The 72,089-nt window shown below is 43.9% G+C and overlaps 1 protein-coding gene across 1 annotated transcript; it reads right to left on the reverse strand.

Annotated features, from left to right (window-relative positions):
- Window positions 1-17,404: 17,404 nt before the first annotated feature.
- ATP5IF1 (ATP synthase inhibitory factor subunit 1) lies at window positions 17,405-47,662 on the reverse strand. The gene is made up of 3 exons (XM_063444475.1): window positions 47,525-47,662; window positions 44,512-44,624; window positions 17,405-17,649 (listed from the first exon to the last, which is right to left on the reverse strand). Exons 1-3 carry the CDS (start codon window positions 47,600-47,602, stop codon window positions 17,508-17,510), a joined length of 333 nt encoding a protein of 110 aa, XP_063300545.1. The 5' UTR covers window positions 47,603-47,662; the 3' UTR covers window positions 17,405-17,507.
- Between the last annotated feature and the right edge of the window lie 24,427 nt (window positions 47,663-72,089).

The raw sequence follows: 72,089 nt of genomic DNA on the forward strand, positions 1-72,089 counted from the left end.
AGAGACACCAGATATGATTGGCAATGTGCACTGGAACAGTTCTGCAGAGCACACACTGTAGGCCTGAGACACCCGCTTGAAGACAAGTAACTGCTATTCAATCTATAACAGTGAAAAAAAAATTTTGGTTTTAAAAGCACGCTATAGAGACACCAGATATGATTGGCAATGTGCACTGGAACAGTTCTGCAGAGCACACACTGTAGGCCTGAGACACCCGCTTGAAGACAAGTAACTGCTATTCAATCTATAACAATGAAAAACAAATTTTGGTTTTAAAAGCACGCTATAGAGACACCAGATATGATTGACAATGTGCACTGGAACAGTTCTGCAGAGCACACACTGTAGGCCTGACACACCCGCTTGAAGACAAGTAACTGCTATTCAATCTATAACAGTGAAAAAAAAATTTTGGTTTTAAAAGCACGCTATAGAGACACCAGATATGATTGGCAATGTGCACTGGAACAGTTCTGCAGAGCACACACTGTAGGCCTGAGACACCCGCTTGAAGACAAGTAACTGCTATTCAATCTATAACAGTGAAAAAAAAATTTTGGTTTTAAAAGCACGCTATAGAGACACCAGATATGATTGGCAATGTGCACTGGAACAGTTCTGCAGAGCACACACTGTAGGCCTGAGACACCCGCTTGAAGACAAGTAACTGCTATTCAATCTATAACAGTGAAAAACAAATTTTGGTTTTAAAAGCACGCTATAGAGACACCAGATATGATTGGCAATGTGCACTGGAACAGTTCTGCAGAGCACACACTGTAGGCCTGAGACACCCGCTTGAAGACAAGTAACTGCTATTCAATCTATAACAGTGAAAAACAAATTTTGGTTTTAAAAGCACGCTATAGAGACACCAGATATGATTGGCAATGTGCACTGGAACAGTTCTGCAGAGCACACACTGTAGGCCTGAGACACCCGCTTGAAGACAAGTAACTGCTATTCAATCTATAACAGTGAAAAACAAATTTTGGTTTTAAAAGCACGCTATAGAGACACCAGATATGATTGGCAATGTGCACTGGAACAGTTCTGCAGAGCACACACTGTAGGCCTGACACACCCGCTTGAAGACAAGTAACTGCTATTCAATCTATAACAGTGAAAAACAAATTTTGGTTTTAAAAGCACGCTATAGAGACACCAGATATGATTGGCAATGTGCACTGGAACAGTTCTGGAGAGCACACGCTGAAGGAAGGACTGACAGAGCCGCTTGAAGGACACTGACTGGCTGCTATTAGCTTACACTAGAAACCTTTTTTCTTTGTAAAAGCACGCTAAAGAGACACCAAATATGATTGGCAACTGTCAAAGCACGCTGGAACAGGTCTACAGAGCACATGCTGAAGTAGGCCTGACACCCAGATGCTTGCAGACAACTAACTGCTCTTCTATTACAGTGAAAAACAATTATTTCTTTTAAATCTAAAGCTTAAGCTATTGTAAAAACAGATATGAGTGGTGGCACTGGGCAAGAGGGCACAGTATCCACTGTGAACCTCACACAGAAGCTGGCAGGCAGGCAACTGCTCTTTTATTACAGTGGAAACAAAATTTTGGTTGTAAAAGCACGCTATAGAGACACCAGATATGAGTGGCAACTGTCAAAGTACGCTGGCAGGGTTGTGCAGGGCACATGCTGAAGGAAGGCCTGACAGAGCCGCTTGAAGGACACTGACTGGCTGCTATTAGCTTACACTGGAAACCTTTTTTCTTTGTAAAAGCACGCTATAGAGACACCAGATATGAGTGGCAATTGTCAAAGTACGCTGGCAGGGTTGTGCAGGGCACAGGCTGAAGGAAGGCCTGACAGAGCCGCTTGAAGGACACTGACTGGCTGCTATTAGCTTACACTGGAAACCTTTTTTCTTTGTAAAAGCACGCTAAAGAGACACCAGATATGATTGGCAACTGTCAAAGCACGCTGTCACAGGTCTGCAGAGCACACGCTGAAGTAGGCCTGACACCCAGACGCTTGCAGACAACTAACTGATCTTCTATTACAGTGAAAAAAAATGATTTCTTTAAAATCTAAAGCTTAAGCTATTGTTAAAACAGATATGAGTGGTGGCACTGACTGTGCAAATGGGCAAGGCATCCAACCTGACACAGAAGCTGGCAGGCAGGCAACTGCTCTTCTATTACAGTGAAAAAAATTATTTCTTTAAAATCTAAAGCTTAAGCTATTGTTAAAACAGATATGAGTGGTGGCACTGACTGTGCAAATGGGCAAAGCATCCAACCTGACACAGAAGCTGGCAGGCAGGCAACTGCTCTTCTATTACAGTGAAAAAAAATGATTTCTTTAAAATCTAAAGCTTAAGCTATTGTTAAAACAGATATGAGTGGTGGCACTGACTGTGCAAATGGGCAAGGCATCCAACCTGACACAGAAGCTGGCAGGCAGGCAACTGCTCTTCTATTACAGTGAAAAAAAATGATTTCTTTAAAATCTAAAGCTTAAGCTATTGTTAAAACAGATATGAGTGGTGGCACTGACTGTGCAAATGGGCAAGGCATCCAACCTGACACAGAAGCTGGCAGGCAGGCAGGCAACTGCTCTTCTATTACAGTGAAAACAAATTATTTATTTAAAATCTAAAGCTTAACCAATTGTTAAAACAGATATGAGTGGTGGCACTGACTGTGCAAATGGGCAAGGCATCCAACCTGACACAGAAGCTGGCAGGCAGGCAACTGCTCTTCTATTACAGTGAAAACAAATTATTTATTTTAAATCTAAAGCTTAACCAATTGTTAAAACAGATAGGAGTGGTGGCACTGGGCAAGTAGGCACAGTATCCAATGTGAACCTCACACAGAAGCTGGCAGGCAGGCAACTGCTCTTCTATTACAGTGAAAAAAAATTATTTCTTTAAAATCTAAAGCTTAAGCTATTGTTAAAACAGATATGAGTGGTGGCACTGACTGTGCAAATGGGCAAGGCATCCAACCTGACACAGAAGCTGGCAGGCAGGCAACTGCTCTTCTATTACAGTGAAAAAAAATTATTTATTTTAAATCTAAAGCTTAACCAATTGTTAAAACAGATATGAGTGGTGGCACTGGGCAAGTAGGCACAGTATCCAATGTGAACCTCACACAGAAGCTGGCAGGCAGGCACCTGCAATTACATTACACAGGAAAAAAAAAAAAGCAGCCTGATGTTATAGCCCTAAAAAGGGCTTTTTGGGGTGCTGTCCTTACAGCAGAGATCAGATGAGTCCTTCAGGATTGTAGTGGACACTGAATACCCTAGCCTAGCTATCAATTTCCCTATCTAATCAGCAGCAGCTAAACTTTCCCTCCTCTCACTAAGCATGCAGCTTCAGAATGAATCGAAAATGGATGCTGGGAGGGAGGTTGGAGGGTGTGGAAGGGAGGGAGTGCTGCTGATTGGCTGGAATGTGTCTGCTGACCGAGAGGCACAGGGTCAAAGTTTGCCCAATGATGACGAATAGGGGGCGGATCGAACCGCCCATGTGTTCGCCCGCGGCGGCGAACGCGAACACGCTAAGTTCGCCGGGAACTGTTCGCCAGCGGACAGTTCGGTACATCACTACCTACTACCAATTAAGCATATTAGGTGATGTGCATCTCTGTAATGAGAAGGGGTGTGGTCTAATGACATCAACACCCTATATCATGTGTGCATAATTATTAGGCAACTTCCTTTCCTTTGGCAAAATGGGTCAAAAAAAGGACTTGACAGGCTCAGAAAAGTAAAAAATAGTGAGATATCTTGCAGAGGGATGCAGCACTCTTAAAATTGCAAAGCTTCTGAAGCGTGATCATCGAACAATCAAGCGTTTCATTCAAAATAGTCAACAGGGTCGCAAGAAGCGTGTGGAAAAACCAAGGCGCAAAATAACTGCCCATAAACTGAGAAAAGTCAAGCGTGCAGCTGCCAAGATGCCACTTGCCACCAGTTTGGCCATATTTCAGAGCTGCAACATCACTGGAGTGCCCAAAAGCACAAGGTGTGCAATACTCAGAGACATGGCCAAGGTAAGAAAGGCTGAAAGACGACCACCACTGAACAAGACACACAAGCTGAAACGTCAAGACTGGGCCAAGAAATATCTCAAGACTGATTTTTCTAAGGTTTTATGGACTGATGAAATGAGAGTGAGTCTTGATGGGCCAGATGGATGGGCCCGTGGCTGGATTGGTAAAGGTTGGTAAAGCTCTGGTCCGACTCAGACGCCAGCAAGGTGGAGGTGGAGTACTGGTTTGGGCTGGTATCATCAAAGATGAGCTTGTGGGGCCTTTTCGGGTTGAGGATGGAGTCAAGCTCAACTCCCAGTCCTACTGCCAGTTTCTGGAAGACACCTTCTTCAAGCAGTGGTACAGGAAGAAGTCTGCATCCTTCAAGAAAAACATGATTTTCATGCAGGACAATGCTCCATCACACGCGTCCAAGTACTCCACAGCATGGCTGGCAAGAAAGGGTATAAAAGAAGAAAATCCAATGACATGGCCTCCTTGTTCACCTGATCTGAACCCCATTGAGAACCTGTGGTCCATCATCAAATGTGAGATTTACAAGGAGGGAAAACAGTACACCTCTCTGAACAGTGTCTGGGAGGCTGTGGTTGCTTCTGCACGCAATGTTGATGGTGAACAGATCAAAACACTGACAGAATCCATGGATGGCAGGCTTTTGAGTGTCCTTGCAAAGAAAGGTGGCTATATTGGTCACTGATTTGTTTTTGTTTTGTTTTTGAATGTCAGAAATGTATATTTGTGAATGTTGAGATGTTATATTGGTTTCACTGGTAAAAATAAATAATTGAAATGGGTATATATTTGTTTTTTGTTAAGTTGCCTAATAATTATGCACAGTAATAGTCACCAGCACACACAGATATCCCCCTAAAATAGCTAAAACTAAAAACAAACTAAAAACTACTTCCAAAAATATTCAGCTTTGATATTAATGAGTTTTTTGGGTTCATTGAGAACATGGTTGTTGTTCAATAATAAAATTAATCCTCAAAAATACAACTTGCCTAATAATTCTGCACTCCCTGTATTTTATTGTCAAGTAAACCCACATTTCAAGTTATCCTATAAACAACAGTGGCATGCCAAAAGCATGAGTTGGTGTTTGATGTGTGTTGAGATATGTTGAGTTTTTTTTTTTTTTTGTAAACCTTGGGATGACATTTATTGTGGTCTTTGAACTTGCACCAGGCCTAGACCATAAAACATCTAGATAGCCATCACCAGAGCTGGACACAAGGAATTGCATAGAGTGGGAAATAAACTGCCAGACCAACCCCCTCTGATTCTCCCCCCCCCCCACCCCCCTAGTTCAGTTATTCATTTTTCTTTTGTCAGCAACTTCTAGGAGACCTATACCATCTAAGACTCCCACAAGAATTCTATATGGGGTAAATATATGTAAGGAATTTCTTGTGTTTTCTCCTATTTTATTTTATGTACTGTTTTGCAGTTTGTTATCTGTATGCCATTTATTTCTGTATTTTGTACTCAGCAATGTGAATCTTTTTTGTCAGATTAAATGTTTACTTAATCAGCTTGTGTCTCTGTTCTCTATGAGCTTCACTCTCCAAAGGAAAGCTCAGGTAAACACGTTACCAAAAAGGGTTAATTATAAGTGTTTGATCAGTAAAAGTAGAACTGTGGCTCTTTAATTCTCCTGTATGTGGGTTTAAAAGTCTTGGTGGTGGCAGTAAAGTGGGTACTAGGGGGTTAGTGTAGAAGGGATTGCAGGGGTTAATTGAGTGGTTGCTGGGACTAGCAACAGGTAACCAGGGGTCTGGTGTCATTAACCCTGTCGCCTCCACACTCTCCCCACTGTCTCGGCTGGGCCTATAGCCCAGGCTCGTAACAAACTGGTGGAAGCAGTGGGATATATTTAGAGATTTTTAGTGCTTGCTAATTTTTACCTGTAAAGGGGTCTTGGCACTAAAATAAATTGCATACTTGTTTTTGTGTAATTTCCAAAGACCAAGCTCAGTGCTGATTTAAAATACATACAAAGTGCAAAACAGTTCTCCCCTCCCATCTTTTTGTTTTTCTTTCTCTATTCTATTTGTGAATATGGAGGCCTATCACAAACAATCGAAGGCCTTGGAATTGTTGTGCCAAGAAAAGGATTTACAAACTTTTGGTAAAAATAAGGCACAACTTATTGCTGACCTTGTGGAGGCTGACAGCCATGTTTTCCAGCCAGAGATGGACACTGAAAGGGTTACTGAGCTCCCTACTACTGCAGGAGTGTTGCTCACTGGAATGCCTGGTGGTTGTACCCCTCAAACCATTAAGGACATTTGCTCAACGGATTTATTTCGGCAACTGATGGCTGCCAATTATCAAGAGGCCATGCCCGTGATGATCCAACAGCAGGCTGCACAAAGGGAATCTGCAGAGAGGCTGGCCGAAAGGGAGGTGCAAAGGAGACATGAGCTGGAACTTGCTAAACTGCAATTTACCCTTCAGTCCTCACTGAACAGCAATGCATCAGAGTCCAGCACGCGTAGGCTCCGCAAGGATGATTTCCCTTCCCTCGAAAAAGGGACGGATTTGGATGTATTTTTAAAAAGTTTTGAGAAAGTATGCAGGCAGCATCAACTACCCTCAGACCAGTGGGGCAGATATTTAACTCCACAATTGAAAGGGAAAGCCTTGGATGTGTTTGTGTCCCTTCCCCCAGAGACTGATAACAACTATGAGGCAATCAAATCTGCATTGCAAAAAACTTTTAACCTTACTCCTGAGTCTTACAGGAAAAAGCCCATCATCCAGCTGCATTCTATATGTTGCACAATTAGAAACCACGTTCCGGCAATAGGTAACAGGAGTACAAGCTACTACCTATGAAGCCCTTAATGACTTAATGGTTCTGGAGCAGTTCTTGCAGACCCGGAGCCCCAATGTACGAGAGTGGATTTTGGAAAGAAAGCCCAAAAATGCTAGGGCTTCTGCAAAACTGGCAGATGACTATGCTGACATCCATGCACCCACATCCAGGCGTGGACTTGTGTCAGCTGGTACTTCGACCTGGAGAGAAGCTACCGTTCAATCACCTCCTGTAAGATCTGCAGTGAGAACTTCACTGCCGACTGCCAGCGTAGCCTGGGCTATGTCAAGTGAGTCAGATGCCCGCCGTTGTTTTCGATGCAACCAGATTGGTCATCTGAGCAGGACTTGCCCCACTAGGAATATACCCTCACCAACCCGTGGAAGGGCACCATCAGTTTTGCTTGTGGGTGGGTCCGTGGGGAACAAGAGGATAACCTGCAGAGTGTAATTGTGGGTGACCGAGTGACCATGGGACTGAGAGATTCTGGAGCTTCATTCACCCTGGTGCGCCCTGAAGTGGTGAATATGGAGGACATAATCCCTGGAAGAACCATGTCCATCAAATTAATTGGGGGTGTACGCCCCGCTGTGCCCTTGGCACGTGTGTACCTTGATTGGGTTGCAGGCAAAGGTTTGTGGGAAGTGGGGATTTCAGAGGATATCCCTGTTAATGTTCTGTTGGGGAATGATTTGGGCAGGATGCTCTATCACTATGCTCCAGAGGACACTGTTTGTGAGCCAGAAGGGCTGACTGCTCCACCTAAGGTATTGTGTGAAACTTTGGGAGACATTGTGAACTGTGATTGCTGGGAGGGAGAGCAGGGTGTGGATAAATATCTACCTGTAACTGAACCAATGATGTCTACCAAATGTGAGATAGGGGTGAGTAGTGATGTGCCTGTATCAAAATACTGTGAGGCTGGGATGTCAGAGAGTAAGGTGGAGGAGGAAGGTGAGAGCCAGGGATGTGTACCACTAGTCGCAGTGGTAACACGTCAGCAGTGGGTCAGGGCTGCAGCAGGAGAATCTGAGGGGCTAGGTGAGATTGTGAGTGGATGGCCTGCTTTGGAGAAGAAATTATGTGAGTGGGTGCAAAATTCTGTATCTGATCAAGGGGGTCAAATGTGTCCTGTGAAAATGTATGGGAAAAGCCTTCCAGCGAGAGGGGGCTGAATGAATATATGTGCCAATATGTGCCTGAAGCAGATGTATGTGATGCACTGGGTGAAAATGTGAAGGGACAGCAAGGCTATGAGGGAGGGCAGAGGGTGTGTGAGCTTTACTCTGCGCCAGACTTAGCCAGTTTCCAAAGTTCTGTATGTGTGATGACCTGGAGTGAAAGTGAGGGGCACGGACAGACTCGGCCTGTGGGTCCAGGAAGGATGGCTGCAGGGAAACATACTGTTGGAGGAACCAGGAACCTTGTCAGTTTATCACAACTCACGCATACACCTAAGCAACTTTCTGATTGTGAACCAAACAGACAGACCCCAAAATGAAAGAGATGATGGGTGTTGATACAGCACATCTATCCTGGGAGTGTTCTGCTTTTTTGTGTGCTTACCGGGGAGTGCTGCATAAATCCATTGGTTTCTTCCCCTTACAACTACTACATGAGCGCAGTGGGTGCGGTTTAAGGGATGTTACCAGAGATCGATGGGAAATTGAAACAGGCAAATCAGGCATGTTTGTTGAGGATGTAGCTGTGGTATGGACTAATCACAACCTGCTGCAGGTGTCAGTTAACAATGATAAACTGCTCCGTTGGAGCCTTATCCTCCAACAGTATAATTTCACTGCCCAGCACAAAAAGGGCAGCTTGCATGAGAATGCAGATGGTCTGTCTCTGCAGGGGGAAGTAGAGGGTTAATGGTAAACAGATAAATCAGCCTGTGGCTGGATTTTTCTGTCCACCATCTTAAGGGGGAGGTGTGTTGCCAAAAGCATGAGTTGGTGTTTGATGTGTGTTGAGATATGTTAAGAGTTGTTTTCTTTGTGTAAACCGTGGGATGACATTTATTGTGGTCTTTGATCTTGCACCAGGCCTATGCCATAAAACATCTAGATAGCCATCACCAGAGCTGGACACAAGGAATTGCATAGAGTGGGCAATAAACTGCCAGACCAACCCCTCTGATTCTCACCCCCCCTCCCCCACTGAGAAACAACTAGTTTAGGTATATGATGAGGGTGCTGGACTATCCAGTTCAGTTATTCATTTTTCTTTAGTTAGCAACTTCTAGGATACCTATACCATCTAAGACACAAGAATTCTATATGGGGTAAATATATGTAAGGAATTTCTTGTGTTTTCTCCTATTTTATTTTATGTACTGTTTTGCAGTTTGTTATCTGTATGCCATTTATTTCTGTATTTTGTACTCAGCACTGTGAATCTTTTTTGTCAGATTAAATGTTTACTTAATCAGCTTGTGTATCAGTTCTCTATGAGCTTCACTCTCCAAAGGAAAGCTCAGGTAAACACGTTACCAAAGAGGGTTAATTATAAGTGTTTGATCAGTAAAAGTAGAACTGTGATTCTATAATTCTCCTGTATGTGGGGTAACCTAAGACGCCCGAGTTTAAAAGTCTTGGTGGTGGCAGTAAAGTGGGTACTAGGGGGTTAGTGTAGAAGGGATTGCAGGGGTTAATTGAGTGGTTGCTGAGACTAGCAACAGGTAACCAAGGGTCTGGTGTCATTAAACCTGTCGCTTCCACACTCTCCCTACTGTCTCGGCTGGGCCTATAGCCCACGCTCGTGACAAACAGCCTATAAAGAAAAATGCATAAAAAGAAAAAAAAATTCACAGCGATTTTGTAAAAAAGGCAAAAAGGTAATATATTCATTTAGAACCCAAGGAGCTATGATACTTAGGATCCTTATCCAAAAAGGCTCTCTTTGGAGAAGAAGGCTGGCCATGTCCCCACCTCATCTGAGCATGGGTACTGTACCGATATCTTTGCCTGTACATCCATAGCAGCCCAAATTGGTAGTTTTACTTTTCAGCCAATTCTTTTTATAACAGTGTTTAGGGCCTGTAGATACTACTATATCGCTAATGCTCTTGCTGGTTGAAAAACTAAACTAAACTTAAAGGTCTGTGGTAACATTTTGTCACTTGACACAATGTTACAATGAGTCCGAATGGACTTTGCTGTAAATTCAGATGCAATTGTGTATTGACTTATACATGAATTTTGGAGATTGTTTAGTTTGTTTCCTAAGTGATGATACATTCATCTGGGTTTGGGAAACAGCTTGTTTTAGATCAGGGGTCCTCAAACTTTTTAAACAGGGGGCCAGTTCACGGTCCCTCAGACACTGTTGGGGGCCTAACTATAAAAAATATTAACAAATTCCTATGCACACTGCACACACACGCATAAGGACATAAATACACACACACACATACTGACATACATACATAAACAGACAGACACAGACATACACACACAGACATACATACACATACATACTGAAATACATATACATACATACATACATACACATACAGACATACTGACATACATACACACACACAGACTGAAATACATGTACATACATACATACATACACATACAGACATACTGACATACATACACACACACACACATACAAGATACAAACCTAATTTTGCTTACATTTTTTGCAGGTGGTGGCTGTGGCTGATAGGAGTGGCTCCCGCAGCAGATGCTATGTTTGGTATCTGCTCCTTCATTCGTATGCACGTGCCTCGACACCACAGGAGACACCAAAGCAGAGTTCTCGTGGGATTATGACGTAACTCAATGTCTGTGAATAAATTGCAGTGTGAGGCGGACAGGACTGGCAGAGGTTCTGTGAAGCACATAGCATGGAGAGAATAGTGGGGATGTGGAAATGGTTCAGCCAGCATTAAGTGTCAAATAAGGCAATAAAAATACCCCAACCACTAAAAAACAAAGATAGCAAACCTACCAAAAAGTGTGCCCTCTTACAACACCAAAAACAATAATGTAACAAATAGAGGAGTAGGGATGCAAAACCAGAGATACACTTCTAAGGTGCAGATATAAAAAATATATACAACCTTACAATAACGAAGTAGGCGATATCTATAAAAATAAATCGCACATAGTGTGTTACAGAATAAACATAGAGGACACGCAGGATGATAATGTGGAACTCACAAGATAGCAGTGATAATCAAGCCCATCATCCTCAGTCAGAAGATATCTTCAGAAAATGTGAGACACAATCTTCTATTAATCCTTGTAAGGTAAAAGAGACCAAATAATAGTGCAGATGTAAATAAAATTAACAGAATTTATTGTTCAATGCACTTACAACAGGGTCCAAATAAAAACGCATAAAATCCACTCCGCAAGGTGGTAGTGACAGCATACAAAGTAAGTCCCCCAAATAGTATAATCCGACGCGTTTCATCTAGATGACTTCCTCAGGGATTCTATTTCTCCGTTCTCAGGTCGCCGTTTAAATATGCCGCCAAAAAGCCGGAATGAGCTTCATCTGTGTGGATTCTCCGTCGTGTGCGTTTCAGTTTGGAACGCACTACATCCGTCCGGCGTCACTTCCGGTTCCGGTTTGGCGATGTAACACTTCCGTGCGTTCCATGTTGGAACGCATAGGCGAAAAAACGGAACATAAAAGAAAAACCTATTTACATAGTTACAGTAAGATGTCCCATAATGAAAAGATATCCGGCTATTATTAGTATAGAGAGACTGGAATGTCAGTCAGACATTTTACATTCCAGTCTCTCTATACTAATAATAGATAGTCAGGCATTTTACATTCCAGTCTCTCTATACTAATAATAGCCGGATATCTTTTCATTATGGGACATCTTACTGTAACTATGTAAATAGGTTTTTCTTTTATATTCCGTTTTTTCGCCTATGCGTTCCAACATGGAACGCACGGAAGTGTTACATCGCCAAACCGGAACCGGAAGTGACGCCGGACGGATGTAGTGCGTTCCAAACTGAAACGCACACGACGGAGAATCCACACAGATGAAGCTCATTCCGGCTTTTTGGCGGCATATTTAAACGGCGACCTGAGAACGGAGAAATAGAATCCCTGAGGAAGTCATCTAGACGAAACGCGTCGGATTATACTATTTGGGGGACTTACTTTGTATGCTGTCACTACCACCTTGCGGAGTGGATTTTATGCGTTTTTATTTGGACCCTGTTGTAAGTGCATTGAACAATAAATTCTGTTAATTTTATTTACATCTGCACTATTATTTGGTCTCTTTTACCTTACAAGGATTAATAGAAGATTGTGTCTCACATATTCTGAAGATATCTTCTGACTGAGGATGATGGGCTTGATTATCACTGCTATCTTGTGAGTTCCACATTATCATCCTGCGTGTCCTCTATGTTTATTCTGTAACACACTATGTGCGATTTATTTTTATAGATATCGCCTACTTCGTTATTGTAAGGTTGTATATATTTTTTATATCTGCACCTTAGAAGTGTATCTCTGGTTTTGCATCCCTACTCCTCTATTTGTTACAGCATTAAGTGTCAAGACTGCAGACAGAGCAAGGAAAGGTAACCTGAGAGAGACTGACAGCAACCTGCCATATACATACAGAAAAGACAAGAGAGACAGTCTGATACACAGAGAGTGGGGAGAGACAGTCTAATGTGTATGCATGGAGAGAGACAGTCTAATATCTATAGCGCATATTCATTCATGGAGAGAGACAGTCTAATATCTATAGCGCATTGGGGGAGACCGCTTAATATCTATAATGCATGGAGGTAGACAGTCTAATACACAGTGCATGGGGATAGAGGCAGTCTAATATCTATAGTGCATGGAAGAACACAGTGAGTGGGAGAGAGGCAGCCTAATATTTATAGTGCATGTGTAGGAGAGACAGCTTAATAGTACATTTGGAGGGTAACAATCTAATATACAGGGCATTGCGAAGATACAGTACGTGGAGCGGGTATCCACTACACAAACACACACTCTGTATTCACTATACACATCACATCCACTTTACACACACACACACCTTTTCACTATACATGCATTCAGCATTCACTACACACGCTGGCTGCAGTTGCTGCATGATATATACTGGTGCTTGGCGGCGTGTAGGCACTCATTATCCACTTTTAATATACAGAGAGGAAGAGGTGGATCTCTAAGTGGAAAAAGTAGGGCCTAAACCGGAAATGGTGGAGTTTACAGAATAATGGTGGGTCTTAAACAGGAAGAGGTGTGGCCTTGACAGGAAGAGGTGGGGTAAATCTAGATTAGGGGGTGTCAAAGATTAGTCATGCCTAAAGCAGCACAAAACCAAAATACACCACTGATTCACTGTAATACTTTAGCTTGATAAGCAGTTGAAACTTTGCTCTATATCTGCTATGAACTTTATCAAACGGACACTGAAGTATTGAAACTGAAGACGTGATGCAGTATTGTTTTTTTTCTGTGCAAAAATTAGATTCGTTGTAACAGCCTTGCACAGCGCACTGGGCAACAGACGTAATCAGCCACACTGTAAGTGCGCCAGAATGTAGAAGCCTTTATGTCTCCTCTCTCTGCCTTTTGTTATCCCTCCCCACATTGTCTATCATTTGGCAGTATTTTTTTTTTTTTTTTTACAATACCCACCCTTTTACCACTTTCCCTCCCATGGCTCAGAAAGTACACATGTGCACTGAACCAGTGAGAATAGTCCAATTTGATTGGACCTCGAAGAGGGAAGCAGTGACAGATGGGGTGTAGAAAGGATAGGTAATAATTCCACATTAGTTTAAAGCTAATTGTACAGGGTTTTTTTCAGGATTTTTAAAAAGTATGGGAAAGATACCCCCTCCCCCATGGTGCAGAAGGGGTTAATAACCCCTTCTGTCACTTACCTGGGTCCAGCGCCGATGTCCACGCTCCTCCCCTGCTGACGTCCAAAGGGAGAGACCTAATGCGTATGTGCGCCAATGGCCACGCTCGCATTTGAATCTCCCCTTAGGAAAGCATTATTTAATGCTTTCCTATGGGAATTCCGGTGACGCTGAAAGTCCTCATACATAGTGTAAGGACGTCCAGTGTTGTTTAGACGACCAAAAGTCGTCTAACCACCCGGAAGTATCTAGTGGCTGTCTGGTGGCACAATGTCGCAAACAACATAATTGAGATGAGGTAGAAAAAATATATAACAGCTGGTCTAAAGGATAGTGACAATACTAATCATTTTATTTAACATGTCTCTTGCATGAAAAAATAAATATATCAGCAATAAAAGGGACTCTCTTTTTCTGTGGCGATACTAAGGTAGAGAGGACCTAGAAGTTCTTGCAAGAAGTTCTTTAGGACCCCTTTCTAGCACAAGGATGGCCAAAAGGAATATCCTTAACTGTTGTGCAACTCCCACGATGCTTTGCCAGCTGGACATCTGCCATTTCAAACCTAGCAGGGTTATATTTGTGAGCAGTGTTTGTAGTGTATTTGTATGTATTGTTGCTATTTGAATGGAGAAGTGTGTTTATATGAAGTGTTTGCATTTAAACGCAGGAGTGATTTCTGTCTTGTGTTGGTGTTTGAATATGGGGATGTATGTACACATATACTGCCACTCACACACACATACATATATACTAACATAAATATACATATTGACAGAGATACACATACTGTGTACTGGTAAAGTTACACATACACCGATACAAACCCTAATAACAAAGTCATTATTTCCATATGTTTTGCCTCCTTCCTAATTCCATACCTGTTAAGTGCAGGAGGGTGGCTTCCCTGGGATCCAGTGGGTCCTGCAGGCTGATGATAATGGGAGTCTGTACCTTCATTGGTGTGCTTCCTCTCTCTCCCCCTCCTCTGTGCATCTCATCCTCCTAAGATGGCTCTCTCTGTTAACTGGGAGGAAGTGATCTTAACTCGCTTCCTCCCAGCACCAACTGACAGGGGCCAGTTGTACTGTTAAAGGGTCCCTGCAACTGGCCAGGGCCCTGATCAGTGATGTCCATCCAGTGTCCCTATGAGCAAGTGAAAAGTTCTGAGAGACTGACAAGTGCCAAATACTTGTAGCTAGATGCCTTGGTTAGATCATCTTTAAAACAGTTAGTGCTGTGGGGTGTTCTTTGTATGCAGTGGTTAGTACCTGCCAAACAACCAAAACACAACTGGTGAACCGGCATCAGGGTCATGAGGTTCCATGACTCATTGATGCACTTGGGGAACGAAGGCTAGTCCATCTGGTATGATCACGCAGAAGAGCTACTTTAGCTCAAATTGCTGAAAATGTAATGCTGACTATTATATAAAGGTGACAGAACACAAAGTGCATCGCAGTTTGCTGCATATGGGGTTGAGTAGCAACCCATGATGACCCTTGTCACCCCCTGAAAGTCATTCGAAGGAGATGCAAGTGTCAAAACTGGACTATCAAACAATGAAAGAAGCCTATTTTCTTTAACATCAGGTGGATGACTTGGTGCATGTGCATCATTTAACTGAAAAAGAGATGGCAGCAGGATGTAGTATGGGAAGAAGGCAGGTTGGTGGTGGCAGTGTTGTACTCTGGGCAATGTTGTGCTGGGAAACCATGGAACCTAACATGTAGATGTTTCTTTGGCAGGTACTATCTACACTACCAAAAATATTCAGCAATGGTTTGAGGAATATGACAAATAATTCAAGGTGTTGCCTTGGCCTCCAAATTCTGAACACATCTTAATCTGATTGAACATCTGTGGGATGTGCTGGAATAACAAATATGATCCATGGAGGCCAAACCTGGCAGTTTGCAGGACTCAAAAGGATTCATGCTAATGCCTTGGTGTCAGATACAACAGGACACAATTAGAGGTTTTGTGGAATTCATGCCTAGATGCATCAGAACTGCTTTGGCAGCACAAGGGTGACCTACATGATATTAGGCAGATGGTTTTAATATTGTTGATCAGGGTATGTGACAGTGGTCATAAGATTGACACTTCATGTAGGATGACTTATGTTTAACTCACCCTTTGCCCATTATAGATGAGGGTGTGTATTGTAATGTTGAGTGCCATGTGTAATCTAGCTACTACACCTGCAAATAAGTCTGCAACAGTTACATGCAGCACCACCTGTTGGTTGCAATAGTTATGTGCATTAACTGAAAAGCAAGACTTATTGCGGCTTATGCAGGTAAAAGACATAATCCCACTTGTGTTAGTCTTTCCAAACCCTTGTATGAAAATATTACACTATTGTTTAATAAGAGTTCTCAACTTTGTAGTATTTGTATATATTGTTTTACCACATTTAAGGACATGTCGTCAAAGGTTAGTCCTTGTCCAAAATAAAGTATTGTAGGGTAGCCCCATTGGGAACTGTGTCCTATCTAGTTTGTTCAGGGAATCCAATAGCAGTTTTCAGGCTTGCTTGCTTGCTACATTATTCTCTGGTCCGTGGACATGTCAAGAAAGAGCCACAAGTGTCATTGTAAAGACAGTAGTCTGAAGGCGGCATAGGGCATCACTACCTGCCTGTGAAAAGTAGGACTGGCAGAGTAGTCGATACGTGCCTGGGAGTATGCGGACAGATCCCCGGTGGTGTTTCTTCAGAGTGCTTATTGATTGTCCTATCTTTAAATAGAGCATCAATCAGTATTTAAAGTTTTTCTGTTTTAATAGCATGCCTTCATAGTAGAGCCTTCCATTTATGTTATACAGTGCTGGGGGGGGGGTCTCTCATTTAATGAAACATTTATTCCAACTGGAGTTATATCTAAACATAGCTTGCAAAATCTGCTGCTCTCTCGTCTAAAGTCTTTGCAAGCCCTCCTATTCTAACCCAGCTCAGCATTTGTGGCTGTCCAATCAGGTTTCCCCAATGCAGCTTAATAAAGTAATCTGTAAGGCAGGTGTTTAGTTTAGCTCCAAAGAGTTAAACAGTAACAGTACCGGATCTTTGATTAACAGCCAGGTGGGGGTGTAATTTTAGGAAAGTTCCAATTTTTACTGAAATTTGCACTTCGGTTAAAATGGAGGGGGTGGGGAGAGGAGACACCGATATGTTTTAGGTGCCTTTAACACATTTACCAAACAACTAAGGTTTGTAAATAAATCTAAATTTCAACATAGCGATGTATATGTTGGCATATGTGGGGGCCACAATGGATCTCAGTCATCTGGTGGACACTCAACACCCAAAGAGTATCAGCAAGTTTTAGTGGTCTGGATGGTCCCTTTTACATTGCGGCATCACAGAACTTGTGTTCTAATATTTCAGAAACTAACCGGAACATACATATTGAATTATGGTTTTAGTTTAACAATAATGGAATAATTCTCTTGTTAGAAATCAGCTTTTCAAGATTCTATATCAAAGTGTAAGGCCCCACTCATTTAACAAATCCAGAGATGTATAGACTAGCAAATGCTAAATAATCTGGACAGTCTATAGTGATGAAAGATCTTTATGGATCACATTGTGATCTTTAAAAAGGTTACAATCTCCATTAAGAAAACTGCCCAATGTACAATAATGAGACATTGTGTACACCACAGGAAATTAATAGCAAGGGTTATATTTATTACATCCATACAAGCTCTTTGTGAATTAAGTGAACCTCAAACAGAGAAAACACACAATAGAGATGCAACTATCCACTAATTTAATCGTCGTCTTTGAGCTCCTTGATTTTTTGCTTGCGGCGTGCTATCTCCTTTTGCAAACGTTCAATTTCATCCTTGTGGTGGTCTATCTCCTCTTCATGGTGCTTCTTGAGGGCAGAGAGTTGCTCCTGCCCTTTTTGCCTACAGAAATGATAAAGATTGACAGACTACAAGGTCAATTTTTACAATCAATGTTAAATCTTTTATATAAAAAAAAAAAAAAACAAAAAAAAAAAAAAAAAACACAACCACAAACACTGCAAGAGATTTTAGCCCTAACTTGTGATTACGAGCAATTAACCACAGTGTTTGGATTTTTCCATGCATTCTGCAGTATCCACTTTTTAGGGTGTTTATCCTGAAAAAAAAAGGGAGTAACCATTCCAAAGCACTACCGGTCAATATATTCTGTAACATCAGGAGGATTGACAATACTTCTGTTTTCTGTCTGTGGCTTACAATGGTCACTAAACAAACTTACAACAGCTTGTGGTACTGGTTATGGTATTCTTACAAACCATTCATACAAAACTATTCTGCCTTGGACAGCAAAGAGTTTTCAAGCTAGCCACTACTTACAAAGCTATACCCAAATATAGCTACTTTGTGAACTTCGTGCCATGTTGGTGTTTAAAAGCTAAACTGTAGATGGCCTGCAGGTTCTAGAAGGGCAATGCCTGCCAAAAAAAGAAGAAAAAAAAAAGAAACTGCATTTCATTATGTTTATTGTAGGTGTATCTAAAACTAGCACAGAAAGCTGAAGTGCTCTAGATGTCTGGAGTGACCCTTTAACCATTTCTATAATTATCACTAGGCTGAGCAGGTGTTGTCTGAGTGCTATTACTATTCACTAACCACAAATCATTAGAATTCTTTTTTATGAAGCCCTGTATGATCATGGGGCTCCACGATCCACCCAGAGATGGGCTTTAAATCCTAGAGGGGACAAGTGCCTGACTGGGCACACAGACATGGGGTAATGTGGGTGTCAGATCCTTTCACAGCTCACTCAATTATCTCCTTCCCACGATTGGGAAATCATTTGCCGCATCACACTCTGTGTGCTCTGCATAGCGAGCCTGCAGATTGCTGCCCTTAAAATACCTTGCAAGTACAGCGTCTGCTTCATTACCTGTTCGGGTCCTGCGCTATCCGCATGGGTCACCACTCCCATCACAATCAGCACCAAGTAAGGCAGATTTTATACAGCAGCTGAGTGTGATAAAGCCTTATGTACGAGTTATATTAAACAGTTAGTTTGGAGTATAATGTGGCTGCCTGAATTTGATGAGAGCTATTCTCCTCAACAGCTGCCTACTGTGTCTCTGACTGCAGTTTTCCTAATTGAAATCACCTGTGCCTCCACGCAGCCAAAACTTTAAGGGATTTATTTTTGCGTGTGTGTAATAAAAAAAAATGTAAAAAAATAAAAAGCTATACATTAGTTTTGCAAATTACTATGGTTGTTGCATATTGTCATCTGCTACCATTAGACTAATTACAGGTTCGCTATTATCGCCTGTTTCTATCAGGTTTAAATAAGTTTTTCGTTCACATTCCAAACAACTGCCTCTACAAGGCCACGTTGTTACACGATTGGGGTACGGGGGCTTGACTCCTGCCTTGCCTCGTCCAGCCACAGCTACACTCTCGACAACTCGTCATATGTTCATTCAAACTCACTATCCGTAACAATCGTCCTGTTACTCCCTACCTTGCTAGTTTTACCCTCCTCTCTCCGTCTGGCACTATCACACTTTCTTGGCACAACGCCTTCCTACATCTCCCTTCAGGAATATATAGTAGCCATCACGAGAATCTTCAGCACCCTCAGGGTCTAAGGATACTGTACTATCAGCTATATCTCCAAGAACTGCACTAGACTGCATTTAATTTTCTTTCCCTCGACCACAATTTCTCTCCTTTCCCTCCCTTCTCTCTTTCTCCGACTGGGAATCTCCATGTACCCATCATAAACCACAACTTGGGTTTGCCAAGTACATTACGTTACCCCCTTATCAAGCCCCCATCTATGGTCAAAGAACTGGCTTTCTAGGGTTAGGAGCTGGCCTTAGCTGGTCCTGTGGGGATAAACAGCCGAGAATTGCCCACTATTTCAATAAAATCACAATTTGTTATAAAAAGATAATTTATTGTGACAAATAAAATAATATAAGGGAGCATGCATGATAATCAGTGAATATTTAGTATAACATATTGTGATTTTATTTGTATGGAATACATTTCACTTACATGATAACGATCTCTAAGATCTAAGAATTGAAATAGTGGGCAATTCTTGGCTGTTTAATATTATCATCCCATAAATATCCCCACATATTCGAGGCACACTGCTGAGATCATTAAGTTCAAATATGAATTGCTATTTGAGTAATTCATGCAATATTAATCTTGATATAGAAAAGAGTTTTGTATTGAGATTAAATCAGTGTATAGAAATATGGCCAGCGATACATCTGTATCAGACAATGCTGAAATCATTGAAGACCTAAGAAAAAATGCTCTAGTCCATATTCATAAACATATGAAGAATGATTTAAGCTATGAAGATTGGTTGAAGGGCATAGAATGAGAAGCTAAACAAACCATTCTAAGTGATTCACCTATAACAACATATCTTGAAGAAATTGGTGGACAAACTAACAAAGAAAAATGGGGTTCATCATACACTCTTGGCCTTTCTTTATGACAGGACTTCTTAAGGCGTTAGATGAAAACAAGGCACTGAATACCAGATTGGACACATACAGTGACGATCTGGGCATTCAAAATGGGAAATACCAAGATTTACTTTCTGAGCATGAAAGCCGTCAAGCTGATCATGAAAAAGAACTTTGACGGACAAATATGCACAGGAAGTAAGTCAGCTTAAAACGCAATTGGATGAGTATGAAAAGGAGTCAGAAATCAGACAGTGAGGTTAGTAGTCATCATTGTGTGCGAAAAAGTTGCACACAAATGCAAGAAAAGACTATCTGTAAATCCCCTCCTTATGATTCCCACACCAGACCAGGTTTTCATAAAAACAGTCTCAAAGTAAAGATGGAATTTTTTTTGACCCTACTGCCAATCCCATCACAGATGAAGATTTACAAATCTTGATGAGATATAAAGTCCAATTTAGTATCATGGATGGGTTGCTGGTCAGAACTTCTAAACATGGTATTCAACAATTGGTATTCCCAACTGTATACCGAGGGTTAATGCTCCAACACGCACATGATGCACCTACATCTGGGCATCGTGGTGATAAGATCACATCAGATATTGCGTGATTATGCATATTGGCCACACATGTTAAGAGATGTTAAGACATACTGTCAGGGATGCTTGATTTGTCCGCAATATCAACCCCATGGTCCAACCCATCGTGCACCACTTCAGAAGAGAGGGGTGTCATTACCCTGGTCTGATATCCAAATTGACTTTATAGGTCCTGTAACAAGATCTTCAAGGAGGTAACAAATACATGTTAACCATTACATGTATGTACACAAAGTGGATAGTGTGTTTGCCTTGTAAAGAGAACACAAGTACCGTGTGCGCCACTTTGTTGATTAACCATGTCTTTTCCTGGTTCGGTCAGCCTCAAAGAATTGAGTCAGATAGAGGTAGTCATTTTACCAGCGAAGTAATGGCTAAGATGTGGAAAATTCTACGAAAGCTACATATTGCATACCGCGCTGCGTCTAGCAGGGGGGTAGAGCGATATAACCAGTCTATCGTTAATATTCTGAAGAAGTATGTTAAGGAGTCTGGTAAAGACTGGGACATTAAATTGCCCCTAGTTTTAATGGCGATTAGAGCTACACCTAGCACCGCTACCAAATTGTCACCTTTTGAATTGATGACAGGAAAAAAAATGGTTTTACCACAGCATTTACTATATCGTACTTTGGATCATAACTTGATCAATGCTGCCACTATGCATCAGTATATCGAAGATTTGCGCAAGCATTTACAGCATGCGTTTGCCCAAAATAATCTAGAAAAAGCAGCGAAAGGGGTTAAGACCTATTACGATTTAAAAACCACGAAGGAATAGGAGATCACAGATCAAGTCTATCTGTATAACTTTGCGTGAAATCAAGTCAAGGAAAATAAATTTTTACCTTCTTGGAAAGGGCCATATGTCATCATTGACAAAATTTCCCCAGTAGCGTATAAGATAAAAATTCCTAAGGATGGTAATTTTATTGAAAAGTGGGTTCACATTAACCAGTTGCGTGCTTGTCATCCTAAATCTCAATTAAGGATATTAGGTGGGGATTCGGACGCAGAAGGGTGAAAGACTAACCTGGACGAATGCTTGATTCACGTGGTATTGTATGATGTGCCATGATCTCATGTCATTAACCATTTCCTTGCCATCCAATAACTGCATTTTCTAAGCAGGTTACTAGCCTGTTTAACTGCTATAGGCATATTGCTGAGGAGTCAGTAATAAATGTAGTGAGGGATGAAGTTATAAAAATAGAATTAGAGAGAATACATATGTTGATGAATCGTAATAATGTGTTGTCCTAGGCCAAGTGATGTCACACTGTTATAAGTTTGTATACTTAACAAACCTTGAATCATTAGTAGATAAGTCTGAAACGAGTTCCTGATCCGTGACTGTCGAAAGATGTCCAAGAAGGATGTGGCGTGTTTCTGGATCGTACTGCTCCTGTGCCAAGAGCTACAGACCGACCCGATCGCAGAGATGGGACCATCCTCCGGCATCCTGATTCAAGAGACACCAGGGTTCATCTTGACAGAGAAGAGGATCCTGACCCGATGTGTGCTCGTCAGCTTGGACCCCAAGATTTCCATCGAAAAGGCGTACAACATTTCATCGATGCAGCTTCCTGAGTTACAGACTTGGTACCAGATGCACCTCCAAAGAACACAGGACCGTGTGCGAAACATCTTGGAGCAAGCCCGGAAACCAATTGTATCCAGTACTATTTCGATGAGCAACCAACCCAAAAGGTTCCTCACCGCCATAATTGTTGCATTAGTTTGTGCCACTGTCGGTGCAGTTGTCGCAACTGGAATGTCTGCAGCCAACTCTATTACTGTCCAAAAGCTGGATATGGAAATCTATGCGCTAAAGCAACACATTAACGATATTCACCAGGTGATAAAACAGCAAAGAACACTTCTCCAAGATGTGTTAACTATTGTGCAAGACAGTTGTTACAACAAATTTGCATTCGGAGTCAATTGCCAAATCCACTGAGTTTCACCAAAGTCATGACTTATTTAAGCGTGAACTTCTATTTCTGCATGACCCAATATTGTTCCACACACTTGCTTTTCTTGACGAAGTGCAAACTGGAATGATTGAATTGGCAGGGGGACGCATACCTCTGTATTTTGTATCCAAGGATATTGTTCATGCGATGCTTGCCAGTGTGGATGGAGAAACAATTGAGCCTATGCAATAAATCTGGCCTTTGAGATGGGGAGCACTATACCTCTCTTAATTGATCCGGAATGTATGGAGATTTGCTTTTTATTGGCCATACCACATGTAACTCCCGAAAACTATTTTCAAATGAAAAACAATTTGCATTAACAATAATGAGATTATGATTGATTGTACCAAGTGTAAAGTTCAAAACTCTTACAGGTACAAAAATATACAAAAATGTTCATTCCATGCACAGGCCTATGTCAGAAGAATGATGTGAATGCACAATATGTCTTGTAACTTCTTTAGTGCTTATTCATAGACTAAATTAATCGTTGCTTTGATAATCACTAAGGGGGGTTATGTCAGGATATTTATATTGGCAGACATTTTGTGCTAAAATAGAAATTAAAAAAAGTGTATATTGCCAGAGTCACTCAGAACAGAGCGGACTCTATTTTGGATTTCAGGATAACAGACATAATTTCCTTGCTTTCAGCCACTGAGCCTGAGCTAAGGAATGCATTATATAAAGGAGTCAAGTGATAAGCAATGAAGCAGAGGGATGGAATGCTCTGTTTAACCCCTTAAGGACGAGTGACGGACAAGGTCCATCACTCAAGGGATTGCCTTAATGACGAGTAACGGACCTCGTCCGTCACGCGCTAAAATGAACCCCAGATCGCTGCAATCGCAGCGATCGTGGGGTTAATGGTGCTCCGGTCTGCCTCTGTATTAGAGGCAGACCGGAAGTACTGGATCCGGCTGCCCCAGCACATGTGCCTGCTCTGACAGCATGTCAGAGCGGGCACATGTGCTCTGTATACTCACCTCTGCCTCCCTGCACTGCCGGGTTCAGTGTGAAGTGCAGGGAGACGGATCAGTGCTGATCCTGCCCCCTTGTGTGTATAAAAAAAAAAAAAAAAAAAAAAAACACATATGGGGGTATTTTTGTACTCAGCAGACATAGCTGAGCAACATATGAAGTATTATACAGTGGTAGTACACATAAGGTTTGCAAAATATACTGTGCAAACTCACTGTGTGTCAAAAAGGCAGAAAAAAAAACGCTCATTACCACTACACCTGGTACAAGCTAGCGGAAAAATGATCCCACGCTAAGGTTCAAAATATGCCTTTTGAAATACCCTGGGGTATCTACTTTAAGAAATGGTAGGCCTTTGTGGGGTAGTTTGAATTTAAAACCTGCGAAGATGCTTGGAAATTGCACATAGGCCCAGCGTCAAAATTCAAAGTTCTGTAAAAACTGATATGGCTTGGTCTCCTATATGGCACTGTAGCTTCACAAAATAGTGCCAAAGACATTCATTGGGGATGTCTTTTTACTCAGAAGACTTAGCTGAGCATAATTTGGGGGTTTTGAACTTCGTGGCACATATGAAATATACAAAATGCCCAGCAAAAATGCAATCCGTATGGGGGCATGTTAAGGCACAATATGCACCTTATGAGATACCCTGGCGTGTGTACTTTTTCAAATGGTAGGCCTTTGTGGGGGGTTTTTGAACAGTCAAACTACTATAATACCCCAAATGGAAGCATAGGCTCATTAAATCCATCTCTCAAAATTCTACTGTGAATACTGAAAAGGACAGGTCTCCTATATGGCACTGTAGCTTCACGAAATAGTGCCAAAGACATACAATGGGGGTGTCATTTTACTCAGCAGATGTAACTGAACACAAAATAAAACTTTGTACAGGAATAGCACACACACCAACTTTACAAAATACACATGAGAAGTTCTTTGTTATAAGTTTGTGTGCGAAAACCCCCAAAAAACAAAATTTTACTCCAATATTTAGCAGAGGTTGGCAGTAAAATGGCTACGTAGAAAGTGTGAAAACAACCTTAGGTCAATAGCCTGTGATGTCTACTTTATATAAATATATACTTTTGTGTGGCAATTTTGTTTTCTTTTATGGCTATTAAGCTTACAAGACAAACATACCAAATTCTAAAATTGCTCCACATTAAAAGTTTATTTTACTCCTTGTGCTTTGTGACCTGTAACTACCAAAAACAACTTAAAATCCCAGACACATTATATATTCTGTAAATCAGAACGACTAAATTAACTTATTTTTAATTACTTTCTTTAACCTGCACTAATTGTGCACACATTATTATTGCAAAAACTGTAAAAAAACAACAATTTTTTTATACACACACACACACACACACACACACACACACACACACACACACACACACACACACACACACACACACACACACACACACACACACACACACACACACACACACACACACACACACACACACACACGGAAAGAGTGCACTCGAAAGGTCTTCTTAAAGATATAAACAATTTATTTTGCCAAATTTCAAAAGACATACAAGTCAAGGACTTGTATGTCTTTTGAAATTTGGCAAAATAAATTGTTTATATCTTTAAGAAGACCTTTCGAGTGCACTCTTTCCATTTGTATATATTGAAGGCTGAGGCAGCACCGAGGCAAGCACAAGACCGGTACATTGAGTGCGGGACATTTGCAGTTTGTGTGTATATATATATATATATATATATATATATATATATATATATATATATATATATATATATATATATATATATATATATATATATATATATATATATATATATATATATATATATACACACACACACATATATATATACACATACATATACATATATATACACACACAACCAATCATACACACATTCAAGTTCCTGGGACTACCTAAGAGCATCTGATGAGAATATCTACTTAACTGGTAATTATGCTGGTTTTATTTAATTAATCTAAATTAATTAAAAATCTAATAGCATGATATATGACTGGATAAATCACGGTCAGATTTCAATATTTAGAAATCTTAGTTAACTAAGGAATATATAGTTATAAACATTCCATTCTGCAGGTGGAATTAAGAATAATTATATATTAATGTGGTATTATCACGTGTTAGCATACCGATGTTTTTATCCGGTGTATTGATTTTCTCTAAATAAGATAAGATATCTTTTTAAGCAAATTAAATTTCGGCTTCTAGAATCTGGTAGATTATTCTTATTGGATGGTTCCAGGAAATGATTAATGAGCTGGTTTGAATGTTATTTTAATTGAAAATTACATGAAAATAGGATATTATATGCCTAGGAAGATCTAGCCAGCATTGAAAGGGTTACTCAGTTAACTGTTAGCCAAGGTTTTATGGCTTTTCGCCGACTGTGTGAAGTACCCTCATAAATCTGGTCTTGACAGTTGATGCGGTTAGCCATTGGAACGTGTATAGTCATTCCATTGTATTGCATACTTATGTTATAATAAAATATTCACTGATTAATATCATGCATGCTGCGTAATATTTTATTTTTCACAATAAATTAAATCTATTTTTATAACAAATTGTGATTTTATTTGTATGGAATACATTTCACTTACATGATAACAATCTCTAAGATCTTAGAGAATTGAAATATTGGGCAAATTGTTTAATATTATCATCCCATAAATATCCCCACAGTCCTGCGAGGCCAACTCCCCAATCTCAACACTGAGATTTTCGCCCCTCGGCCCAAGTCATAGTTAGTGCCTCATGTCACGACAACATTCAAACCAGACACTCAAAACAATTGATCTACTAATTAATCCTCTAACTACTTCTAAATCCGGTTCTACATTCATACTCCTTGCATTAGATTAGGTTGGGACCTCTGGCTTCTATTTAGAACATCCCATCAACAGTACGCCGGCACACATAATAGTCATTGGAAATCAGCAACGTTAGACAGAAACATTCCTAACAGATAAGAGGTAAGGCAAACAAATCTCATGGGATAATTATATTGCAATAAGTGTGTTTTTCTTGCATTTCCTTTTGCCCTCTTTTACAGGCCTACCCCCTACCTCAGTTCCGGCACACGATGCCAACTTAATTCCAATCACAAGGTATTTCACAATACGATATTAACCGAATATATCTCCATCTATATCTCTATCAAAGCCCTTTCTGTCCTTGCAATTGCAGTTGAACGCAAACAAAAATGAAAAAAAAAACAAAAAAAAAAAAAAACGCTTGTAAGCGTAAGACAAGCTTCTGAAGTCAGCTGCACTCTTGCTCATTGCAGTACTATGGAGGAAAAAGCTAGTAGCCCTGAGGGCAACCTGCTTATAGTGTGTCGGGGGAGTCCTATAAAGGGGGTAACCCTTACATACGTATGGAGGAACAAAGAAAAAAGGAAAATCCAAAGAGTGAAGGAGTTAAACTCCCCACCCTTATAATGGATAGACCCATCAAGGAAACCCCGTCCTAGATGTAATGCTTAAAACGTAACCTTTATTACTGGTATAATTAAAATATAATGTAAATACACAAAAATATATATAAAATATAAACCAAAAAAAGAAAAAATGGAAAATAGGTGTGCTACCACCAAAATAAAGTGGAAAAGGACAGTGAAAATAGTAGCAGAATATGCAGAAACACTGTCCGATAGAACCACAATTAAGAGAGATCAAACGTCAGTCTTGGTCTCTAGCTGGATAGGGGAAAAGGGAAAAACAGCCTGAGTGACTCAGAATCCCTAAGGATAAATCCTATGTTACCAATCTAGAGGTAGCAAAGTATCTGGTGCATAGGTTAATAAAGTGGGATTAATCACCAAATACAGTTCCATATTAGAGCTTGTTTTATACAGTTTCCATTCTATGTGGGCGATCTCCTCTATTCTTCTTATTGGGGGATCATTTGATATACCACTCTAATATGGAACTGTATTTGGTGATTAATCCCACTTTATTAACCTATGCACCAGATACTTTGCTACCTCTAGATTGGTAACATAGGATTTATCCTTAGGGATTCTGAGTCACTCAGGCTGTTTTTCCCTTTTCCCCTATCCAGCTAGAGACCAAGACTGACGTTTGATCTCTCTTAATTGTGGTTCTATCGGACAGTGTTTCTGCATATTCTGCTACTATTTTCACTGTCCTTTTCCACTTTATTTTGGTGGTAGCACACCTATTTTCCATTTTTTCTTTTTTTGGTTTATATTTTATATATATTTTTGTGTATCTACATTATATTTTAATTATACCAGTAATAAAGGTTAAGTTTTAAGCATTACATCTAGGACGGGGTTTCCTTGATAGGTCTATCCATTATAAGGGTGGGGAGTTTAACTCCTTCACTCTTTGGATTTTCCTTTTTTTCTTTGTTCCTCCATACGTATGTAAGGGTTACCCCCTTTATAGGACTCCCCCGACACACTATAAGCAGGTTGCCCTCAGGGCTACTAGCTTTTTCCTCCATCATACAACGTTCTCTACAGGTTTTAGTACCTTTTAGTGTGTCTAGCTCCTTACTCCCGTGCAACTCACGACCATGGCCAGTTTTTTGAATCAATTAAAAGACCCCAATCAATGGTGTGTAGATGCCGAAAAAGTATTTTCAGACAAAGAATGTGCGTTCCTATCTACTGACATGAATATTGAGTCTAAATTTAGACATCTGTCCAATATATGTAAGCAACAAATCAGAATTGGGTGGGAACTATCATCACTACAGAACTATCTCAACAAATCTATGATACCCAGGGGTCTCAGGGTACAGATCATGCCAAACATCAACATGGATGATGCTACCCTCCTTAAGGAATGGGAAGAGGCAGCTAATCTCTGTTCCCGAACCTTTATGGATATAATATGTAGATTTGAAAATAATAGACTCTTGGCAGTTAATGAGAAAGTAAATGAGGCAGTGGAAGCAACCCAAAATTTCAAAGAGGACCCAAATTTCGCCACCCAGGAAGGGAACCTTCAACAAAATCTGAATAAATATAGGGACTCCATTAAAAAACGTAAACATAGGAAATTCCTAAGGGACCATCATGATTACAAAAACGAACGAGTATATAGAAAGTTCAGAAAAAGTACACATATGGAATCAGATCAAAATACTACATCTGAATACGAGACATCGGACACTGATAATGAGGGGAGTAGCTTATCCTCTGTGTCTCAGACTAGCGAGCATTCAAAAAGCATCCTAAAAAAGGGGGTGACTTTTTTAGGGCAAAACCCCCGGGAGGGGGAGTTACCACAACAATACAGACAGACACGTTACAGGGGGAGGGCACGCAAAAGATACTAGGCAGCAATATAAAGGTCCTTAACCTCTCTGATACTACACTCACTGAACTACAATCCCAAATTCTAATGAAGGGTTTATCGTTTGTTCCAGTACCTCCCTTCAATAAATTCGACTGGATAAAAGATATCCATCTGTTTGGTAGACGCCTGGCTCTACATAAATTCTTCTATACTGCCAATGAAAAGAGAGCAAAAAATCTTGGCTTCAGTATCAGAGAGTATCAGTGCCTAAACGAACTAGTGTCCCTCCTTGAGGATAGTGACGTCACCTCTCCACAACCGTATACGGACCTGTGTCCTAAAAGTAAATTTACGCCCAACATTAGGGACTACAAAAATGTTGAGATGTTTATAGATTCTGTATGTACAATGATACAAAAACTAAATGTTGACTCATTGGAACCCCTGCCTCACAGTAATCTCTCTGGGGATGAGTGGCGAGCCCTTCGTGCCCTGCGCGACAACGAGGACATCATCATCAAACCGGCAGACAAGGGGGGGAACATCGTGGTTCTTAATAGAGCACACTATATCCAGTTGGCAACTGATATACTCAGGGACGACAAGATTTATCGTACCCTGAGCTCTGACCCCTCCACCAAATTTTTGTCTGATCTTAAGGTCATCTTGGACTCAGCTTTTGACAAAGGCATCTTGGGTAGAGATGAACATACGTATATCTACACTAAAAATCCAGTGGTATCTACGTTTTACGGTCTACCCAAGGTGCACAAAAAGTCCCCTCAACTTACAGCTAGACCCATAGTGTCGGGGGTTAACAATTTAACAAGCAGGGCTAGTCTATATGTAGACAAAATAATCAGACCCTTTGTCGAAAGGTTACCCTCCTATCTGAGAGACACAAAGGACACACTAAAATGCCTAGCGTCTCTCAGTCTTCCAAGCAATGCACTTTTATGCAGCTTGGATGTTGAGGCTTTGTACTCATCAATTCCCCACACTCTAGGCTTAATGCACTCTAAATACTATCTTGAAACACGGGGGGTGAGGCATGAGGGCCACACACATTTTGTGATTGAGCTGTTAAGATTCGTATTAACCCACAATTTTTTCCTCTTTGATGGTCAGTTCTACCACCAGGTGCAGGGTACAGCTATGGGTACGTCTTGTGCCCCATCATACGCTAACCTGCACCTGGGGTGGTGGGAGGAGAATGTGTTTTTTTCAGACTGTAATGCTGAGTACACGAAATACATATTTCTATGGAAAAGATTTATCGATGATGTCCTTGTTGTCTGGACAGGCACGGGGGACTCCTTCAGGTCCTTTGTGAATATTTTGAATACCAATGATCTTAATTTAAGATTTACGTTTGAGATTGGGGGCTCTACACTCAACTTCCTAGACTGTACTTTCAATATCTCCAAAGACTTGGAGATTGAGACTACCCTATTTAGGAAGCCCACTTCAACAAACACTATGTTGAAATGGGACAGTTATCACCCTATTCCCCTTAAAAAAGGGATTCCAATGGGACAATACCTCCGTCTGAGGAGAAATTGCTCCACTACGGATGAGTACATTAACCAGGCAAAACTCCTTAAAATAAGGTTCAAAGAGAGGGGATATCCAAATAGCTGCCTCAAGAGGGCGTACCAGAGGGCCCTTTTGAGTGACAGACAGGACCTCCTTAAAGACAAAGTGATACCCACCAAACAGGAACCTATACGCTGCATAGCAACGTTTGATGCAGGTTGGGATCAGTCCAAACGAATATTAGGCAGGTTCTGGCCACTGATCTCTCAGGATCCACAACTAAAGGGAGCAGTGACTCCCTTCGTCTCTCTAACCGCAAGAAGAGGTAAAAATCTAAAAGAGGTTCTCGTTTCAAGCCATTTGTCTTCTAAAACTGTCACAAAAAACTGGCTGTCAGTACAGGGCACCTACCAATGTGGCAGGTGTGTAGCCTGCCAGTATATAATGAAAGATTCGAAAGTCCTCCCTAATCTGATCAACAACTCAGTACGTCAGGTCACACATTTTTTCAACTGTAACACTAAAGGCATCATTTATTTGCTAACATGCACCTGTGGACTTAGGTATGTGGGGAAAACTTTTCGACCTTTTAAGAGGCGAATTATGGAACACATACACTCAGTCAAAAATCTCAGGGACACCCCGGTGGCTCGACACATGAGAAACTACCACCAGGGGGACACGAGAGGCATAAAATTTGCAGGAGTCGAAAAAGTACAACTGGGTCGCAGAGGAGGTGACTTGGATCGCACTCTCCTCAGAAGAGAATCCTTTTGGATTTATAATTTTAATACACTGGCCCCCAATGGACTAAATGAAGGCTTCACATTTACTCCCTTCATTGATAAATGAGTTACACGGAGAGAATTATTTTACATCATAAGTAATGCACTTTTTCTTAATTTGTTGTTTCTTTGTAAATACCTTATCTATCACTATTTCATTGGATCACATGGATGTTTTTAGTTCTAACCCCCTCTTTTCCTTTTTTGGAATCAATTTGATGATGCTGTCACTTTAAGTTCTTTTGACTAGGCTATATATTTGCTGTCATTTCAAGGTCTGTAAATGGCTATATGTACGCATATCATTATACTGTCACTTTAAGTTCTATTAATGACTAACCTATTTTTCAGTCCTCTTTAATCATGTTTATTATCTTGTTAGTTTAACTATGGATTTATAAATAGGGCTTTAGTCTGCTGAGCCATTTTTGAGAGAAAACTAGTTATAACTTTTTCTCACAAGCTTAGTGAAAACTTTGAACTTTTTTCGCTTGATTGACATCTAGCTCAGATCCTTCCGGGCGTCTAGATGCCGTACCACGTGGGACCCTTTTTACATAACCTGTCAATCACTCTAGTGACTCATCCAGGGAGGAGGGACTAGAGTCAACGCCGGTTTCGGTGCGAATTGGTCCGCTCCTCCCATTCATCTCAGCCGGCTCGTCACATATAAAAGAGCCGGCTAGGGGCTAGACACGAAACTTACCTCTGACGAAGGCGCATTCTAGCGCTGAAACGTACGTTAGGAGTCTAGTTAGGTGCAGCTCCACAAGCATTGATCTTTAGTCAGTCTAGTCTTGTTTATTGGTCTGGGACTCTGGGTTTTTTTTCTTCAATAGGGATCAGCCGGATTCTGGGACTTTGATTATATGATTTTTAGTGATCCTAACCAATCTGGGAAAAGGTTTTTGGTACTAGCCGGTTCTATTGAGTTGTTATTCTAGGCGGGTGGTCTCCTCATTTTATTTCAATAGGGGTTCTGCCTGCTTTACAATTTCGGTAGGGAACTGCATCTTGCCAATTATGCAACTTTGTTAACCTCTATACCAGACATTTTGTTACCAGTCTGGACAAAGGTTTAACTGCAGCTTGTTTTATACAGTTTCCATTCTATGTGGGCGATCTCCTCTATTCTTATTGGGGGATCATTTGATATACCACTCTAATATGGAACTGTATTTGGTGATTAATCCCACTTTATTAACCTATGCACCAGATACTTTGCTACCTCTAGATTGGTAACATAGGATTTATCCTTAGGGATTCTGAGTCACTCAGGCCGTTTTTCCCTTTTCCCCTATCCAGCTAGAGACCAAGACTGACGTTTGATCTCTCTTAATTGTGGTTCTATCGGACAGTGTTTCTGCATATTCTGCTACTATTTTCACTGTCCTTTTCCACTTTATTTTGGTGGTAGCACACCTATTTTCCATTTTTTCTTTTTTTGGTTTATATTTTATATATATTTTTGTGTATTTACATTATATTTTAATTATACCAGTAATAAAGGTTAAGTTTTAAGCATTACATCTAGGACGGGGTTTCCTTGATAGGTCTATCCATTATAAGGGTGGGGAGTTTAACTCCTTCACTCTTTGGATTTTCCTTTTTTTCTTTGTTCATTGCAGTACTAAGCTTGTTTTCAAGCTGGTGCAGGTCAATCCAGTGCTGTAGAGGAGAATTTTGAATTTTAACCATTCATGAAGAGTTTAATCCCTACAGGTAAGTCAGCACCTAGGACCTCCTAGCACCATAACTTTATAGTGATGAAGTTATGGTGTCATTCGTGTTACTTTAAGCAGGTGTCCAAAAGGTAAATCCCCAGATGTTTTGAAACTACAGCTTCCATGATGCTTTGTCATTCTAAAAAGGCACGCACAGCATTATGGGAGTTTAAGTTTTAAAACATCTGGAGATCTACCTTTTGGGCAGTGCTGCTTTAACCCCTTAAGGACACATGACGTGCCTGACACGTCATGATTCCCTTTTATTCCAGAAGTTTGGTCCTTAAGGGGTTAAAGGGACACTCTAGGACAGGGGTAGGCAACCTTTTAGCAGCACTGTGCCGATATAGGATTGTGATGTCCCGTAGCGTGCCGGGGGACATCTATTTTTTTAAATTTAGGTGTGTATGCTGCCGTATTCTGCTTGTGTTATTTTTACTGCAGTTGCTTTGCATCATTGTATTTGTGCGTATATAAGCCATTATATTGTATATGTTCATTAGTAGTTTATGGTATTGTGTATGATACATATGAATGTGGGCTGTGTATGAGGGCTGCTTGTGGAATTGTGTGTGGATGGATATGTCACATTGTGTGTTTGGTAGTGTGTGGGCTGTTTGGGGTATTGCATGTGAAAGGCTGCATGTGGGGTTTGTGTGCATGTATGTGGATTGTTAGCAGGTTACGTTTGTGCAGATTGTGTGTATGTTTGTGTGTGGACTGTTCGTATTATTTGTATAAGGGGAGGGTTATTCTTAATTTCTGTGTTATGAATGTAAATTAGTGATAGTAAAAATGTCTATTTACTGTGTATACCTGTATTCAATATCTACTCAAAATGGCTGATAGAGCACCCGCTCCCACCGACTAACTACCTTGTGTAACAAGATGGCGCCAACATCCGGAGTAAAATCCCGGGATGATGGTGACATCACGCCTCGTAGGATGTGCATTAGATAAGACACTTAACACCTAACCAATTAGAGATGTATTCTCTCTGTTATCTACATTTTTACATATGATGTATTTTTGCCTTTATAAGGGGCTTGCCGCCCCCTGAGTAAACATTCCGAAGTTTTTTATTAACCTGATACCTGTGTCTCAGTGTAATTTACTTCAAAACGTGCACGCATTTATTTTAACAATTTGGAAAGGAGCAGTGTAACGGGACCGCTGGCACCCCGACCGGGTACCCTCCGCTGACGGATGCTCCTAGTGCTTTCCGAGGACTCCAAGCACTCTGCCCGACACCATAACCACTGCAGACCCCACGAAACACCGCAGCTTGGTTGGGGTCTCACCGTCTCCACCCACTCTGGGCCCAAGACCAGGGTCCAGCTTCCAGTAGGTGGACCTCTCCGAATTCCAGAGAGCAGGAACAAAAACAAGCTCTTAGCAGAGCTTAGTGATTATACCCTGGGGAGTACAGTGATTATAGCAATCCCCAGAGTGTAGTTCTCCAATCCCCCAAACATGAGCCGAAACTTCATGAAGGTCCAAGATGATCTGAGGTGCTAGCACACCCAGTCTGGCTTTTATTACAGTTGTTGAAAATACAGGACCGCCCACAGGGAGGGATAAAATAACCAATCATATCACAGTTACATCCCACATATTCCCTCCCCTTATCCTGAGAGGAAACCCAATTATATATACAGTTAAAACATACTTTTTACCCAACTTTCATAACTCTAAAACCATACATCCAGTCTCCATAACATTACATATTCAGACTCAGCATACTTTAAACATAAACATTCTCAAAAATCATACAAATCCCTCCAGTAGATAAAAAGTTACACAGAAGCAGGGGCGGACTGACCGGTCGGGCACTTCGGACATGGTCCGAGGGCCCGGCCGGGAGAGGGGCCCGCCATCAGGGGGCCCGGCCGCCCCTTTAAATGCTGCAGCCGCCTGAGCGCTCTCGTAAGAGCCTCAGGCGGCTGCAGCTTCTCACCTCCCCTCCCCTGTAGCTGTGTGGTCCGTGGTGCCTGGCCGGGGTGATAGGAAGGTGCTCAGTGTGCACCTTCCTGTCAGTCCGGCCGGGTACAGGAAACAAACTTCTGTTCCACGCGGAACAGGAGTTTCTGTTTCCTGTACCCGGCCGGACTGACAGGAAGGTGCACACTCAGTGTGCACCTTCCTATCACTCCGGCCGGCACCGCGGACCGGAGTGCAGCTCGGCCACGCTACAGGTGGGGGTGGTGGGGGCAAAAAGAGAAAAGGAGGGGAGGGGAGGGGGGGGCAAAAGAGAAAAGGAGGGGAGGGGGGCAAAAAGAGAAAGGGAGGGGAGGGAGTAAAAAGAGAGAGGGAGGGGAGGGAGTAAAAAGAGAGAGGGAGGGGAGGGAGTAAAAAGAGAGAGGGAGGGGAGGGAGTAGAGAGAGGGAGGGGAGGGAGTAAAAAGAGAGAGGGGGTAAGAAGAGAGAGGGAGGGGGGGTAAGAAGAGAGAGAGAGGGGGTAAGAAGAGAGAGGAGGGGGGTAAGAAGAGAGAGAGAGGGGGGGTAAGAAGAGAGAGAGAGGGGGTAAAAAGAGAGAGGGGGTAAAAAGAGAGAGGGGGTAAAAAGAGAGAGGGGGTAAAAAGAGAGAGGGGGTAAAAAGAGAGAGGGGGTAAAAAGAGAGAGGGGGTAAAAAGAGAGAGGGGGTAAAAAGAGAGAGGGGGTAAAAAGAGAGAGGGGGTAAAAAGAGAGAGGGGGTAAAAAGAGAGAGGGGGTAAAAAGAGAGAGGGGGTAAAAAGAGAGAGGGGGTAAAAAGAGAGAGGGGGTAAAAAGAGAGAGGGGGTAAAAAGAGAGAGGGGGTAAAAAGAGAGAGGGGGTAAAAAGAGAGAGGGGGTAAAAAGAGAGAGGGGGTAAAAAGAGAGAGGGGGTAAAAAGAGAGAGGGGGTAAAAGAGAGAGGGGGTAAAAAGAGAGGGGGTAAAGAGAGAGGGGGTAAAGAGAGAGGGGGTAAAGAGAGAGGGGGTAAAGAGAGAGGGGGTAAAGAGAGAGGGGGTAAAGAGAGAGGGGGTAAAGAGAGAGGGGGTAAAGAGAGAGGGGGTAAAGAGAGAGGGGGTAAAGAGAGGGGGGTAAAGAGGAGGGGGTAAAGAGAGAGGGGGTAAAGAAGAGGGGGGAGTAAGAAGAGGGGGGGAGTAAGAAGAGGGGGGGAGTAAGAAGAGGGGGGGAGTAAGAAGAGGGGGGAGTAAGAAGAGGGGGGAGTAAGAAGAGGGGGGGAGTAAGAAGAGGGGGGGAGTAAGAAGAGGGGGGGGAGTAAGAAGAGGGGGGGAGTAAGAAGAGGGGGGGGAGTAAGAAGAGGGGGGGGAGTAAGAAGAGGGGGGGAGTAAGAAGAGGGGGGAGTAAGAAGAGGGGGGGAGTAAGAAGAGGGGGGAGTAAGAAGAGGGGGGGAGTAAGAAGAGGGGGGAGTAAGAAGAGGGGGGGAGTAAGAAGAGGGGGGGAGTAAGAAGAGGGGGGGAGTAAGAAGAGGGTGGGAGTAAGAAGAGGGGGGTAAGAAGAGGGGGGGGGTGGAGTAAGAAGAGGGGGAGGGGGAGTAAGAAGAGGGGGAGGGGGAGTAAGAAGAGGGGGAGGGGGAGTAAGAGAGGGGGGAGGGGGAGTAAGAAGAGGGGGAGGGGGAGTAAGAAGAGGGAGAGGGGGGAGTAAGAAGAGGGAGAGGGGGGAGTAAGAAGAGGGAGAGGGGGGAGTAAGAAGAGGGAGAGGGGGGAGTAAGAAGAGGGAGAGGGGGAGTAAGAAGAGGTGGGAGTAAGAAGAGGAGGGGGTAAGAAGAGGGGGAGGAGTAAGAAGAGGGGGAGGGAGTAAGAAGAGGGGGAGGGAGTAAGAAGAGGGGGAGGGAGTAAGAAGAGGGGGGAGGGAGTAAGAAGAGGGGGGAGGGAGTAGAAGAGGGGGGGAGGGAGTAAGAAGAGGGGGGGAGGGAGTAAGAAGAGGGGGGAGGGAGTAAGAAGAGGGGGGGAGTAAGAAGAGAGGGGGAGTAAGAAGAGGGGGGAGTAAGAAGAGGGGGGTAAGAAGAGGGGGGGAGTAAGAAGAGGGGGAGGGGGAGTAAGAAGAGGGGGAGGGGGAGTAAGAAGAGGGGGAGGGGGAGTAAGAAGAGGGGGAGGGGGAGTAAGAAGAGGGGGAGGGGGAGTAAGAAGAGGGGGAGGGGGAGTAAGAAGAGGGGGAGGGGGAGTAGAAGAGGGGGAGGGGGAGTAAGAAGAGGGGGAGGGGGGAGTAAGAAGAGGTGGAGGGGGGAGTAAGAGAGGTGGAGTAAGAAGAGGAGGGGTAAGAAGAGGGGGAGGGAGTAAGAAGAGGGGGAGGGAGTAAGAAGAGGGGGAGGAGTAAGAAGAGGGGGAGGGAGTAAGAAGGGGGGGAGGGAGTAAGAAGAGGGGGGGAGGAGTAAGAAGAGGGGGGGGGAGTAGAAGAGGGGGGGAGGGAGTAAGAAGAGGGGGGGAGGGAGTAAGAAGAGGGGGAGGGAGTAAGAAGAGGGGGGGAGTAAGAAGAGAGGGGGAGTAAGAAGAGGTGGGGAGTAAGAAGAGGGGGGGAGTAAGAGAGGGGGGGGTGGTAAGAAGAGGGGGAGGGGGGAGTAAGAAGAGGGGGAGGGGGAGTAAGAAGAGGGGGAGGGGGAGTAAGAAGAGGGGGAGGGGGTGAAGAAGAGGGGGAGGGGAGTAAGAAGAGGGGGAGGGGGGAGTAAGAAGAGTGGGGGGGGAGTAAGAAGTGGGAGGGAGGTGGAGGGGGGAGTAAGAAGAGGTGGGAGTAAGAAGAGGAGGGGGTGGGGGTAAGAAGAGGGGGAGGGGGGTAAGAAGGGGGAGGGGGTAAGAAGAGGGGGAGGGGGTAAGAAGAGGGGGAGGGGGTAAGAAGAGGGGGAGGGGGTAAGAAGAGGGGGAGGGGGTAAGAAGAGGGGGAGGGGGTAAGAAGAGAGGGAGGGGGTAAGAAGAGAGGGGAGGGGGTAAGAAGAGAGGGAGGGGGTAAGAAGAGAGGGAGGGGGTAAGAAGAGAGGGAGGGGGTAAGAAGAGAGGGAGGGGGTAAGAAGAGAGGGGGAGGGAGTAAGAAGAGAGGGGGAGGGAGTAAGAAGAGGGGGAGGGAGTAAGAAGAGAGGGGGAGGGAGTAAGAAGAGAGGGGGAGGGAGTAAGAAGAGAGGGGGAGGGAGTAAGAAGAGAGGGGGAGGGAGTAAGAAGAGAGGGGGAGGGAGTAAGAAGAGAGGGGGAGGGAGTAAGAAGAGAGGGGGAGGGAGTAAGAAGAGAGGGGGAGGGAGTAAGAAGAGAGGGGGAGGGAGTAAGAAGAGAGGGGGAGGGAGTAAGAAGAGAGGGGGAGGGAGTAAGAAGAGAGGGGGAGGGAGTAAGAAGAGAGGGGGAGGGAGTAAGAAGAGAGGGGGAGGGAGTAAGAAGAGAGGGGGAGGGAGTAAGAAGAGAGGGGGAGGGAGTAAGAAGAGAGGGGGAGGGAGTAAGAAGAGAGGGGGCGGGAGTAAGAAGAGAGGGGGCGGGAGTAAGAAGAGAGGGGGAGGGAGTAAGAAGAGAGGGGGAGGGAGTAAGAAGAGAGGGGGCGGGAGTAAGAAGAGAGGGGGCGGGAGTAAGAAGAGAGGGGGCGGGAGGAGTAAGAAGAGGGGGAGGGGGGAGTAAGAAGAGGTGGGAGTAAGAAGAGGTGGGAGTAAGAAGAGGTGGGAGTAAGAAGAGGTGGGAGTAAGAAGAGGTGGGAGTAAGAAGAGGTGGGAGTAAGAAGAGGTGGGAGTAAGAAGAGGTGGGAGTAAGAAGAGGGGTAGGGGGGAGTAAGAGGAGGGCAATTGCCCCCTCCCCTGTCCGCAGGCACCGTGCGGGCAGCCGGCAGGGGAGGGAGGAAGAGAGGACCCGGGAGCTCAGCCTGCAGCTCCTCTGGGTCCTTCTTGCGCGAGCACAGATCGTTGCCGCGGTTACCACGGCAACGTTACGGCTCTGGCGAAAGTAAACTCTAGCCCTGGAGCTACGGGCTAGAGTTTACTCTCAACACTGTGACCACCAGGGATTCCTGGTGGTTGCAGTGGTGAGAGTGAACTCTAGCCCCATAAACGCACTACCCCGACACCATACACATTCACACACTGCCCCCCCACACACACACACATTTACACACATTGCCCCACACACCCTACACATTCACACACTACACCCCCTCACACACACTGAACCTTTCACACACACACACACTGCACCCCTTACACATTGCACCACTGCTCCTATACCCTACAACAGCCTCATATCCCAGCAGACCCCAGATAAGTTGTCAAACTGTTCTTAAACGGTTTGACTACTTACTCTGGGAGGGGGGCCCGGCCCTCCTGGCACCATAACGACTACACAGAGCAGTAGTGGTTATTGTGCATGGATTATTTCTTTAAATAATCTCCAAGTGCCCCAGTAGCCAGCAAGCCCACAGCCTGCCGGCCGCAGCCAGCAAGCCCACAGCCAGCCAGCCAGCCCACAGCCTGCCGGCCGCAGCCAGCCAGCCCACAGCCTGCCGGCCGCAGCCAGCCAGCCCACAGCCTGCCGGCCGCAGCCAGCCAGCCCACAGCCTGCCGGCCGCAGCCAGCAAGCCCACAGCCTGCCGGCCGCAGCCAGCCAGCCCACAGCCTGCCGGCCGCAGCCAGCCAGCCCACAGCCTGCCGGCCGCAGCCAGCCAGCCCACAGCCTGCCGGCCGCAGCCAGCCAGCCCACAGCCTGCCGGCCGCAGCCAGCAAGCCCACAGCCTGCCGGCCGCAGCCAGCAAGCCCACAGCCTGCCGGCCGCAGCCAGCAAGCCCACAGCCTGCCGGCCGCAGCCAGCAAGCCCACAGCCTGCCGGCCGCAGCCAGCAAGCCCACAGCCTGCCGGCCGCAGCCAGCAAGCCCACAGCCTGCCGGCCGCAGCCAGCAAGCCCACAGCCTGCCGGCCGCAGCCAGCAAGCCCACAGCCTGCCGGCCGCAGCCAGCAAGCCCACAGCCTGCCGGCCGCAGCCAGCAAGCCCACAGCCTGCCGGCCGCAGCCAGCAAGCCCACAGCCTGCCGGCCGCAGCCAGCAAGCCCACAGCCTGCCGGCAGCAGCCAGCAAGCCCACAGCCTGCCGGCAGCAGCCAGCAAGCCCACAGCCTGCCGGCAGCAGCCAGCAAGCCCACAGCCTGCCGGCAGCAGCCAGCAAGCCCACAGCCTGCCGGCAGCAGCCAGCAAGCCCACAGCCTGCCGGCAGCAGCCAGCAAGCCCACAGCCTGCCGGCAGCAGCCAGCAAGCCCACAGCCTGCCGGCAGCAGCCAGCAAGCCCACAGCCTGCCGGCAGCAGCCAGCAAGCCCACAGCCTGCCGGCAGCAGCCAGCAAGCCCACAGCCTGCCGGCAGCAGCCAGCAAGCCCACAGCCTGCCGGCAGCAGCCAGCAAGCCCACAGCCTGCCGGCAGCAGCCAGCAAGCCCACAGCCTGCCGGCAGCAGCCAGCAAGCCCACAGCCTGCCGGCAGCAGCCAGCAAGCCCACAGCCTGCCGGCAGCAGCCAGCAAGCCCACAGCCTGCCGGCAGCAGCCAGCAAGCCCACAGCCTGCCGGCAGCAGCCAGCAAGCCCACAGCCTGCCGGCAGCAGCCAGCAAGCCCACAGCCTGCCGGCAGCAGCCAGCAAGCCCACAGCCTGCCGGCAGCAGCCAGCAAGCCCACAGCCTGCCGGCAGCAGCCAGCAAGCCCACAGCCTGCCGGCAGCAGCCAGCAAGCCCACAGCCTGCCGGCAGCAGCCAGCAAGCCCACAGCCTGCCGGCAGCAGCCAGCAAGCCCACAGCCTGCCGGCAGCAGCCAGCAAGCCCACAGCCTGCCGGCAGCAGCCAGCAAGCCCACAGCCTGCCGGCAGCAGCCAGCAAGCCCACAGCCTGCCGGCAGCAGCCAGCAAGCCCACAGCCTGCCGGCAGCAGCCAGCAAGCCCACAGCCTGCCGGCAGCAGCCAGCAAGCCCACAGCCTGCCGGCAGCAGCCAGCAAGCCCACAGCCTGCCGGCAGCAGCCAGCAAGCCCACAGCCTGCCGGCAGCAGCCAGCAAGCCCACAGCCTGCCGGCAGCAGCCAGCAAGCCCACAGCCTGCCGGCAGCAGCCAGCAAGCCCACAGCCTGCCGGCAGCAGCCAGCAAGCCCACAGCCTGCCGGCAGCAGCCAGCAAGCCCACAGCCTGCCGGCAGCAGCCAGGAGGCCCACAGCCTGCCGGCAGCAGCCAGGAGGCCCACAGCCTGCCAGCAAGCCCACAGCCTGCCAGCCGCAGCCAGTAAGCCCACAGCCTTCCAGCAAGCCCACAGACTGCCAGCCAGCAACAGTAATTAAGGTAAGAGGAGCCAACTTGGCCTAGGTATCAGCGAGCTATGTTGTGTTGCTATATTGTGAATAGGAACCAGAGTGTTGGAGAGACCCCCCTCCAGGCCCCATTAGACTCCATTGTAGTCTCTAATGGGACCTGGAGGAAATTCTTTCTAACACACTCTCTAAAGGACACTGAGATAGCCTCTGCTAGAATACTCCACCCCCCCCTCCATGGCCCATTAGCCCTCAATTGTAGTCTCTACTGGGGCCTGGAGGCGACTGTTTACAGCAGGGACACTGAGATTGCCTCTGTTAGAAAGACCCCCTTCCAAGCCTATTAGACTCCATTGTAGTCTCTAATAGGGCCTGGAGGGGATTCTTTCTAACACACTCTCTAAAGGACACTGAGATAGCCTCTGCTAGAAAGACCCCCCTTCATGGCCCATTAGCCCTCAATTGTAGTCTACTGGGGCCTTGAAGGGATTATTGCACTTTTGTTCCTTGTGTCTAAAGATTGTGTAAGGTGTGGCTGGAGGCGGTGCATGGAGACAGGACATGGGTGGCGCTTGCTGCGGAGTATGGGTGGGGCCTGTAAGGGGGTCCTTGATTTATTTTGCCCGGGGGCCCTGAGGGTTCTCAGTCCGCCCCTGCACAGAAGTCCTTTTAGGACTGACCGCAAGCACATTTTCTTGCCCAAAACAGTTCCATGGATTTGGGCTGTGCGGTCGGTCAATTTCCTGCATAAAAAAAAACGGCTAAGTCCCGTTCGAAGTGTTGCCGGTACTTCGACTTTAGTCGAAGTGTCGAAGCGGAGCCGATGGTAAGGGTCGGCGGTGTTCGACGTTAAAATGGCCGCCGCCACGTGGTCCTTTGTCCGATGCCGGTCACTTCGATGACTTCGACAACTTCGGCAGCATCCGAAGTGCCATATAAAAAGTGCCAGTCCTTCTCCCACAGTAATTAAAGGGCCAGAATGAGTGACATGCACTCTGTTAGGGCCGAACACTGTTTTTAAAGGGCCCAATCTCCCAGGGCCATAGTCCAAAGGTAGGAGGCGGGCAAACAGGCTTCTCCAATGCCCAGTGGAGAGGTTGGTTTCGTCACAAGCAGATACTCAGATAAACACTTTGTTTGATCCACAATATCTGTGTATATCTAGCAGTATGGTTGGCTTCCCTGGGTTCCAGTGGGGACCAGGCTGGCCTGGTACAGGTCAAAGACAGGAGCTGCAACAGCAGCTGCAGGCTGCCCTACTACGTTGTGGATTCCCATTCACAAGTGCTTGGAGGAAGTGATCTGAGGACATTTCCTCTATGTGCTGCAATGCTTAAATTGAGGATTGCCCTTCACCATCTTTTCGTATTAGCAGATATTTGAAGTTTTACTGGGACTCCTGATGGGCCAGAGCCTGTTTGGCTCTAGCAGCCTTGAGTGCCGTGCAAAGACACCTCGAGTGCTGTGCACGGCACTAGTGCCGTAGGTTGCCTACCTCTGCTCTAGGAACTAAAACAGCTTAATCTTAATGAAGGTTTTTATGGTGCCAGTTATTTTACATTGCTTTGTGAATGACCAGTCAACTTTTTTCAGTCTTATAACTTTGCAACATAAAAAAAAAAAATAAAAAAAAAAAAAAATTCCAAAGTACTGTGGCCAGCTTGACACTCATGGGGATGGGAACTGACACATTCCATGACTGTACTGGTTTCATGCCGTGTCATAACACTGGATTGGATTTCAGAATAATTAGTCTCAATGGCAAGTTTTGAGTTAAATCCACTTCATGTTATACAAGACAGTTTTCCTTTTCTGTTTTTTTGCCATAAAATTTGACAGAATAGAGACAATTCAACACATTTGTTGCACTACATTCTGCATGAAATTATATTTCTAGTTATATGCATTGTAGCGAAACCGACCTCGCCACGTGTCCTTGGAGGGGGCTGCTTGCCTGCCTCTTGCCTTCTGACTATGGCCCGGGAAGATGTGGCCCTTTAATTACAAGATTTGGACATAATGGATTTTTGGTGTGCTGCTGCTGGCCCTTTAACTCCCAAAGAAATGGTTTGTACTTTTAAATTGGCACTTCGAATGCCGAAGTGCCGAAGTAGTCGCCATTCGAAAAACAAACACGTGGCGGCGGCCATCTTGGTTCATTCCATGCGGTCAGCGGTATGTGTAGCCAAATTCATGGAACTGAAATCGGCTACACAGTTCCGCGAACACCGCTGAGCCTTACCTTCTCCCACGGTGATTATGCAGCCGCAGAGACCAAGTCCCGTTCGAAGATTCGAACACATGTTCGAATGGGACTTAGTCATTTTTTTCAGCCTGAAATAGAACGACCGCACAGCCCAAATCTATGGAACTGTTTTGGGCAGGAAAAGGTGCTTGCGGTCGGCCATAAAGGACTTCCATCTAACTTTTTAACCCCTGAACCGATTGCCCTGATTTTTGAGTATGTGTTTATTTCTCGCATGCTGATTATGAAAATGTATGTTTTATGTTTGTGACATGTATATTTTAGACGTCATAAATATTGTGTAAAAACTATTCCTCTGCCTATGATAATGAGATTACCCATTGTGTTCAGTAATCATATCACAGGCAGAGGGGAGGATTTTGTGTGGGAGTGTCTGTGTGTATTGTACGGATTGATTGGTTGTTCTGTAAAACCCTGTGGGCTGTACTGTGGTTGTGGATTGGGGGAAGAGGCTGTATGTGCCAGTACAGTCAGATTCTGCTTAACCCTCAAAACAAAGTGTCGTCTCGTTATTGGGGGAATTGGATTGTATGCTGACTGCCAGGAGTGTAACCCTTTCGCATGGTTTTCCTGTTCGGCTGTTTCCCGGGTTCGTGTGTTTCCAGTTTGGGAGATTGGTGCTTACAGTAGCTGTCGGTGCATCTGGAAAGGGGAATATTGCCTAAACGGTTTTTAACCTCTGGTGAGCAAAACGGTCCGTTACATGCATCATTCTAATTTTAAGAGCCAAATGCAGAAATACAAAAGTTTCAACAAATGTGATACACACTATGGAGGTACAATAATTGAGGAGTTGCAGTCAACCTTTGTGTACCACCTCCTACAAAAAAAAAAAAATATATATATATATATATATATATATATATATATATATATATATATATATAAACACTTAATGCAGTTATATTTTAAACACATTATTTGGTTATATTTACCGAAAATATTTTTCCTCTTCTGCAGCTTGCCGTTTGCCAAAAGCACCACCAGAATCTCTAATCGATCCACCTCCTCCACCTCCTTTCCCAGCACCTTTCCCCAGTTCGCCCAACTAAACAGACAAGATTAAAAATATGTTCAGTCTAATCAGGAAGCAGAGTGGAAAATTAACAAAATTTGTTTAACAAGCTTTCTAAGTTAATGAATGCACACATACTCACCAGATGTATGTATACTTTACATATTTTAAAGACACTCTGGGCACCAATACAACTTTAATGTATTTGATTTTGACCTCATTAATATGCTAGCCCAGTACTGACCTATGCTCTGCTCAATTAGGGATTTAAATAACCTTTGTTACAATAAATGTTATGCAGTTTTATATTCCTGCTCACAAAAGAAAACCCATATATCAATAGATACCTGGTTCTCCCCTGTCACCTGGGGCCATTTTAGTGGCCCCAAACAGACATGTGAGTTGCATGCAGAACTCCAAGTAAGATTGCCATGAAACTCTTTCAATGGATATTTTAATCCCCATAGAGATTAATGAAGTGTAAGCAAGGTTAAAGGGACAATATAGACACCCAGACCACTTCAGCTCATTGAAGTGGTCTGAGTGCCAACTCCCATCACGCTTAACCCTGAAAGTGCAATTATTGCAGTTTTTATAAACTGCAATAATTACCTTGCAGGGTTAAGTATAGTGGTACACAGCCACTAGAGGGACTTCCGGGTTCTTAGACGACTTTAGGTACCCCTGAATAGCGTGAGGACGACCAACAGTGTCGCCGGAACCCCCATAGGAAAGCATTGAATAATGCTTTCCTATGGGGAGGTCTAATGCGTGCGGCGATTGCCGCACATACAAAATAGGTTTCCCCCGACAGCGGCGAGGAGCGGAGCTTGACCCAGCACCGAGTGACATCGGTGTTGGATTCAGGTAACTGACTGAAGGGGTTTTAACCCCTTCAGTGACGTGGGATGTGGGGCACTCCATGATTCTACAGTGCCAGGAAAACTGGTTTGTTTTCCTGGCACTAGAGAAACCCTTTAACCCCTTAAGGACCAAACTTCTGGAATAAAAGGGAATCATGTCATGTGTCCTTAAGAGGTTAAAGGACCACTATAGGCACCCAGACCACTTCAGCTCAATTAAGTGGTCTGGGTGCCAGGTCCCTCTAGTTTTAACCCTGCAGCTGTAAACAGCAGTATCAGAGAAACTGATATGTTTACAATAGAGTTAATCCAGCCTCTAGTGGCTGTCTCACTGACAGCCACAAGAGGCACTTCCACGCTTCTCACTGTGAAAATCACAGTGAGAAGACGCTGACGTCTATAGGAAAGCATTCAGAAATGCTTTCCTATGGGCGGTTTGAAAGAATGCACGGCTCTTGCCGCGCATGAGCATTCAAAGCTGATATCAGGAGAGTTCCCCAGCACTGGAGAAAGGTAAGTGCTTAACCCCTTCAGGAGGGGGCCATGAGGTTGGGGGGGGACCTAAAGGAAATGTAAGTGCTTAACCCCTTCAGTGCCGGGCTCCCTCGGCGCTGGGGACTCTCCTCCTCCTTTCCCCATCGACTGAAAGCGCGCGCATTCAGCCAGTGCACAGGATAGCATTCTCAATGCTTTCCTATGGACGCTGGCGTCTTCAGTGAGAATCGCAGAAGCGCCTCTAGCAGGTGTCAGTGAGACAACCACTAGAGGCTGGATTAACCCATATGTAAACATAGCAGTGAAAATCACAGTGAGAAGACGCCGACGTCTATAGGAAAGCATTGAGAAATGTTTTCCTATGGGCGGTTTGAAAGCATGCGCAGCTCTTGACACGCATGAGCATTCAAAGCTGACATCAGGAGAGGGAGGAGAGTTCCCCAGCACTGGAGAAATGCAAGTGCTTAACCCCTTCAGGAGGGGGGCCATGAGGTTGGGGGGGGACCTAAAGACCCACAAGTTTGTTTTCCTGGCTCTTTCAGGTCCTTCGGTCCTCCTCACCCTCAGGACCCCCTCCCGCCAGGCTCTAGGGTGAGGTAGGGGTTAATCCCCTACCTTTATTCCAGTGCCGGGCTCCCTCGGCACTGGAGACTCTACTCCTCCTTTCCCCGTCATCGGCTGAATGCCTGCGCATTCAGCCAGTCCACAGGATAGCATTCTCAATGCTTTCCTATGGACGCTGGCATCTTCAGTGAGAATCGCAGAAGCGCCTCTAGCAGGTGTCAGTGAGACAACCACTAGAGGCTGGATTAACCCATATGTAAACATAGTTTCTCTGAAACTACTAGGTTTACAGCAGAAAGGGTTAATCCTAGATGGACCTAGCACCCAGACCACTTCATTAATCTGAAGTGGTCTGGGTGCCTATAGTGGTCCTTTAAATTCTAATCCAGTAGCTGACCAACTTTTTTTTAAAAATCCCATTACATAGCTGGAGGGGTGGGGTGGTGATGGACTGTGTGTGGTAGGGGCACAGGTACACTATAGTGTTAGTGTTTAATAGTCACATATGTGAAACCAAAAAGAATGTTACCCAATTTAAGCAAATCTTCACTGGATGCATCACCTTTGTTTTAAGAGTAATTGATTAACCAAATTCTCACAGACACACCTGTATCTCTGGAGGTAAAGAACTATTGCATCACACTAGAACGGAGGCTGATACTTCAAAAACAAGGCCAATGTGATCAAGTTAATGTAACCCTAGTTCAGTATAGCACAGACTAAAGCAAATTGAAATAATTACATAGAATTCTAGATCGCCCTAACATCCAGAACTCAAACATTAACCATCTTTTTCAGCAGTAGAGGCAGGCCGCCCAATTCATTCTAGTTGTCATTCTACACTAAGGCACTCACTGCTAATAAGGACAGTGGGCAACTTGAACTTCATTTTCTACATCGTCCGCGCTGCCTTAGGGCTGGCTGAGGTTACATAGAAGTGTAATTAGCACACGGGCATAGTGAAGGTTAGTAATCCCAGGACAGGACACGACAGGACACGCTTGGCCATACCTGATCTGAGGAGCGCCGCATTTGGACGTACACAATGTTTCTGAGACTTGCTCGCAGCAATGACAAACTCCCGGCCATTTTGCTGACAAATCTGACCTTGCAAGTTGACTACAGGATTCTGGGAGTCTATCAGAACGTCATGGCCCAAGGCTCTTTTATAACCAGTGAACGCTCAGGATTCCGGGCATGCGCACTCAGCAACACCGTGCGTTCCAACCCTCACTGTCGCTATACGTGTGTCGCCGAGTGGATTGACGGCGTTCTTTCAGTGACACTTGTTCAAAGTGACACGGGATAGCTTACATTCTATTGGTAAACTTTGTTTTAACTCTCCAATTACTACAAGTCCTCTATAAACTATTGAATTATAATGCTCACAGTGAAAGTGCCAGTTCATGTACTGAATGTGGACTTTTTTTTTATATATCTTGCCAATAGTGACATAATGGAGGTAATTTCTTATGTTAGCGTATTTTCCTTTTCCATAAAGAAATTGATACACATACTCCGCCCTGTCTCTTTTCTAATGTAAATATATACATTTTTTTTATCTGAATCCAAAGCCTTTTAGAAAAGGCAGTTTGTATTCAACATGCCACAGGCAAATATTCACAGTAAATTGGTTATGTAAACAAACACTCCAGACACCATAACAACTTAAATTTGTTTTGGTTATGGATGTCCCTGGCACTGGCTCATCAGTGGTTTAACACCTAAGTCTATATTCTTGTGCTGGTTTGAACTGCTTCCTTCCACTATCTGAAGTCCTAGTTCAGGGGTCAGCAACCTTTGCATGGCACAGAAGGCTGCCAGAGCCAAACAGGCTTTGGCTATTAGGAGTCCCAGTGGGACTTCAGATATCTGCTAGTGTAAAGAGCTGTGATTGCCGGTGGTGAGAGCCTGCAACTACTATCAAAGCTCCTACCCTTGACCTGTACCTGGCCAGCCTGGTCCCTACTGGACCTCAGGAAAGCCACCCACAAAGCTAGATATAGACAAAACAGAAGAAGAAGCCTCTACTTCATACAATTAACCCCTTAAGGACACAGTTTCAGAAGCTTTTCTTACCCTTGAAGCGGCACTGTAATGGCCGAATCCCATTTTTTTTAAACCCCCACTCCCGACTCCACTAAATCTAATTGTCCCCCTAGTCACCCCCAAATGCCCCTAAGCCCCCCATCTTACCTATTCTTTTAATCTTTATTTTCTGCCCGGACCAAGTACTGGGCTCCGCCTTCTTTGTGTGGGTTGATTAAGTTCCCGTGGGACACGTCATCTGAGCTCACTAGATAGCGCTGTGAAATTTCCATGCATGCCCACTTGTGCATGCGAACGGGAATTCAATCTATTCATTCATTTGTGAGAAAGACAAATAAATGAACAGAAATTCCAAACGAATGAAAGAAGACCTCTTCGTTTGTTTGTTTGGTTTATTACAAGGAGGGAGCTACCAGCACGCGGCTCCCTCCTTGTAATATGTAAAAATAGAAGTGGCAGGGAGCAGTGCTCCCCGCCACTTCCTAAGCCCCCCATGTCCTCCCTCACTCTGGGGGTCAATATGAGCCCCATAATATCATAAAGGGGATTAAAATCTTCCGAATGCCCCCACTCGCCATGCCGCAAGTAGGGGCATGTCTACTAAACGCTGGCTGCTCACGGTTAAACGAAAAGCCCTCTGGTCTCCCCCCTCCCACGTGCCATGCGTGTAGGGGCTATTAAATTAAACTGAGGGGGGGCGAGTAGGGGCTGTAGGGGCTGAAAATGGGGGGGACCTATTGTCCTCTCCCCTGGCCCCCATCCATGAGGGGCGGGTGGGGGCCCTGAATGAAAAGGGGGCGGCCCCTACCCATGAGTGGTGGGTGGGTGACCTGAATGAAAATGGGGAGGGACCTATTGTCCTCCCCCCTGGCCCCCATCCATGAGGGGCGGGTGGGGGCCCTGAATGAAAAGGGGGCGGGAACCTATTGTCCTCCACGCTGTGTAAAATTACCCAAAGCACTCTGATTGGTTGGATTCCAAGCCAACCAATCAGACTGTGGTGACAGGTAAATGTAGAGACTAACCTGTCAGTCTCTTCATTTACCTGTCAGAGCTCTCTGATTGGTTGGCTTAAACCAACCAATGAGAACGCTCTGAGCCTAATTGCAGGGCGTGGTAAGGCTTTATAAGCCTTTCCCCGCCCTGCGGAGCTCAGTCTGCACCGTGCCCTCCCTGGGTGAAGATGGAATATTTTCTAGCGTCTGTTTTTTTTTTCCTTCTGATTTTTTATTTGCGTTCGGGTTTTTTTTTATTTGATAAGTTCGACGTGTATTATGGCTATTTATTTGGTCTTTTTTGGGACTAAATAAAAAAGGAAAACATCAAATGGTAAGTTTTTAAAATTTCTTTATAGGTACAGGCATTTCTAACTTTATGAACTCTCGCTTTATGAACTCCCGACTTTATGAACTTTTTTCTGGATGTGCCGCCATTTTGTTTCGCCGCCATTTTGTGTCAGTGGTCCGCGAATCAGGACCGAGAAGAGTGCTTTGGAGCACAAACAAGAAGAGAAGAAGAAGAATTTGTGGCCAGGAGTAGACAAGAAGAGAGATGAGGATCAGGAACACAGTTTATGAAGATAAAGGGAAGTCTAAAAAACAGATTTAGATTGTACTGTATTCTTGTGTTTTCATGTTCATACATTACAGATCCTGTAATATTATTGCACTGTGTGCTATTGAGTATAGATTTGACTTGATTTGTCTGTGAGTGTCTGACATAGCTGTCTGTGTGTATGTGTGTTTGCCATTGTGCCATGTTTTGGTAGGCAGCTATAGTAAGGAGCAGGAGGAGGGCTGAAAAGCCTGAAAAGGGGGAGAAGGAAGAAAGTTTGAGAGCTCTAAAAATAAAAGGAGTAGCAGAAAAGTTCTAAAAAAGAGATGCAAGCTTGAAAGTAAGAGAGGAGAAGGAGGCGAGTTTGAGAGCTGTAAAAATAAAAGGAGTAAAAGAAAAGTGATAAAAGAGAGGGGAAAGCTGATAAGGAAGAAAATTTAGGTTTTCACTGGTAAAATTTGTTGGTCAGGAACGGAACCCATGTTTATTACATTGTGTCTATGGGAAATTAGTTCTCACTTTATGAACTCTCACTTTATGAACTAGGCTTCAGAACCAATTAGTTGGTAAAGTCAGGAACTACCTGTATTTAGTTTTATTGTCTCCCCCCTAAGTTATTTTTAGGGTGAGGGGGGTAGGTAGGGCTTCATTTTATTGGGGGTGGGTGGGTGTGACTATGGGTTCAGGAGCCTAGTCACTGGAAGTGTGGGGGGTATTTTTTCACTTAGCCCCCACCAGTCGCTCATGGATGGGAGACCGGGGGGGACAATAGGTCCCGCCATTTTCATTTAGGGCCCCCACCCGCCGCTCATGGGGGGGGGACGCTAGACTCCCTTCAGTTTAATAGCCCCCACTCGCGCGGCACAGGTAGGGGCTCGGGAGGGAGGGAACTAGGGTTGTATTTTTTTTACAACAGTGAGCAGCCACAAGCTGCTCACTATTTACTAGACATGCCCCTACCCCCGGTATAGTGAGTAGGGGCAGAATTTACTAATACTAAGTAATCTTTACTGATATTAGTAAATTTGGCTGAAAGACCAATTTAGGTCTTTCAGCCTTTTGGTAGATAGCTCCCTAATACCGTTGGAATTAAAGAGTTATCTACTAAGCGGCTGCAGAATGAAATTCCAATCCGAACAAAGTCCCGAATTGCATCCTAACATGAATGGAGAAACTGGAGAATGGAGAAAATTTTGTAGTTTCACTGGCGTTCTGTCTAAATTACAGGACGTTCGGGAATACTGACAGGAAGTATCGCTAGATCACAGAGGAAAGGTAAGAATTGTGGGGAAATTGCTCTGACCACCGGAAACGGAGCACACTTTGCTCCTCCGCTGGTCAAAGCCGGTCAAGCATAGGAAATATACATAAGGCAAAGTGGTCCCTACAGAATTTTAACCAGCTCAGTGCTGACAAGTCAGTTCACACTTTTAACTGACACACAATTTTAACTAGCTCACTGCTATTTCACAGAGTAATTAATTATGATTAATTATTTCATCCAGTAACTAAATTCTTGCAGGTTTAGTTAAAACAGTTCTTATATGATAAATATTTCATGGATTGTTATCTAATTAATATTAATCTGGGTAACTCTTGATATTCTATTTTTATTTCACGGTTTTAATTAGCATCCCATCTACAGTTTGATATACCAATCTTTATCATGGGCATTCATGAAAACCAATCTGGGGGATTCAGATCAGCTTTAGTTATGTAATTTTATAGTTAGTGTAATTGACTTATATTTACCGACAAATGTTCTGGATGTTATTTTTAAGTTGTCTTCTAGATTGTCAGATGTCAAGGGATTTCAAGATCGTCTGAGTAGTATAATGTTGATGTGAGATCTGATGTTTGTCCTCTTTGTCACTTTTTGTCCATCTTTCTATCCCTATTTCATGGGGTTATATGTAATTCCTTATCTGTTAACCTTCTGACCTGGTCCAATGAAATTTTGGTACAAATTGTTGTTTTAATGGCTGTTGACATCATTTTGACATATATTTCTATATGTTTCAAACAGCAGGTGGAGCTGTTGGTTTACACCAGGAGCATTACCAGCTATTATCATATAGGGTTAATCCTTGTTCAGGACAATTTAGGAATGTTTAATTTTAAGATGCCTTAGTCAGCATTTTTTCTTTCTATGTATGGACTTTGGTTGTTCAACCAATGTGTCCCTGTTAAACTAAGCGTTATGACATTTCAAGATTTCTAAGCTGTCTAACTTAATTTATCTATAGGTAATTACATCTTTATATGTATACATATGTTTCTATACATGTGTATAGCTTGCTAACTAAGATACATCAGACTATATTACTATTTTTGTACTTGATTAAACTTAATTTATATACCTTATAGCAATATATGTGTTTGCTGAACAAGTACTGTTTTAAAAAAAACAAAACATTTTAATTGTTGTATCTATCTTCTTATCTGTATTGACACAGATGTATTTACTCACTGGCTGGCACTTTTAGCTGACAGGGTCATACTTTGAGAAAAACATCTAGTTTCTTTCTTTTAGCACCTCATATTAGCTAAATTACAGTTATGCTATTATGCATGTATTAATATTATCACACAATATATACGTATTTCCTTCCTACACAATATCTCTGACATGACCCCCTTTGTTAGAGTATCATAGCTATGATTAAGCTCATGTATACTCGAACATAGATTTACAAGAGATATCGTGTACTCATAGCGTATTTTCAGGTTGTGCATTTTGTCATACATAACAAACAGTATTATACAGGGAAGTACTTGTGACATATTTGAATCTTACACTTAATACAATCAACCATATTATCATGATTACCATAGTTAACCCAATAACAGTTTTGGATAAACCAGTCAAGACTAGTGCTCAGAGTATTTAAATGTATCTACAGAAATATTGTCTTTTCTGATCGACATTTGGATAGTATGGTTGGGCTTATGATCTAGCAAGAATTTCAGATTCGGTCCATCGGAATTTCCAAACCTTGAAAGGGATCCACTAATTCTACTGTACCCTCGGTAATATCAGCGTACACAGGGTATAGCGTGGCATCGCTGATGGTGATACGGGAACCTGGTGGTACCTTGATCAGTGGTTTGATATAGAGGCTGGTAAGGCAATTACTTTATTGGTCACCTGATCCCTGCGAAAAACACTCATGTTGTGTAAACAAGTGCCAACCAACCATTTATCTTTAACTAGTATAGCATGTACTATGTCATTACTTTCCGTTTTTTACATAGTTACTTGACTTGTTTCAGTGTACTTGATTCCACACAAAACATTGGTGGAATCATACACGAAAGGTTTTCCTTCGGATTGGAAGTTATCTTTGAATTTGACACAGTCATTCAAAATGGGTATCGAATACCAATCTGGTGCCCACGTTTGGAAAGCCAAAACATTAGGGGTTTGAATTTTAACATGGATATCCTCCTTCCTTTTACTGACATTGTAAATTGTGTTCATTTGAAAAATGTTTCTGGGTGTGATAAATCGAATGACCACTAAAAAGCAAATCTCCATGCATCCAGGGTCAATTAAGACAGGAAGAGCGCTCCCCATCACGTAGGCCAAATTTAACTGCAAGGGTTTGATTGTTTCCCCATTTGCAAGCATCGCATGAATTATATCCTTTGATAAAAAATACAGAGTTATGCGTCCCCATGACAATTCACTCATTCCGGTTTGCACTTCGTAGATAAAAGCAAGTGTGTGTAACAAGATTGGGCCATGCAAGAGTAGAAGTTTACATTTAAACAAATCTTGACTTAGGTGCAACTCAGACTTGGCAATTCTGAATGCAGATTGGTTGTAACAACTGTAGTTTCCACAATGGTTAAAATGTCTTGAAGTTATTTTTGTTGGTGTATTGCCTGATGAATATAATTAATGTGTTGCTTGAGTGCAAAGATGTCCATATCCAGTGTTTGTACTGTGATAGAATTGGCTGCAGAAATTCCAGTTGCAACAACTGCACCAACTGCGGACAAACCAAAGCAACGAGGATTGCTGTTAGGAACCTTTTAGGTCGGTTATTCATCGAAATAGAACTGGGTCCAAAAGGTTTCCGAGCTTGCTTCAAGATGTTTTGCACACGGTCTTGTGCTCTTTGGTGGTGCATCTGGTACCTCAGGAAAAACAGTTGTTTGATTAGCGCTTAGTGGCCAATTAGAAGCTAAGAAAAAAAATAGTGGGTAGGCCGCAACCTAAGTGTAGCAGACTGGACCCTGCACCAGAGTCTGCCCCAGTTTCCTGGAGGGGACTGCTTGCTCGCCTCCTGCCCAGTGATTATGGTCCCGGGAAGATGGGACCCTTTAAAGAACTGCATTTGGACATATTGCACTTTATTGTACTGTGCTGGCCTTTTAACAACAGTGAAGGGAAATACTGAAACTTTTTGGACACTTCCTCTTCCCCTCCCCCGGATCCATTGTTCTCCAGCAGGGTGTTGTCCCAGGGACACTGCCAGACTCTTGTGAAACTGGTTTGGGCCGGAAAGCCATGCTGGCAGTGGGTTTTAAAAATACTTTTGCTGACTTTTGAACCCCTGGTTTGATTCGTGCCATTTTTTTTAATATGTTGTTCCCCTGAATGGATTGATTATGAAAATGTATGTTTTATGTTTGTGACATGTATGTTTTAGAAGTTATTAATATTGTGTAAAAACTGTATTCCTCTGCCTGTGATAATGAGATTAACCATTGTGTTCAGTAATCATATCACAGGCAGAGGGGAGGATTTTGTGTGGGAGTGCCTGTGTGTGTATTGTACGGATTGATTGGTTGTTCTGTAAAACCCTGTGGGCTGTACTGTGTTTGGGGATTGGGAATAAAAGAGGCTGTATGGGCCAGGACAGAGAGTTCCTGTTTTAACCCTCAAAGTGAAGTGTTGTCTCATTCTTGGGGGAGGATTTATTGTATGCTGTTCCAGTTTGACTGCTAGGAGTGTAAACCTATTCGTATGGTTTCCTATTCAACTGTCTACAGCATTCATATGCTTGAGAGGATTTATATGCTTCTTCGGTTCGGTGATTGTGGTGTCTGCCAGAGTGCTTGGAGTCCTCAGGAAACGCTAGGAGCATCCTTTAACGGAGGTACCCAGTCGGGGTGCCAGGCGATCCGTTACACTAAGGGTATGATGTTCCCTCACAGACCATCAAAGAGAATAGAGTACAAAAACAAAATATCAGGTCGCGCCACAGTAATGACAATAAATATTAAATAATGCAATAGAACCAAAAGGTATACTTACATACATAAAGTCATAAATGGGAAATAGAATAGTCCTGGTTTAAAGACACAAAGATAAAAAGTCCAACTTGACTGATGAACTTAAGTGAGGTATGGATCTGTTGGTCGTAAAGATTCTGAGGTAGTTGGATATTCAGGTTCCGATGGAACATGTAAATGAGAAAAAAACTCCATTAGTGTAATCTGTATCTGATAGTGTAAAAGACGAGCTTAGCAGCAATGGTAATACTCCTACTCACCTTTTAGAGAGCTAGTACAAGCTTAGGTGTATCTGGCAATAAGTGGCGTCGATCCCCCACTGGTTGGATGTAGTTGAGGGTCTTTTTTTTTTATTCTTTATTTTTGTAGTGCAGGGAAATACACACTGTTGTATAAATGACATGTTGTATGGGAACAGTACAATTAATCTTAAAGAGGTTTACATTATGTCACATAATCTGCACTTTTTGTATTAATATGCATACATGCCTAGAGGGCCTGCCTGAATGTAAGACAGGTTATACGATTCAAGAGACAGAGGAAAAGAAAACCTCAGGCAGGCTCATAGGCCCATTAAAGAACATACTCGTTTTCATGGCACTATAGTGCCCTGAGGGTGCCCCCACCCTCAGGGTCCCCCGCCCGCCCGGCTCTGGAAAGGGGAAAAGGGATAAAACTTACCTTTTTCCAGCGCTGAGCGGGGAGCTCTCTGCCTCCGATCCTCCTCCGTTCCGCCCCGTCAGCTGAATGCGCACGCGCGGCAAGAGCTGCGCGCGCATTCAGCCGGTCGCATAGGAAAGCATTTACAATGCTTTCCTATAGACGCTTGCGTGCTCTCATTGTGATTTTCACAGTGAAAATCACGCAAGCGCCTCTAGCGGCTGTCAATGAGACAGCCACTAGAGGATTTGGGGGAAGGCTTAACCCATTTATAAACATAGCAGTTTCTCTGAAACTGCTATGTTTATAAAAAATGGGTTAACCCTAGCTGGACCTGGCACCCAGACCACTTCATTAAGCTGAAGTGGTCTGGGTGCCTAGAGTGGTCCTTTAAGCATTAGGCTAGTTATGACAAACGACTAGTAGTTACATAAGAATATTTTGCCCCGGAGACCCCATCAGCTATGTGATAAGCAGAGTAATAAGCAAAATAACCCTGCGCCTTGGGTTAGTTAAGAATTATTTAGGGAAGGTAAGTATTAATAAGAGAAAGCAAATATCGATAGGAGAGGGCCCAAAGTAAAGGTTAAAACTCAAAGTGATATTAGATGATACAGCATGGTGGTAGCAGATATCCCTGCCATCTCAGGAGCTTGCATCAGGTGTCCCCTTCCAGCTGTAAGCTGCATTGACTATGGATTCTGGCTGCAGTATGGAGAGTTTGTGTGAGTTGTTGCCCCCTTATGGTCAGGCTGTCTTCAGGCGCCGTGGCCCTGTTGCAGAGGCGTAGCAGGCTGGGATCCCTCTTTGAAGTGTCGCCCTGTGCTGGACTGGCCGGAAGGTAAGTTCTTTAGGGGGAGCGGTGTGGGCTGCTTCTAAGCCGCGTTCGCCGGTCTGCCGATGTTTCCATCTTGTTTGCTGTCTGTTGGTCCAGAATCATGGCGGTTCTGGTCTGGCGAGTACGGGGGCAGCACTGCACAGAGCCCCAGCTGATTTGGCTTCCCCAAACTCGTCTTCAACCTCCGCCAGGGTTCTTTGGGGAGTTTAGCCAGCCAGTAGGGAGAGTTAGTTTGCCACTGGGTATGGGCTTTCGGAGTCGAGTTTGCCGCCATTTTATGTGTGACTCTGGGTCTCTTCCACAGTGTGGTGACGTTTCGTTGCTGCAGGGGCTTCGGGGCATGGACCGGGATAACCCCCACTGGCCCAAGGGGGGGTGACAGGGCCAGATCCACGAGCTTCTGGGAGTCTGGCGTGACACTGTCGGGTGGGATAGCGGGGCAGCGGCCGTCTACCCCGCTCACCGCCTGAGTAGGCCTCATCCTGTGCGGACGACATGGGTCTGTCTGAGGGACTAAAACAAGGATTGCAAGCCTCTCCTCAGATCCAGTGCCCCCTCATGTACCGGACCGCGGCCTCTGGTCTTTAGAAAGGTACCAGGTCAGCTTTTAATAGCTTAAAGTCCACCTGATTGCAGGAGCTGTTGTTTCATGCGACTGTTCGGCATGACGGTCAGGCCCCGCCCCGGTCTTCTTTTTTTACCTTTATTTTATTTTTTATTTTTACTCTTTTTTTTATAAGGATTTACACTTGTGTTTTTATTTTTATTTTTAGTTATATATTTTTATATATATATATATTTTTAATTTTTATATTTATTTTTATTTATTTTTTCATCTTTTTATTTTTTATTTTTTTCGGTCCTGTATATGCGTCTTTTTCCATATGATTTTACCCAATGTACTCTCCCTCTCAATATTTTTATGATCTTCACATGTCTCTCTTCTTTTTACCTAAGATGGGAACTTGACCCACCACACTTAAAGCCTATTGACACAAATAAATGAAAAAAAAAAACATCTGCTCTGGTTTTAAAAATGCAGGCTACCTTTTTAATAAAATGGTTTACCCCACCCCTTTACAAATAAGTTACTATCCTCATATTATAGTTTTTATTAAAATGGTTTACCCCACCTCCTTACAAATGGGATATTATTCTCCTGTGGCAAACTCACCCATGAGTTTTTGGAGGGGCCTGCTTGCCCTGTGACTGTGGCCCCTGGGGGTATTTGCCCTTTAAAGACATTATTTGGGCATGATGGACTTGTATTGGACCGTGCTGGCCATTTAAGAACCGTCTAGGGCAGTGATGGCGAACCTTTTTGAGCCCGAGTGCCCAAACCGCAATACATGCCAACTTTTTTTTCCTTAAAGTGCCAACACGGCAATTGGGGGGGGCGTGTGTGTGTGTGGGGGGGTGCGTGTGTGTGTGGGGGGAGGGGGGGTGCGTGTGTGTGGGGGGTGCGTGTGTGTGGGGGGGGTGCGTGTGTGTGGGTGTTGGATGTGTGTATGAGGGGTGCTGTGTGTGTGTGTATGAGGGGTGCTGTGTGTGTGTGTGTGTATGAGGGGTGCTGTGTGTGTGTGTGGGGGGGGGGGTTGCTGTGTGTGTGTGTGTGTGGGGGGGTGCTGTGTGTGTGTGTGGGGGGGGTGCTGTGTGTGTGTGTGGGGGGGGTGCTGTGTGTGTGTGTGGGGGTGCTGTGTGTGTGTGGGGGGTGCTGTGTGTGTGTGGGGGGGTGCTGTGTGTGTGTTTGGGGGGGTGCTGTGTGTGTGTTTGGGGGGGTGCTGTGTGTGTTTGGGGGGGTGCTGTGTGTGTGTGAGGGGAGTGCTGTGTGTGTGTGAGGGGGGTGCTGTGTGTGTGTGTGTTTGGGGGGTGCTGTGTGTGTGTGTGAGGGGGGTGCTGTGTGTGTGTGTGTGTGTGGGGGGTGCTGTGTGTGTGTGTGAGACGGGTGCTGTGGGGGGGTAGGGGTACTGTGTGGGGGGTAGGGATACTGCTGGCTGGGTATGGGTACTGCTGTGGGGGGTAGGGATACTGTGTGTGGGGGGTAGGGGTGCTGTGTGTGGGGGGGTAGGGGTACTGCTGGGGGAGTAGGGGTACTGCTGAGGGGGGGTAGGGGTACTGCTGAGGGGGGTAGGGGTACTGCTGAGGGGGGTAGGGGTACTGCTGGGGGGTAGGGGTACTGCTGGGGGTGATAGGGGTACTGCTGGGGGTGGTAGGGGTACTGCTGAGGGGGGTAGGGGTACTGCTGAGGGGGGGTAGGGGTACTGCTGGGGGTGGTAGGGGTACTGCTGGGGGTGGTAGGGGTACTGCTGGGGGTGGTAGGGGTACTGCGGGGGTAGGGGTACTGCTGGGGTGGTAGGGGTACTTCTGGGGGGGTAGGGGTACTGCTGGGGGGGTAGGGGTACTGCTGGGGGTGGTAGGGGTACTGTTGTGGGGGAGTAGGAGTACTGCTGGGGTGGTAGGGGTACTTCTGGGGGGGTAGGGTGCTGCTGGGGGTTAGGGTGCTGCTGGGGGCGTGGGGTGGTGCTGTGGGGGGTAGGGTGCTGCTGGGGGGGTAGGGTGCTGCTGGGGGGAGTGGGGTGGTGCTGTGGGGGGTAGGGTGCTTCTGGGGGGGTAGGGTGCTTCTGGGGGGGTAGGGTGGTGCTGGGGGGGTAGGGGTGGTGCTGGGGAGATAGGGGTGGTGCTGGGGGGGTAAGGGTACTTCTGGGGGGGTAGGGGTGCTGTGGGGGGGTAGGGTGCTGCTGTGGGGGTAGGGGTGGTGCTGGGGGGGCTAGGGGTGGTGCTGGGGAGATAGGGGTAGTGCTGGGGGGGTAAGGGTACTTCTGGGGGGGGTAGGGGTGCTGTGGGGGGTAGGGTGCTGCTGGGGGGGTGGGTGGTGCTGTGGGGGTAGGGGTGGTGCTGTGGGGGTAGGGGTGGTGCTGGGGGGGTAGGAGTGGTGCTGGGGGGGTAAGGGTACTTCTGGGGGGGGTAGGGGTGCTGTGTGTCAGTATCCCCCCCTCCCTCCTTCTTACCTTTAATGAAGTGGGGGGGTGGACACAGCCATCCCTGGTGGTCCGGTGGTGGCAGGCAGTGCTTCCGTGTCGGGAGGCAGGGGGAGGGATCTGTGATGCTGATCCCCTGTCCTCCCGCGCGATGCTGTGTGGAGTGTTGCCATGGTAACGCTCGGCAACGCTCAACACAGCATCGCGCGGGAGGACAGGGGATCAGCATCACAGATCCCTCCCCTGCCTCCCGACACGGAAGCAGAGTAGGCGCCTGCCGTTTCGGGCAGGCAGGTGCCTACTCTGCAGTGATGGCGGACCTGTGGCCGCGTGCCCACAGAGAGGGCACGGCGTGCCACCTGTGGCACGCGTGCCATAGGTTCGCCATCACTGGTCTAGGGGAATATTGAGACTTTGTATAACAATGCCACTTTAAGACTATGTCCCCAGACCTTTAGAATCCTTTGTGCATGGCTTTCTCCCACTTGGTTCAGTAAATGGGGCTTACTGAGCCAAGTATCACACAGACGGACCACCCAGAAGTAGAAGTGTGCAGGCAATTTACCTCCCAGGCTGGGAGGCTGCTGTAGGTAAATTGCCGACCGCTGGGGGGCCGCCGTTCGTACAAACGTACGCCATCTTTATTCAGGCGACCGCGGTCAGCGGTGTGTGCAGCCAAATTCATGGAACTGAAATTGGCTACACATTTAGCCGAACACCGCTGACCCTTACCTTGTCCTCCACTGAGTTTTCAGCCACAGAGACTAAGTCCCGTTCGGTGATTCAAACGCATGTTCGAATGGGACTTAGTCATTTTTTCACAAAATACTTCCGTCTAACTTTTTATTTACTGGAGGGATTTGTATGATTTTTGAGAGTGTTCATATTTGAAGTATGCTGATTAGGAATATGTGATTTTTTTTATGAAGATTGAATGTATAGTTTTAAAGTTACAGTATATGTGTAAAAAGTATATTTTTCTACCTGTGATAATTACTTTAACCCATTGTGTTTAGTAATTATATCACAGGCAGACGGGAGGATTTTGTGTGAATGAAAGAGTGTTTTACTATATATCACGTGTTTGATTGGTTGTTCTTCAAAACCCTGTGGGCGGTACTATGTGTGTAAAATGTGCATAAAAGCAGAGTGTTTCATTAAAACTTCAGTTCTACTGCACCCTCAATTTGGAGTGTCATCTCTTATTGGGGGAATCTGCTACAAGGGATTGCTATGCTAGTCATACTTTCTTGCTATATCACTACTTCGCTCTTGTAAGCGCTTGTTCCTGTCTTGCTTTCTGAAGGAGTCCACGGTGGTTATGGTGTCGGCTGGAGTGCTTGGAGCCCTCAGGAAGCGCTAGGAGCATCCATCAACGGAGGTACCCAATCGGGGTGCCCGTTGATCCGTTACACCTCTTATTATAACAATCTATTGCAAGTTTATCCCTCTATATATTCCATATTAGAGGTTCTATCAGTTAAGCCCACCCTGTTTTTACCAGATACGCTCATATGCTTCTATTGATATTTATATTTGGCTTCAATATTAATATACATGCTTTTTTATAACTTTATTGAGAAAGTATTTACATTTCTCCTTTGTTTTTCTCCTTTGTTTTTTATCGGGCTATAGATTGCTCGGGGACTTCATTTCCCGCACTGCCGTAGGACGCACACGCTATTTGCGTCCATCCCACGGACCGCTCATATTCCCTCCTACTGCACTGTTCATTTTTGATGTGCATATCTTTAATGGGAGGCTCCGCCTGGCTTTGATAAATTTTTTGCTGTGAATAGCCGGAGGGCGTGCCTAAATCTATTAGTCTTTCAGTGCAGCATACCTTTCCCATAAGGACCTAGGGCCGATCACGTGGTATAGCGCGTCACAATCTGTTGCGCACCGTCCCCCTACTCTTTCTGATAAGTTATTTTGTTACATAACCCTAGTTTTAATAAACCAATCACATTTTCATACTTTGTATAATCCACATGTCTCTCTAACATTGCAATTAATTTGTTTTGTATTTTATAATATTCTGTAATTATGACGTCATTTTGGCGCCAAAATTTGAATAAGTAATTGAATGTACTGCCTATATAAACCCCTATCTACCAGGTCAATGTTTTTACTGCCAGTTGATAATGTCCTGTGTTGGCGAAACGCTTTTTGGCTGTTTTTAATACTTTTTTATATGTACTATTAAAGGAATATTGGCCCCTTAGCCTTTTGTGCGCCATGTACCTTCTCTACATATTATTGTATTTATTTATTTTATCTTCTAACCTGGTCATCAAGAACATCTGAGTATTCACTCACCCAAGAATTCCAGGTAGGGATTATACCACCCATGCTATTTTAGTGAGCAGTACATACTGAGTATTATACCATTTATATACCTACTTTTTATTACGATATACAGGGAGCACTATTTCTGTCTTAGCTCTCTAAAAGGGGAGTAGGAGTATTACCATTGCTGCTAAGCTCCTCTTTTACACTACCAGATACAGATTACACTATTGGAGTTTTTTCTCATTTACATGTTCCAACAGAACCTGATTATCCAACTACTTTAGAATCTTTACGACCAACAGATCTAAATCTCACTCAAGTTCCTCAGTAAAATTGGACTTTTTATCCATGTCTTTAAACCAGGACTATTCTTATTCCCATTTATGACTTTATGTACGCAAGTATACCTTTTGGTTCTATTTCATTATTTTATATTTATTGTCTTTACTGTGGCACGACCTGATTTTTTTGTTTTTGGAACTCAGGAAGCTGTATCACTGAAACGTTGTACGCCTTCTCCATGGAAATCTTTGGGTCCAGGCTCACGAACAAACGCTGGGGCAGGATCCATTTCTCAGTCGAGATAAATCCTGGAGTCTCCTGGATCAGGATGCCGGAGGATGGTGATTCATCACTACCCAGAATCTCTTTACTCTACATAGGGGAAATTTAGTATCTATATTGTCCTTTTTCAGTATGTATATTTCATTGTATGTGTCTCATTCATGTCCTCTTAATTTTTAACTTTTATTATTAGTTTACCGATTCTCATTAGGTGGATGTCACTATATACTAGGGTGTTGCACTTTGAAGTATGGACAACTCTGGATATTTTAGACACTTTTAGTTCTTTCCATGAATCATACTAACTAAGTAGGAGGCTCATATATCTATTCATGTTCTTTATAATGTAGAGGTACAAAGAGATATGCAATTTCATACATATACTGATACTAGTTTTCCCTTTTCGGGACTTGCGATGCCCCAATTCCAAGTTATACATGCTTCATTATGCCAAGAAATCTAACACCCTAAATTATATGATAAATCTTTAAGGCGTTGGTATGTACATACTAAATGTATGATTGACATCAGTCAGCCAAATTCCTAGGAAGGAGTCCTATAAATAACGATGGATTAGTTATAAATCAACATTACAGTGTGGCACATAACTACATATTGCATTGATTTCTAAAATATCTTGAAATTTCTTGTGTGTAAATATTTCATGTGCAATTAACATCAGTCAGTTAAACTCCCACGAAGGAGTCATACAGATAACAACAAATCAGCTATAAATTAACGTTACAGGTATGACACACATAACTGTACTTTAAATGGTTTATAGGATATATCTTTAAGGCTGTCTTACGTACATATTAAATGTAAGTCTGACAGTAGTCAGCTAAATTTCTATGTAGGATCCCTACAAGTGGTATTTCATCACTGCAATATTTATTATCAAGTCCGGCATCTATAGAGGAAGGGGTTAAGATTTCATTCCCATGAAAGTTTGTGTGCCTTTGGGAAAACATGCCTGTGCTTTACACTGATCCATTACAACACTGACTCCATTTTCCCTTTTTTGCATTACCTGAATCTCAGGTGAAAGTTAATCACATTATTAAGGAGCCTCATTATGAATACATACTGTGTATATATCTCCAGAGTTTCCCATCATCACTCATGTTGTGAAAGCACCAGGGGGGTGCGAAACGCGTCCAGGGTACTCACTTTTTCTTCAGCGCATAGTGGTGTAGATGGCTGCCTCATGTCTGGCAGCAGCAGGAATTGCAACTTTTTTTCAAATCTGCTTTTCAACTGTTTCTATTTTGCAATTATGTTGCCACTGCTTGGAATCATATCATGGATTTGAATCAACTGAAACCCTTATATATTGCTTTGTGCACCTACTTTTTGTATTTAACATTTTGAGTTCTGCCAAGACCATTTTTCATGTCACTGACCGCTGCAATTTTGATAATAAATGTGGATTTCATTTGAGGGGGGTGACTACGGGCTTGGAGACCCTTAGTCACCTTGTGGGGGGGTATTTTTACATTTACCCACCACCCGTCACCCATGGGGGGCTGGGGAGCACAATAGGTCCTACCCCCCTATTTTAATTTAGGGCCCACACTCATCGCTCATGGGTGGGGGCAAGCGGTAATCCTCCCCCTATTGTCATTAGGGCCCCCACCCGCCGCCATGGGTGGGGGCCGGGGGATGATGACAATAGATCCTGTCCCTCTATTGTCAGTAGGACCCCCACCTGCCCACTATGGGTGGTGGCCAGGGTGACGGGGCAATAGGTCCCCCACCCTTGTTTAGTTAATTACCATTTCTGTGCTCTCCATGGGAGTATTTCAACTTGTTTAGATTCATCAATGCCAACATTACTTATTAGATATGGACTTATAAACTAAATAAAAAGCAACATGAAATAAATGTTATTTTGGCATAATTAGTTCACAAAAGAAGATGGTGGGTTCTAAACTTACAACCTCTGTTTTTTTAAATTGTGAAAATGCATTAAAGGACCACTATAGGCACCCAGACCACTTCAGCTTAATGAAGTGGTCTGGGTGCCAGGTCCAGCTAGGTTTAACCCTTTTTGCTGTAAACATAGCAGTTTCAGAGAAACTGCTATGTTTACCTATGGGTTAATCCAGCCTGTAGCAGCTGTCTCATTGACAGCCGCTAGAGGCGCTTCTGCGCTTCTCACTGTGATTTTCACAGTGAGAATACGCCAGCGTCCATAGGAAAGCATTGAGAATGCTTTCCTATGGACTGGCTGAATGCGCGTGCATCTCTTGCCGCGCATGCGCATTCAGCCAATGATGGAAGAAGAGGGAGGAGAGTCCCAGTGCTGAGGGAGCCCGGCGCTGGAAAAGAGGTAAGGGATTAACCCCTTCCACCCCCTTCAGCGCCACAAGAGTGGGACCCTGAGGGTGGGGGCACTCACAGTGCACTATAGTGCCAGGAAAACAAGTTTGTTTTCCTGGCACTATAGTGGTCCTTTAAACTTGGCATAACATATCTCTCATCTGCCAATGAAACTGGCACTCAACGCCTCTTCTGCTAATGTGAAATTCTGGGTACTAATGTTGGCAAGTAATGCATAACTTAAGGATAAGAGAGCACTCTTTGAATGTGGAAAATGAATCAACTATTAACCTTTATTCAATTCTGTAGCAGAACTCACAGGTTTGGGGCAAAGTACTTTTCCAGTGCAAATTAGAAGATAGATTTAGTTCAACGCAATCTCCTATCAATCAATATAAAAGCATCAATGTAAAAGGAGTATCGGCTCTGCAGGAATGTGAGGTTAAATTATTAATTATTTTTTTTAGTAATTTGCAAACATAGTTGGTAATCTAAATGATTAAAAATATTTTTTATTAAGTGTTTCAGATATATACATATAATGTAATAACAATAAACATATCGACAATACACACTGATAATACATGAGTTTTAACAATAATGAGTCTAAAAAGTTACCAACAATATAATGAAAATAAAAAATTAAAACAAATTCAAAATGCAAAAATAAATAAAATGTCATTTAAAAAAATTAAATTGGGGGGAAATAAAAAGAAACTAAGCAATAAAATAATTTTGTAAAAATATGTAAAATATTGGTAATCTAAATGTAATTAACAGATAATGATAGAGGTGAAACCAAAATGTGTCAGTTACTTATCTACCTATTGAAGGAAACTTGTTTATCGAGTGACTATTGAGTATGTTGACCTGAGGACAGGTGTATTGGGCAGGGCTCAGTGCAGGTAAAGCTCTCATAGATCGAAGTAGACTTTCAGAGCCAATTAGTAGTAATTATCCCCTTAGTTTATAATCCTGTTTGCATCTTCTTTTCTGCCCAGTTGTAAATAATGTAGGCCATCCACTGAATCAAAGAAAAAACAGAGAACAGGTAGCGAGGTACAGACCGAAAACCTAGACCCAAACGGGACAGTCACAGTCTGACCACGCTATCCTGTGTACCGCAAGGAGACTCCAGGGGTCTCCAGGGGCTTAACCCCTAAACAAGTTAATGACAAAACAGAAGGGAATGGGTGCTGAAGGGTCTCAGATAAAAACAACTTCTGAGACACCCAGCATCCCCTGGATATAAATATAGCCTAAATGGACAAATGAAAAATATAAATGCTACTGGCTCAGGTGCCCAAAAAAGAGAGGGAAGTATTCCAGCTCCAGTAAATAAAGTGTATACACAAAGTCTGATCCCTACTAGCAGAGCAAGGCTAAAGTACGGTACAAATGCACTAACAGCAGAGTGCAGGGGTATAAGGAGGATACCAAACATAAAAAATAATAATAAAAAAACTTTAATGAGGAAATCTAAATGAAAGTATCCATACCCCAGCCGACCCTAGAGCCCTGCAATCCTCAAATGCCAAAAAATTGTAGCATACAAAAAGCTGGAACTTAAACCTAGACCTCTGTGACAAGGTATAGGTCCCCAGCCCCCCTTCCGGTGTACAGGAGTCTTAAAAATAGAGACTCAACGAAAGTACATGTGCACAGGGGTCCTGCAGGACAAAAGAGGAGATAAAGCAATAGAGGGAGAGAGGAATGTATAGGAGAGTCAAAAATCAGTGACAAATGCACTGATAATAAAGTTATTATAAAGCCTCTCTCCCTGGTAATCTAGCTAGACAGACATAGTAGGGAAAATAGAAGGAAAATGAATAAATCAAAAAAAGTGGTTCAGAGCATCATCAGGGTGCTCCACACCCAAAGTGTCTAATAGGTGCCCATGTGAAAACAGCAAAGTGATATTAGCAAAATCCACTGAATCACCCAGGTTTTTAATTACTTTGAGTAGAGTTGAGCGGACACCTGGATGTTCGGGTTCGTCGAGTTCGGCCGAACTTCGTCAAAACGTTCGAGTTCGGGCTCGAACTTGACCCGAACTCGACCGCGAACCCGAACCCCATTGAAGTCAGTAGGGACCCAAACTTTTGGGCACTAAAATACCTCTAAAAAAAGTCCTGGAAAGGGCTAGAGGGCTGCAAAAGGAAGTAAAATTGGGGTAAGAGTAGGACAAGTGCCCTGCAAACAAATGTGGATAGGGAAATCACTTAAAACAACATAAAATAAGCAGCCGCTTAGTAGATAACTCCCTAATTCCCACGGTATTAGGGAGCTATCTACCAAAAAGCTGAAAGACCTAAATTGGTCTGTCAGCCACATTTACTAATATCAGTAAAGATTACTTAGTATTAGTAAATTCAGCCCCTACCCGCTATACCGCGATTAGGGGCATGTCTAGTAAACAGTGAGCAGGCAGTGGCTGCTCACTGTAAAAAAAAAAAAAAAACTATTGGCCCCCACCCCTGAATGGCTGGTGGGTGCCCTAAAGTAAAATACGGGGAGGGGAAATATTGTCCTCCCCCCCCCGGCCCCCACCCCTGAGCGGCGGGTGGGGGCCCTAAATAACAATGAGGGGGGGACCTACTGTCCTCCCCCTGGCCCCCACCCCTGAGCGGTGGGTGTGGGCCCTAAATAAGAATGAGCGGGGGACCTACTGTCCTCCCCCCAGGCCCCCACCCCTGCGCGGTGGGTGGGGGCCCTAAATAAGATTGAGGGGGGACCTACTGTCCTCCCCCCAGCCCCCACCCCTGAGCGGTGGGCGGGGGTCCTAAATAAGAATGAGGGGGGGACCTAAATATAAATTGTACGTCAGACCCGTCCTTCAAAATAATAACCCCTACCTAACCCACTCATCCTAAAAATAATGAGGGGGGACCATAAGCTAGATACCTGTAAATAAAAAAATAAATAAACTTACCATTTGATGTCTTCTTTCTTCTAAAATCTTCTTTTTTCAGCCCAAATAAGGCCCGCCGGGCTGAATGGAGAGGAAGGGGGTTAAACACTTTCTCCAGGTTCCCTTGGCGCTGGGGACTCTGCTCCCTCTTCTGACGTCACCGGCTGAATGCGCGCACGCATAATCAGCCAGTCCATAGGAATGCTTTCCTATGGATGCTGGCGTCTTTTCACTGTGAAAATCACAGTGAGAAGCGCAGAAGCGCCTCTAGCGGCTGTCAATGAGACAGCCACTAGAGGCTGGATTAACCCATATGTAAACATAGCAGTTACTCTATCTCTATCTATCTATCTATCTATCTATCTATCTATCTATCTATCTCTATTTATCTATCTATCTATCTGTATTTATATATCTATTTATATATATATATCTCTATTTATATATCTATCTATCTATCTATATTTTGCAGTGGTTTCTCTGAAACTGCTATGTTTACAGCAGGCAGGGTTAATCCTAGATGGACCTGGCACCCAGACCACTTAATTGAGCTGAAGTGGTCTGGGTGCCTATAGTGGTCCTTTAACCCCTTAAGGACACATGACATGTGTGACATGTCATGATTCCCTTTTATTCCAGAAGTTTGGTCCTTAAGGGGTTACGGGTGCCTCCCCTGAAGGTACTGTATTGGCGGGCTAACGCTTTCTCTCCCTCTGTATGGATGTTTTTACTGGAACCAGGATGACTCTGGAACCAAAATCAGGAGTCCAGGGCAGTTTTGATAATTGCTTTATTTGCAATAGGTAAAGGTAAAATATAAAATTCAGATGAAAAATAAGATTAAAACGGTCCTACGCGTTTCATCCAACCCGTGTGGACTTCCTCAGGGACAAACAATAATCACAATAATTAAAGCCAATTCCCTACTGGAAAAAAAAAACAAACTTTTAACTACCTTTCCCCAAGTCCTGGTTTATATTTTACCTGTACCTATTACCAATAAAGCAATTATCAAAACTTCACTGTATTCCTGATTTTGGTTCCGGAGACATCCTGGTTCCAGTAAAAAGATCCATACAGAGGGTGAGAAGGCGTTAGCCCCCCCAATACCTTCGGGGTAGGTACCCTTAAGGCGACATAAAATCTACATTATAGTGAGTGCTTCTTGTAAAAGTGACATTATTCAATGTACTGTTTATTTTTCTTTAACAGCTGTATCCCAATTGTTGCACGAGTATATATGCATGGGATGCTTTGCATTTCATCAGAAAACATTACGTTTCAATTTAATTTAAAATTCGTTAAAAGTTGTTTTTAAAGTTCAGCATTTGGACTGTGTTTACTACAACTGCAATATTTTTGACAAAATTAACATATGCTAACTGGCTTATATTTTTACATAAACAGAGTTGAAATTATACTCCTCCCCAACCCATTAGAAAATCTGTTAATATCAAAAAATATAACAGAAGGGCATAAAGTTGTTATACATCCTTTGCTTCTCTAAATGCTCTGCAAAAATAAATATTTATAAAATAATTAAAAAGAATATATATGTAAGATAAATTAGGGCAAAATAAAATTGTAAATATACAGGATCTATGATAACTTTTAAACTGAAATTGTTGAAAGGTTTATTTAAAGGACCACTATAGTGCCAGGAAAACATACTCGTTTTCCTGGCTCTATAGGGTCCTTGGGTTCCCCTCACCCTCAGGACCCCCTCCCGCCGGGCTCTGGGGGGAGGAAGGGGTTAAAGAGCTGCGCGTGCATTCAGCCAGTCTCATAGGAAAGCATTCTCGATGCTTCATTGAAGTTGCTGTTTAGTAGATAGGAGAGTGCGCTGGATCTTGTGTATTTATTGTATAATATGGCCCCCAGCAGCACCCCATTTAAGCATGTTTAGGTGAGTGCAACCATCCCCCCATGTTTCCTATATATATATATATATATATATATATATATATATATATATATATATTTTAAATATTTTTATTTATATATAGGTATATACATAGTCTGACTTCCTTAGTATGCATTTGGTAGCCCCAGGACCATCCACTCGGATGGTGGTCCTGCAGATACTTCAAAGGAAACCCAAAACTAGGCAACCACATTTGGGTTACTTTGGGAAATCAGTGCACCCAACCACCCCCTAAGTAGTGGGATTGTGGTCCGGGAAAAATGCTGAGGTTAAATGACTATTAACCAAGTTACTAGTTGTTTGCCCCCACACAGTAGTATCTACTTATTCCTATGTTAAAGATGAGCATTAACAACATACCTGATGATACAAATGGTGAGACACCATATGAAATGTTACACATTTTTCGCTGACAATCATATTTCTGCACGAGGGAGAGCTTAGAACCATTGGTTCTATTAGAGAAAGTTGGTGATTTTTTTTTTCTCCAGCCCACCTCACCATGCACCACCACCTATTTCCTACTGTTGGCCAGTTTGTCCTGGAGAGGGTGACTCCAATAACTTTTACTACAGAGAACAATTAGAGCCAACAGAGAACAGCAAGTTTTGATATTTTAAAACCTGCTAAAGACTCTCAAGATGTTCACAGAACCACTGACTGACACAATGGATGCTGTTAAAGAAGGCAAGATAAAACAAATAGAGGATGACAGAAATGCCACCAGAACACAGCCACCAGAATCATAGCCACGTAACAGCCTGAATCATGATCTGACATCTGAACCTGCAAATGTGAAGAATGATGAACAGACAGACGTGATACATTCACAGTTAACATGGAATATATGAAAAATGAATCATCAACATTATTATCGGAAAGACTCTGGAGAAAACAGACTGTACCTGAATTATCTTATACAGTAAAAGAAATGCAAAGATGGAAGCAAAAGGATATTAGAAAATTGGTCATGGTGTCTTACAATCTGCAGCATTATCATAACATCAACCCTAGCTGTCGTTAAAACTGCATTGGAAATTATGTTAACAAGCAAGAAGCACCTGAACTGAATTGAACTACACATAATACAAGTTCTATGATCGTGAGGACAACCTCCAAGAACCATCTCAAAAGAAGAGACACAGCTCACAGTGAAATGATTGCTAATGTGACCTACACTGGTATTTCACAAGGAACCTATTGAAGATCATTCCAAAAAACGATTTATACATGAGAAAGATGTAATTGGACTATTTTAAATCCTAATAATAAACTCAACGATGATGACAAAGCATGCTGGATCAGAAAAAAGACAGGACAGATGCTTGTAAAAGACTTTGGATGCACCTATGAAGGTGATGCAAGAAAAAACTTTGCCATATAGTGTATCATTGAATGACTACCGCAAACAGCCTTCTTAGTCTGAACAGAAGTGCTATGCTAATTCTGGACTTTGCTATTATGTTCCCAGACCGAAGATGACCGGAAAAAGAATATAAAGGCTGATAACATTTAACACCCAGCTATATCTCAAGATGAAACATAGTACTTAGAATTATGGGTGCCTATTGGAGTAAACCAATAGTGTGGAAATTATAAAATACAAGTAGTGAATAAAAATGTTTCTCTTCTTCTGCTTCTTCCTATTAACCACTTTTTTTCTGAGTTGTAGGTAACAATATGTGACTTTGATAGTCAATCAGGTATTCCAAGTACTATCAAGATAAATCAGTAACTGTATGATGGATATGTACTAAATGGTAAAATAGCCTTCTTAAGTTAAAGTTGGAGACCGAATCAAGCTACCATAACCACTTTTACACTGTCCAAAATAACCACCACCCTGGGTTAAAATAATCAAAATTCTGGGTGCCTATTGGAGTAAACCAATAGTGTAGACAGGACTCAGTGGAAATGATCAAATACAAGTAGTGAATAAAAATGAATAGAATATATAAAAATAATCCTAAATGCAAGTGTATCAGCTAGTCCGGCCCTTGCCCTCCACAATAAAAGGTAGGAAGGATCCAAAAACTACTGGGACAATAATCTAGTAATCTGAGTAGATGAATTAGGGTTTTGTATGTTTAGCTTTTATGCTTGATTTATTAATTATTTATATGCTCCACTATTAATCAATTTGCCTATTTGTTTTAAATAAATATTTTAAGGTTTAGATATTTACAACACTTTCCTCCAATGTAAGGATCGTCTATAAAGTTTCACCTATAAATGTCATA

Source organism: Pelobates fuscus, chromosome 1, assembly GCF_036172605.1.
Source record: "Pelobates fuscus isolate aPelFus1 chromosome 1, aPelFus1.pri, whole genome shotgun sequence".
Classification (NCBI taxonomy): Eukaryota; Metazoa; Chordata; class Amphibia; order Anura; family Pelobatidae; genus Pelobates; species Pelobates fuscus.

Coding starts and splice junctions, on each gene's coding strand:
- ATP5IF1 (XM_063444475.1), bottom strand. CDS start 47,602: ATGGCCGGGAGTTTGTCATTGCTGCGAGCAAGTCTCAGAAACATTGTG. Junction 44,625..47,524: donor TGCGGCGCTCCTCAGATCAG/GTATGGCCAAGC, acceptor TTGTCTGTTTAG/TTGGGCGAACTGGGGAAAGG. Junction 17,650..44,511: donor GAAGAGGAAAAATATTTTCG/GTAAATATAACC, acceptor TCATTTCTGTAG/GCAAAAAGGGCAGGAGCAAC.